At 48.2% G+C, this 70163-nt stretch overlaps 3 protein-coding genes across 4 annotated transcripts; 1 reads left to right on the forward strand and 2 right to left on the reverse strand.

The window, feature by feature from the left end:
* Positions 1–1543: 1543 nt before the first annotated feature.
* Positions 1544–14649, reverse strand: LOC128346664 (H-2 class II histocompatibility antigen, E-S beta chain-like). Its single transcript, XM_053300185.1, has 6 exons — positions 14488–14649; positions 12018–12296; positions 7909–8196; positions 6394–6504; positions 5795–5818; positions 1544–3343 (listed from the first exon to the last, which is right to left on the reverse strand). The coding sequence occupies exons 1-6, from the start codon at positions 14576–14578 to the stop codon at positions 3330–3332; spliced, it is 807 nt and encodes a 268-aa protein (XP_053156160.1). The 5' UTR covers positions 14579–14649; the 3' UTR covers positions 1544–3329.
* A 1230-nt stretch (positions 14650–15879) lies between these two features.
* Positions 15880–23026, forward strand: LOC128346670 (RLA class II histocompatibility antigen, DP alpha-1 chain-like). Of its 2 annotated transcripts, none has more exons than XR_008317117.1 (5): positions 15880–16059; positions 18453–18707; positions 18938–19219; positions 20956–21161; positions 22210–23026. XR_008317117.1 is itself a non-coding variant. In XM_053300191.1 (5 exons), exons 1-5 carry the CDS (start codon positions 15987–15989, stop codon positions 22211–22213), a joined length of 765 nt encoding a protein of 254 aa, XP_053156166.1. In that variant the 5' UTR covers positions 15880–15986; the 3' UTR covers positions 22214–23026. The 2 variants fall into 2 exon arrangements, 1 of the variants encoding a protein (XP_053156166.1); XM_053300191.1 differs by having other exon boundaries at positions 20956–21106.
* A 32498-nt stretch (positions 23027–55524) lies between these two features.
* Positions 55525–57829, reverse strand: LOC128343795 (HLA class II histocompatibility antigen, DP alpha 1 chain-like). Its single transcript, XM_053293231.1, has 3 exons — positions 57756–57829; positions 55973–56254; positions 55525–55679 (listed from the first exon to the last, which is right to left on the reverse strand). The coding sequence occupies exons 1-3, from the start codon at positions 57820–57822 to the stop codon at positions 55525–55527; spliced, it is 504 nt and encodes a 167-aa protein (XP_053149206.1). The 5' UTR covers positions 57823–57829.
* Positions 57830–70163: the final 12334 nt, after the last annotated feature.

Below are 70163 nucleotides of genomic sequence, written 5' to 3' on the forward strand. Positions count from 1 at the left end.
GTGAATCCATCTGCATCCATTTAGATAGATAGATTAGAGATCCTAAATCCTCACTTTCCTATCTAGAATGGAGTTCCTTAATAAATGCCTTTTATATTGATTTGAAACTAGCAATTGGCTCCAAGTTACTTTACTCTCAGCACACACATGCACCCCTAACTAAATCCGCTGTGTTTGTGCCTCTGTGCACTCTGCTATATTGAAAAGGGATTCTCTCACCACAGAGAATTTCCAACAGCTGCAGCATTGCTGGCGCCTATTGGTCAAGCTGCAGCCCTCTATCCCCAGAGACCTCCTCACCCTCACCCTCACCCCGCTCCTGCTCCTCCCTCCAGGAGCAGCAGCAGTGGTTGACCGGGCCATTCCTCGCTGCCGCCACCACCATGGACGCTCGTTCCCCTCAGGCCGCTGACAGGCCCATCCCTTGCCTGCCTGCCTCCCTCTGACAATCGCCTCGGTAGCCCCAAACAGCAGCAGTGGTTGATTGGGCCCTTCCTTGCTGCCAATAGATGCTGCCATGGCTGCTCGTTCCCCTCAGCCTAATGACAGGCTCGGGCCCGTCCCTTGCCCTTCCTTCTGTCTCTCTTCCCCCTCCCTTCTTTTCCTCTTTCTCTCTCTCCTCCACTTGCTCTTCCCCACTTTCTTCCCCCTCCCTTCATGTTTTTTCTCCCTCTCTGAGTGAATAGATTTTGTTCATCTTCTTTCCTCATTTAACTCACACAACTTTCCTCCCTCACGACCCATCTTTTTGCAGACCCCTGCCTGCTATCTATCTATCCCTCTCCTCTACAATCAAGAACATATTCTGACCAGTAACAGTTGCATTCCAACTGACCTTAACCATCACAGGCTCCTCCTCCTTATCTGCATAGGGAATCCCCACTGCCCAATCACCATGGTGCTTCTGCTCTCACAGGCTCCTTTTCCCTATCTGCATATGGAATCCCCACTGCCAATCAGGTGCAAACTCTGTCAGCCAATCGCCTCCTTTCTACCACGTCCCCACACATGCCCGTCTTGGAGAATTAATAAGATAGGTAGGTAGGTAGATAGATAGATAGAGTCCCCTACGGCCCCATTATCAGGAGTGATCTGAATGCAGTTTTGGAAATAGCTTCAAGACATTCAGGCAGTTCACATGATAGAGAACTGGGTATTAGAACACCAGCCACTCACTGCCTAGAACTTGCCAGGATTTGACACACAACTCTGGCTTCAGAACTCTTAGTGAGCAAAACTGCTGATCAGATGTGCACCCACTGCTGATTTCATCCTGTTCCTGTGGGGATTCTAGAGGCTAATTACTCCAAAAATGAAAGTTGAATCCCCCCAACCCCGCCAAGTAAGTAGAACGCACTAGTCCAGGCTGCACCTTGATTTTGGGGTAAAATTAAAGAGAAACCTTTGCAGGCTTCCTGGGGCAAAAACTTCTCTTCTCATTCTTTGGGAAGCACTTTTACCCATACTCTACCAAATCATTACAATTCTGGCACTTTTTAAACACTACATTTTCAAGAAAGAACACACTTAAGGTGACAAAGGCTGGGGGAAAAAACTTTATTGATACGATTCAGAAGAAATAATCTCACATCAAGGCTGTGCTGTGCAATGTCTTGCTGTATTTAAATGAGTCAGATGACGTTGTGTAATGTAAGAGGATTGCAATGATCAAAGAAGCCACTGAAATGTGCAATACATTTAACTGATTTCTTACCAAGCAAAGAAAGCTAGCAGGTGGGGGAAGGATTCTGTCCCTGGAACCGGAATCATCAGTGTCTATGGAGACAACTGGGGAATTGACCTCCACCCGCCCTACAAGGGAAAACAAACTAGGAAAGGGGAGTTTCAGACCTCTAGCATCTGCCTAGGAGCAGACTTCCCAGTGAACTACTGAATTATCTTTGGATCCGGGAGAAAGGGAGAGTGCGGGACACAAAGACGACGGGACCCACAGAGCCAAGGCTGACCCATAAGACTCTCCTCAACACTCTCGCCCCTCACATCAGCCAATCTGGGACAAGAACAAATCCTGGGAGATTTCCAAAGAATGTGGTTGATTAGAAAAATCTTTTCATTAAATTTAGCCCATTGTTTTGGGACCGGTGGCATAAATCTAATCGGGCAGACATCTCCCAAGAACATGGGCTACCCACAGTCAGTCGGACGTAATACTCTGTTACTCCTCCTCACCCCTCCGGCCTGCGGCTTCCCACCACCACTGCCACTGCTGCTCCCCCTCCCCATAGAGCTAATTCTCACAGACTCATCCGCCACTGCTTTGGCCTCCCTGCCTGCCATGGCTCTTGCTGCCCCTGCCTTGCTGCCCACTGCTGCTCCTCTGGCCAGCCTGCTTGCAAAGCAGTAAGGGGTGGAGTGGCCTCTTTGCTCACCTGAGCGGGGAAAGAGGCCATTCAGCCCCTTCTTATTGTGCAAGCCAGCCGGCCAGTGGGGCGGAAGGAGCAAGAAGGGCAGCAAGAGAAGGTGCAGCAAGGAGCTGCTGCGGGGTGGGGGGAACCTTTGTGTTGGGGGTAGTGGTGGCCATCCAGAAGGAATAAAATGTAAAATATTTCCGTGGCACCAGAGGCGCAGCGAAAAAGGGTGGCCAATGTCCATTATTGAACACAGGACCCTCTAACCTTGTTACGGTAGTGACTGCACTTGGGGTAAGGAGAGGGTTAACTGATAGAGTGATGGCCTAATTTACTTATGTTTTGGTTTGCTTATTGTGTGAAAAGGTGTGGTGCCCAACACTGTCTTAATGACTGATGACCAGTGGCTAAAATAAATATCAAAACCGTAATCTATACCTGTGAATCTGAAAGAAAGGCAGCCCTCAGCAAATCCCACCCCCGCCATCCAGCCTCCCAGAGCTCCAGGAACAACTCACAAGAGATGGCCTTGTGTGAATCTGTTACAGCAAAACCAGCAGAGAAACTGTTGGCATCTCAAAGCCCAGGAGGAAATCTTCCAAAGGCCACAAGATTCTATGGCTCTGAAGGGAGAGTCCAGACTCCCCGAGAAAGGCTCAGTGCAGGATGCGGCCATCTGGACCAGACATGTGCAAAAGTCTCAACGGGCAAAAAGACAAGATGAAATGCAGCAAAGGCGTCATGGGGAATCCCTCCACCTCCCATACAACCCCCCCCGACAAATAAGAGGCAAAGAAGCGATGGTGCTTTTGAAGGGTGGAGTGTAGATGAGAAGAAGATCTGACGGTCCTTTTCTGTTCTTCCCGAACTTTGCATCCTCCAAGCAACAAAAGGTGTCCATTGGCAAGGAATAGCACAAATGCTTCTCCACTTGGAGGAATCCAGCCTGAGCTGTGAAGTCTAACTGATAAGTCCTGCAGGTAGGGAAGAAAGAAGAGAGAAAGCCTTGATTGTGGGCTGCAAAAAGTGGAGAAAAAGGCAGGATCAGCCCTGCCATGGGGGGGGGGGGGGCAGGTGTCCAGGGCCTTCAAAATTCCCACCTTTATGCTCTCTTTTCCCCATCAAACTGCTCCTTAAAGCAGAGTCAGGGAAAGCAACAGCGCCATCTCCTGGCCATTCAGAGCAAGAACTGCACCAGGCATTTAAGGGCAGGCTGCTCAGTCAACTCGGATCAGCCTTGAACGGAGCTCCTGGCACAGTGAGGCGATGCACAGAGGGAGCACAATCGGCTGCTGAAGGAGGCTTACTGCCTTCCCTAATTGCACTGCAGGACAGGAGGGAGATGAGAAGAGGCAAAATGGGGTAAACCTTTGCAGAGGAGGCCCCTCATTTGGGGCGGCGGGGGGGGCGTGGTGTGTTGCCCTCCTTCTGGCCAGCCCCACATTCTCTTACCAAACGTACCACCTCTTCCTCTGCCGCCTCCTCTTTCTGTGCCCGTCCCTGTTGATGGCGTTGGCTCTTTGTCTTTTCTCTAAATACTTTTGTAAAGCCATTTCCTCAACTCTCTCAGGGTGTTCAGTGAGTTTCCTTGCTCCCAAATGACCTACCATACTCCAATCACTGCCCAAAGTGTACATTTAGTGCCCCAGCACCAATCAGGATGTGCCTTTCTTTTCTCCCCCAAGGGTGGGTGGGGCTTAGCCCTGCCCCCAACCAATTACAATTGCTCACAAGCACCTATTCTGACCAATAGCCAGCAAGCATGGCCAGCCCAGTCATCTGATTTCCCAGGATCCTTCTAAGCAGGCTAAGCAGACTCTCTGGGGAATGGGGATCTTTATTCAAAATGGGGGCCCTCAGTCTGCAGGCAACAGAGTTGAGGACCAGGAGGGACCCTGGCTACCTCCCTCCTGTACCCCAGAGGGAAGCCAGACTTCCCTTCTCCTCCTTGTTAATGCAGAAATATTTCTTTGTATTTGTATTTTTTAAGAAGTCTAAGATTATTGCCTCCAATTTAGGAGCAGCAACCGAACAGGCACAGCTTAGAAACCAGGCCAGTAGTTGCCTCTCCCTATAGCCCTTGTGCCCGTTTGTGTTTGCTGTTGGTTGGTTATTTTGTGTTTTGCCCTTTTTTGGGGTGAGTGGTGGTATTAGTATTGAAAGGAGAGACCCTCAGCATACATCCTTTGGACAGGTCTGGGATTTATCTGGCTTCATTTTCAAATCTGATAAAGGATCCTCTCAAGTCAATGCTGCATAGAATGGCAGCAAATTCTATACAGTTTATTCCCCATAAAGGGAGAGAAAAGGGGGGGGCATTGCTACTTTCCACACTCAGCCCTGCAATTAACCAATCTAAGGGCCCGATTCCTTGACTCACAGCCAACCAAGAGCCACTAAACAGCCAGCCGCCAAGTGCTAGTTTGAATGAGGGAGATTCTGGCCGAGACAAGTAGACAACTTTACAGACTGGAGAAATCCAAGGGCTGCTGATGGCCCCTCCACAGCTTGTTTTTAACTGACCTCATGGCTGGACCTGCCTCCCTATTAGCCCTGCCCGTGGTTCTCCCTGGCTCCCTCCCCTCCCCCCCTCCCCAAAAATCAGCCTTTGAAAGTGAGGATCCAGGAGGCAGCTCCCTCCTCTTAGACATGAAACAAGAAGAAGCTTATTGGGGGGCAGAGAAGGGCCAAAGTGCATTTCTCCCAAATGTTACATCCCCGAAAGAGAAATGAGGGTTGACATATTGGTGATCTTAAAGAAAAACACTCCGAGCATGTGAAAAGTGCCTTTCCTTCCAGCTACCATAGTGGCCCAGCAATGTGGGAGCAGAAGGGGGCAAGCTACTTGTGGGGAAGGCATGGCCCCTCCCATCCCCCTGCTGATGCCTCCCTCCTACTCGTATGCATATGTATATGAATACGACAAATATTTATACACCGCTGTCCCCCAAGGGCTCACAATCTAAAAAAAGAAACCTAAGACACACTCCAGCAAGAGCCACTGGAGGGATGCTGTGCTGGGGATGGATAGGGCCAGTTGCTCTCCCGCTGCTCAGTAAAGAGAACCACCATTTCCCAAAGGGGCCTCTTTGCTCAGTGAGCAGAGGACTCTTGGGAAGATTCTTGCGATGGAGTTCCGTGGCGGAGCCTTCTCTTCATTGGCTCTTGCGGAGGAAGCCTCCTTGACAGCCTCAGAGGCGGGGAATTCTCCCACAGGCTACAGAAACAGTTCCAGGGGCAGGATCGGGGCAGGGGAGGGGGGAGCCAGGCCTCCCCATTCCTAAGGAAAATGCCCAGCACTGGAAGGACCTTCCTGCTCTATAGAGTCTGTGCCTGGAAAACAGGCAGAAATACCACAGGGCCATCCCAGGCAGCCAGGGCCAGGGGCTATTTGAACAAGAGAAAAGAGCAGAGAGAGGAATTACCTGCAGGTTGTGGAATGCCCCGCCCTGAAAGAGAGAGAAAAGACTCCGTCAGGACCAGGATAATACCCTCCCAGGCCCACCCGGCCCCCTCTCCGGACCATCAGGGGCACATCTCCTAATTAAGGGACAAGGAGGAACCATCCTGTGTGGGGAAAGCTCATCTGCTGTGTCCCACAAAGAGTTACATCTGGAAATAAAGTGCTTCCTTCATGGGGAGCAGGGAAAGGGAATAAATACTCCTCTCAAAACACATCCAGAAGTTTCAACAGAGGGACCACTTGTCATCTCTCAACCACTCCTTTTCACACACACAGACACACACACACACACCTGGGCAAGTCCTCTGTCCGGAAAAGGATGCTTCCTTTGCTACAAGGGAAGCCTCCTGGGACAGAATCCAGGGTCCCTCCGGTCTCCTTGGGCCCTCCGATTTCTTATAAAAATACTGCCCATTTCTGGAACAGCTGGAGGGACCTCCTAGGACCAGAGCAGGCAGCAGCCCCCAGAGGCCTCTGCCATGTCCCTGGGGACAAGGATTGGGGGTCTTTGTCCAGGCCCCAATTCCCTGCCCCCCCCAACACAAAAGGCATCCCAGTCACCTTTCTTATTCTTCAGGAAGAGGACGAGTCCAGGGAGGAAAAAGACCAGCCCCAGCACGACCCCCACGACTCCCGTCCACATCTTGTTCCTGGCAGAATCCGACTGTGGGTCTGTGGAAAGAGAAGCAGGAGCAGCAGCCGGGAGTGAGAAAGGGCAGGCCTAGAACCCGCTTCCTGCTCCTGGGATAGTGTTGTGGTTCAGGTGTTGGAGGAGGACTGGGGAGACCAGAGTTCAAATCTGCTTTCAGTCATGAAACTCTGGTGACTCTGGACTAGTCACTTCGTTCTCAACCTAGCCTACCTCACCAGGTTGTTGTGAGGAGAGACATAACCATGTCCACTGCTCTAGGCTCCCTGGAGGAAAAACAGGATATAAATGTAAACAAGATTGATTCAGTAAATCAATCCTTGGCCCACGGAGGCCTTGGCTAGCAGGACCCAGGAGGCAGTCAGGACATAAGAGGAGAAGCCTGCCTGGCCATCCTGAAACATTTGGGGGAAGGAGGAGGAGAAGGAGGAGAAGCTCTCCTCCTGCAATTCTACTTCTCGCTTGGACTATTCTTGCCTCTTTTGCTGCTTGGGAATCTTCCTTGCTTTCCTCTCATCTTTCCTCTCCTTGAAAGAATGAATAACTTTATTGCCATCATAAATCAGATGTAACCACAACAAATGATACAACATTCAGACAAGAAATCTATTAAACAAAAAACCGACAAGGTAAACGTTTTAGGGTAAGATCTAAAGGGTAGAAATTAATTGCTGGAGGATCATAACAGTGGCTGCACAAAATTTAGCAACCTTGTTTTGCAATTCATAAGTTTAGCAGGGATCATATAATAGCAAGGGAGTATTAAGACTACGTCGACTGTCATAAAAAAAACAATAAAGCAATGCATGGTGGACATATTCAACTTCACCCGAACTACAAGGGCAGATCCTATTGGCCAAGGGGATTTTCAGAAATTCCCCATAAAAAACTGCCAGTGGTAAGGCATCACATCTTGTTCTGAGGGACACTCTCTGATGGTTGGATTGAGAGAGTGACAATAAATAAGTGGCTGGTTCCCGGCTGGGATCGCCAAGGAACCCTCTTGTGGTGGTCTCTGGGATGGCACTTAGGTCATTTTGGTGCTCAATGTCCAAGATCCTCCGTTTGTTCTTCTACTTGATGTTTTCTTATCTCCTTTCTTCTAGGCATTTGTTTTTAGTTTCCTTTCACGGGATCCTGGACTAGAGAGGCCTTGGATCTGTCCCAGCAGGGCTCTTCTCAGATCCTTAATGTCTGCTTGGAGCTATCCTAAGTCCTGCATCTGCAGCGTGGCCCCACCTCCTAGTCTTGGCCACCCCTAGCCCCCAGCTCCCCACCCCACACGCCCCATGGGCTTCTGCTCAGGGTCCCGGGAGGACAGGGCAAGGAGATGGTCCCTTGGGCAGATGTCTGGCTCTGCTGCAGAAGCCCAGGAAGAAGGATCCAGGGTGGGGTGTCAATGTGTGGGGAAACTCCCGGGCTCTTACCCCACTGCACGGTGATGACGGTGCCATTTAAACTGGAGTGCTCCACCTGGCAGGCGTAGAGGTCTCCGCGCTCCAAGTGCGTTTCCAGCATGACGTGGATCTGGTAGGTCCAGTCCCCGTTCCTCATCAGGTCGGTGGTGGCCACTTTGCTTTCGCCTTCCTCCTTCCCGTTCCTCAGCCACTTGATTTCGATCTCCGAGGGGTAAAAGCCAGTGACGGAGCAAACCAGCAAAGTGTTGAGGGAGGAGGGGTCGTAGTCTGTGGGGATGATCGTCACCTGGGGCTGGACTGGGGGGGGGGGAGTGAGAAGATGGGGGGGTCAGAGAGAGCCCAGGGACTCAAATGAGGGAGCGGGAGAGAACCCCCATCTCCAGCGCGGATAGCCAGTGACAGCCTGTCTGGGTGGGGCAGAGGGGAGGAAAAGAAGCTGCAGGTGTGGCAGGTGCAGGTCTTCTCACCCCATCCTGGATGCCTCGCTCTCCCTCACCTTAACTCGTTGCTGCGCTGACCCCAAGCAAGCAGGCCGGTCATTTTCATGGTCTCCCCAGCTGATGAATGACCAGCCTGCATGCCTGTGGTTAACATGGCAATGTGAACCCTCCCAGTGAGGGACCATGAGGCAGCAGTGGGAGCAAGAAGAGTGGGAACAAGCCACACCTGCTGTGGCTCATTTCCCTCCCCCCTCCTGCCCCCACAACTGGATGAGTCACCACCGCAGATCATCCATCTGGCTCCCTGTCGGTCCTGGTCACAAAGCTCATCCCACCACCACAACCACCCCATCGTTGTCCGGAAGCAGCTATAAAGCAAACACGCATGTGTGCGGCGCACGTGTGCTGCCTACGTCACACGCACACTGCGTGTGACGCACGCTGCATGTGACGTAGGCCACACGCGCGCACACGGCGTGCGCATGCGTGTTTGCTTTACAGCTGCTTCCGGGCAACGACGGGGGCCGGGGCGGCAGGGAGGAACGCTGCCGCCCCGAAAACTTGGATTTAAATCGCAGTGCCGGAGGGGGAAGAGCAGCGGGAGGGGTAAGCTCTACCCCTCGCCCTTAAGGGTGGACCCCCCCGCAGTGCCGCACCGCCGGACTGGTCCGTTTCCGAACTGGTTCGGAGGCCTCCAACATGGCCTCCGAACCGGTTCGTGCACATACCTAGTGAGTGTGTGTGTGTGTGTGTGTGTGTGTGTGTGTGTGAGAGAGAGAGCGCGCGCATACACATGATCGTATGCTTTAAACTGCAAGCTCTTTTGTGTCAGGGAGCCTTCTTCTCATGCCTTTGGCCGGGTAAATCACACTTTTTTTTGCTGTTGAAAAGTAGTATATAAACTTTTTCAATCAAGACAGGTACAGGGTGTCCTGAGGAATCTCAGTGAGAAACAAGAGCTTCTAAAGATGGGGGAACTCTTGTCGGTATGGGGGATTTGGAGTCCTGCCTCTCAGTCACCACAGAGCTGAGTTTTCAAAGTTCTGTGGAATTAATCTTCTCCTGTGTGTCAACCTAAATCATCCTTAGGATTGCTAGACATTATGTTGAATACTAATCTATAATCTGTTCTGTTTCTTGTTTATCAGGAAATTTTTCTAAAACGTTTTAATAAAATATTGGGGTGGTACTGCCTGGCTGCTGCTTGTATGCTGTTAAGAACTGCTTTGCATGCAAATGCTTTAAAGGGCAGTCTGACATTTACTGTCTAGAGATGTGTTTTATCCATTTCTAGAACTTTTACAGAGAGATACAGGCGGGCATAGAAAGCATCCTTTGCTTTGACAAGTCTTTGCCCTTCACAACCGCTTTAAAGGATGGGCAATCGGAGTGTCAGTTGTGTGTTTTCAGGAGGATACATTTAGGTTCAGCATCACATTATTTTCCTTCTGTTTCGTAAGTGCTCGGAGGAAGAGAAGCAGACCCTTGGCCAGGAATCGTGCTGCAAATGCAAGTGATCCTGACAGGGGTGGATGCACAACTGAGGAGATGTGTGCACTGCACACCAGCTGCCACAAGAGGGCACTGTCGGATTTCCAACTGTAATTGGATAATTGAAGCTGGAAATTATTTAAGAGAAACCTTCTTTGTTATGAACAATGCTGCCTATTGAGATCATCAGGGGAGGCTTGTCTGAGGATGCCACCGGCTGATCTGGTGGCGACCCTTCTCTGTAGTTGCCCCAGAGCTGTGGGACACACTTCCTGCTGAGATGAGAGCTGCTCCATCCCTGATGGCTCTTAGGAAACAACTGAAGACTTCTCTCTTCAGCTAAGCTTTTAAATAGGAGTCTTAGCTGATGTGTTTTAGTTGAATTTTATTAATTGTTTTAACTTTAAAATCTATATATGTCTTAAATATGTTAAAATTGTTTTGTTGTAAACTGCTTCAAGAGCTTGGTAGTACGGTCAAGTTAGTCATTGAGTCAGTGTTGACTCTTGGTGCCCACAGAGCCCTGTGGTTGTCTTTGGTAGACTACAGGAGGGGTTTACCATTGCCTCCTCCTGCGCAATATGAGATGATGCCTTTCAGCATTTTCCTTTATTGCTGCTGCTGATATAGGTGTTTCCCATAGTCTGGGAAACATACCAGCGGGGATTTGAACCGGCAACCACTAGCTTGCTAATCAAGTCATTTCCCTACTGCACCATTAGGTGGCAGGCAGTATAAATGTGCTGAATAAATAATAATTTCCCCAGAAAGATCAATGGGAAGTTTTGGGAGCTCAAAAATGCTGAATGGCTGGGTTGAAAGCTTTCAGATTTCACATGGTGTCCCTACATGATGATAACAGCAAGTATGTGAAAGTTTGCGATGACAAGTCCACCCACTGATTTGTAATCAATTTTTTAAAATTAAAAATGACAGGTTTACTTTTAAAAAAATGACAGGTTTATTTTTTAAAATTTAAAATGACAGGTTTTCAGTTAGAAAATCAAAATTCTTTATGCTAGGACCCTGGGCTACAGCCAGCTCCCACTGCCCAGCCATTCTGCAACTATAACTTGGGGTGCAAAAGTGAGGGCATGGCTCCTTTTACATCAGGTCTGCTCAACTGCAGGAGGGCCAACATCTCCAGGAGGGCTGAAGTTGAGCAGCCCTGCTTTATATGAAGGCAAAGGGCCGTTTCCTCCTAGTGAGGTTTGAGTGATAGTCCTTGTGGGGGTTTCAGTTCCAGCCCCTTGTGGTAACTTTCTGCCATGAAGCAAAAGCATTTAAGACACTCCCTACATTTTTTAAAAATAATAATTTAAAATATGTGAAGCGATCCCCTTGAAATTGTACACACTGTGTGCTACGTGACATTTAAGAGCTTTCTAGAAGGAAATTATTTATATTTATTTAAAATATTTATACCCCGCCCCTCCAGTGCACTACCCGCTCAGCGTGGCTTACAACAATAAAACAGATACAAAAGTAATAAAGTTAACCAAACTGAACAAACAAGTTAAAAGTCAGGTTAAAAACCACAATCATTATTAGGTTCAAATTAATTAGAAGTTATTTTAAAAGCTAAAAACTGAAAATTATAAAAAGCTAAAGAATCTACCAGATAGAACCAAAAACTGAGCATTAAAAAGCCTCGTTAGAAAGGTGTGTTTTAAGCTGTTTTTAAAAAACAATGAGGGAGGCAGCATGGCGAAGCTCTTCTTCAGGGTGAGTGCTCCAAGGCCGGGGGGCCACAACAGAGAAGGCCCCGTCTCCCCCTGGCCCCCCTCAGAGCCCTCCTGCAGGGCAGCGGGGATGGGGGGGCGCTTCCTCATCAGGCAGGCGAAGCTCACCCGCCTGGCAGCCCCGCCCTCCTGAAGTGGGGGGCAGGGAGGAGAGAGGGTCCCAGCGAGAGGGGGTCTCCCCCCACTGCAGTCCGGGGTGGGGGTGGGGGCTGAGAGGGGCCACAGATCCACCGGCACTGCCTGGAGGGCGCCCTGGACAACGGCAGCCTCGCTGCCTCCCCAGTTCCCCTCGCCTCGCCCCCCCCGCTCCCCCTTCTCCTGCCCCCACGCGGACCCCTCCCCGCCATGCCTGGGGGGCTGTGAGGGGGCAGTCCTGGGAGGGACCCCCTCCCCCACCCACCCCGGGGCTTCTCCCCACCCCGCCCGGCCCCTGCTGGGCTCTCACCACTCCTGCCGTGGACGAAGGGGATGTCGTTATAGTAGTTGTGCCGGCAGAAGGAGTCCGCCTCGTGCCGCTTGATCTCCAGGAGGTCCTTCAGGCTGTTCCAGTATTGGGCGTCGGGCTCTCCCAGCGGCGTGACGGCCTGGAACTCCCCGACGCGGCTGTCGAAGCGGACATAGTCCTGCCGGCCCCAGATCCAGGTGTGCAGGAGGCGGATCTCCAGCTGGGTCCCGTTGAGGGGGGTGAAGAAGCACTCACCCCTCCCCTGGTAGACGAAGTGCTCTGCGGGGAGGGAGGGGAGGGAGGGGCCATGAGAAGCAGTGGGGGAGGGGATAGGGGAGGCAAAAGGAGGGGGGCTCCTCCCCTCGAGGAGGATTCCAGCCTGGGACTCCGGGAAAAGGCGGAACGGAACCCCAGGAACGGCTCCGGGCAATCCTAACAGAGGGGAGCCAGCAAGGGGCCTGTGGAAAAAGTGGAACGGATCTGCTCGGAACGCTCCCCCGGGGCAATCCACCTGAATCCCGAAACCAGCAGTGCCGGAGGAGGAGGAGGAGGAGGAGGAGCGTGTATCAGTGCCTGCCACTGAGGTTAAGAACTGGCTTGACCAATTCAGGGCAGGGGGGTGATTGATATAATGTCAGGAACAAGGAGGGAAACTTGGAAGGGTTTGTGTAGTAACACTTCGCACCCAACAGGACAGGAGTGCCCACTCCAGGAGGTTCCGACCGTATCCCCCTCCGGGACTTTTGACCAACCAGCCAGCAACCAGCCTGTAGCCTGAGGCGGTCTTGAAACAATCCAGGAGGAATTAGGAGGGAGACAAGCCTGCTTTGCAAAGCGCCTTGCTCAGGTGGAGCTCTGCTGCCTCTGGACTTCCTGTGGGAGGGGAAGAAGCCCTCTCTTCTGATGCAAAAAAGGACCAGTTTAATTAATCACAGAGGAAATCACGGCTGGAAAGAGGACGACAGGCCAAGTCACAACCACAAGGCCTGACACTGGTGGGTAACAAGCTGATTCCAAGATCAAAGCAAGCCCTTCTAAGGAGGCCACTCAGTAACAATACACACTGTCTTAGTAACAACACAGTGCCAATGTGGGGGCAGAATAGCGCCCCCTGGCTGGACACCATCCTGGGTGATGTGGGGCCAGTGGGTGACATGCACACTCTGTCTCACCTACCTCACAGGAGTGTTGTGAAAAGAAAATGTGAAGAGAAACTCCTTGTGGCGATGGAGAAAAATGTGCATTGCACTTCATGCATGCTCAGAGGCATGCTTTACAATGTCAGCATCCCAGGGCTGACTCCAGACAGGTCCCTTCTCAGATCCAGCCAGATCTCTCCCACCCACCCCCTTCTGGTAAGAAGCAATTTTCCCTGGTGCAGGAAGAGAAGATCCTCCCACAAACTTGGCCAGGTTTTTCAGGACCTTCATTATTCCTAGGGGGAGCCGTGGGGACTGTGGGTGGGGGAGGGGAAAGGGGTGCAGGTAGCCCTTGGCCACTGGCCCAGCCAAATCATGGCCACCTATTATTATTATTATTATTAACATTTATATCCCGCTCTTCCTCCAAGGAGCCCAGAGAGGTGTGCTACATACTTAAGTTTCTCCTCACAACAACCCTGTAAAGTAGGTAAGGCTGAGAGATAAATGACTGGCTCCAGAGTCACCCAGCTAGTATCATGGCTGAATGGGGATTTGAACTCGGGTCTCCCTGGTCCTAGTCAAGTACTCTAACCACTACACCATGCTATTGAGAGTGTTCCTTTAGCAAGGCTTTTCGAAAGATGCTCACAAAGAAAACTGCACTGGAAATATATTATTTGCAGATACCAGAACCATGCAAATGTTAAAATATGTCAATAAGATTGAAGGGGATTTTTGGAGAGCCCCAGGAATAAGACCCCCCCCCCGAATAGCTACAAGTTCAGCTGAAAGGAAAACCCAAGACTCAGGTGGTGGCTGTGAAAGGGAGGAGTCAGTGTGAAAAGGTAGTTGTGGCCATAGGAAGGGGGCAGGTGGGGGTGTTGCTGCAGAGTAATTCGCACAAGGACTAGTTCAGTGCTGAATCCTCCCTCTCCTTCTCTCTTAATAGGTAAAAATCACCTCAGGGTGTGCCTTTTCCACTCCACAAAGGTCTTCGCTTCTCCCCACTTTCCCCCCTCCACCCCCGGTAGAAATCTAGCTGTCCACAGAGGACGACCCTTTATGCCCTCCACGAAGTGGCCTCTGCCCCTCTACCTCAGCACCGCTGATGCTAAAATCAATGTGATAGTCTTCAAGGTGCCACAAGACTCTGTGTCATTTTAGCACCAAAGTAGGGGCTACTGCATGGAGACCTGTGTTCTTGCAAGAGGGCTCGGAGGGGAAATCTGGGGTTCCAGTTGGGGGTCCCAAATGGGGATCCGCCCTCCCTTCAGGAAAGGATCGCCCTGTGAGAAGTCTGCTCCTGAAGCCCGCCCCTTATTACTTACCCCTTGGCCCCGCGCTCTGCACCTGGGGAGGGAAGCCCCCCAGGCTGGCTATCGTCACAAGCAGGACCCCAAAGTCCAACGCAGATCTCATCTTGCCTCTTCTGCACAAAGAAGGACCAAAAGCGTCTGCCCCCCACCAAACTCCAGAGTGGGACTTTCTCAGCCTGGTCCTGGGGACAAATCCTGCCAGGGTGCTGCCCCTCTGCCCTGGGGATTGGACGTTGCCCAGATGAGAGGCCAATCAGCCACAGACCTGAGGCAGCATCATCAGTCACCAGGCAGGGAAATCCAGAAAGTGTCTTCTTTGGACAGATCGTCCCCAGACAGAGGAGAGAAAGAGAATGAGGGAGTGCAGAGGATGGCTAGACTAGGCTGATCAGAGGGGACTCCATGCTTCCATGAAGCTGTGATCTGCGGGGTGTGTGTGTGTGTGTGTGTGTGTGCTCCTGCTGCCCCACTCAAAGAAAGCTCACCCTGTGGATGAGGTTTCTCATGGCTTCTCTTTCTCTGCGAAGGGAGGAAACGTCTGCATTCCTCACCCCACAGAACAGAAGATGCCCCCACACTGTAGCCTTCAACCTGGAAAGACTCAGGACCGTTTCCCGCTAACCTCCTGCAACAGGTCATCCGTTTCCCACGTTGGAGACTGTGCCTGTCAGTCTCCCCAACCTCCATCTTTTGCCTCCCTCTTCCTCTTCCAGTTCTTGATGTGTAACTTTTCTTTTCTTTTATATGGTCCACATTAATGTGGCTCACCTTAGTGCTGGGTTTGGGGCCTGTCTCACCAGTAGCCAGGGGCATATCAGAGCCCCCTCTGTATGTTGCTGGCCACCACTGAGTCCGTCCCCAGCCCCGCACCAACTTCCACCTTCCCTTGCAGGGGGAGAATTGCCATTAGTGGGAGTGCCCCCCTGCACTCCACAGCCGGGGCCAGCTGCACCCCAAAACCCACACCTGGGTCCATCCTGGAAGCGCACAAATAAGGACTTCTCCATATGTCACAACCATCACACACACACACACACACACCTCAGTTACTGTTTCTTCTCTTTATGCTCCGAAATTAGAGTTGGTGTCCCCCAACCAAGGAGAAGGAAAAGCCTCACTCACCACTCCCTGAATGAGCCACTCTTGTGAATCAGAAGACAAAACCAGCCCACCCTCCATATCCCCCCACCCTCCAAATCCACCCCCTGCTGTCCCCCAACTCTCAGCCCGGGACGGAGCTCCTGATCTGCTTTCACTCCATCTCCTCTTGAAATTCATGCTGACTGAAGATTCACCTGGTAACAGACTGGTCACCACCCAGGCCTTTTTCTCATTGGCTGAATTTGCATGGGTGCCTCTGCCCCCTTCCCCAATTCAGCTCCCTTCACACTCCCTCCACGGCCACTCTGAGGGCAGGACCCTGCTGGACCCATTGCTTCTCCTCCTGTCTCTCTCTTCTTGGTTTGCACCCTCTCTGTGCATTGCCCACACCCCCACTTGGAAGAGCTGAGATGGCCAGAGAAGGAGCCTTTCACCTTTGCCTCTGGGCACTCCTTGCCTTGCCAGGTGTCAGAGCTGTGAAAGGTGAGGGGGGAATCAGGGGGCAGAGGGGCCTGGGGGGTGGGTTCGGGTGTGAGGGGAAGAGGCTTCGCAAGAAGGTGGTTCCTGTTGGGCACTGTGGCTGAAGAGTTGGGGTCCCTTTTAGAAGCCCCCACCCTTTGCACAGGCAGAATACACAAAACAGGTAGATGAGGGAACTGGGAAGGGGAGGGAGGAATGGCCTCACCACAGGGAAAGAATTCAGACCAGGGGCCGGTGGATCTCAGGGGTGAGGAGAGCCACGGAGGGTGCTTAGTCCCTTGGCTGTGTTCAAGATGGCCCTTTTTGATGGGTGGGGGCAGGATGGGCTGCACAGCTGGCATCCAAAGCTAAAAGGGCAGAAACTACATCTCTATCATGTCTGGGGATGCTGTCACCTTCTGGGTGAAGACGAAAGGAAAGAAGGACGAAGTCCTTTTCTTGAGAATGAATTAGATACCAGAAACAAACAGAGCTGTGTGATACAGAAACCCCCAACAGCTCCCCAGAGAGGCAGCCCCCACCCACCAGATCCAATATGCCCCCCCCACAAGACAGAGAGGTTTCTCCCCTCCCCAGCCATGCAGACTCAGGGTGCAAATGCTGATCTCTCTTCAGGGATCAACCCCCCCCCCTCCATTGCCGGCTGACTTTGATATGTTCTCCACAGTGTCGGGCTTGCATTTACTGTAATTGTCAGCTGAAGTTTTGGTTGCTTATAAGGGAGGGCAGTTTCTTCCTAGCCCCTTCTTCCTCCAAGGTACTCAGGGCACAGTTGACTCACAGCAACCCTGCAGGTTGACAGAGTGACAGTGTTGGACCTTGGGTGACCCTAGGATGCCTGATGAGATGGATGGATGGGCAAGGATTGAACTGTCAGTGACTAACCAGGAAATACATCTTGGGGTAGAAGTGGATGAAAAGTCAATCCAGTGTGTGGTCGCTGTGAAAAAGGCAAGCTTTGCATGGGGCTATTGGGTGGGGGGAATGGATGAAATAATTTGGTGGGTGGGGGGGGGGACACTGCTAATATTATCATGGCCTTTTACAAGCCTATGTTGTGGCCACACTTCAAATGCTAACCCCCCCCCCAAAACATATTGTATAAGTGGACAAGGTATAATAGAGAGATAAATCCAATGGATAAGGGGGTCTGGTCTGGAGCACCTTCCATGCAAGGAAGGTTCCCATGTGCAACTTGTGTGCATTCACACTCCTTTCAGGCAGCCTGATACCTTGAACTGTGTCCTGTATATCTTGTGCACATAAGTTCTGTTCAGAAGAGAGGAGCATAGGAAGCTGCCTTATGTTGAGTCAGACCATTGGTCCTGCTAGCTCAATATTGTCTTCACAGACTGGCAGAGGCTTCTCCAAGGTTGCAGGCAGGAGTTTCTCGGGGAGATGCCAGGGAGGGAATGTGGAAACTTCTGCTCTTCCCAGAGCGGCCCCATCATTTACAGCCATTGCAAACCCATTAAAGTTTTCATCCATTCTGAACTTTCAGGGGCTTGCAGGATACACCTGGAAATAAACAGGCCCTTCCTTCATTCTTCTCTGCTGCCTACAATCCTGCAAAATGGGCCACTGCTCCCATTTCACAGATGGTGAGCTGAGGGAACAGAGACACCAAACTGAATTGACCTGTGGAAGAGGCAGACACATGCTGAAGGCCTCCGGATGCCACCAAGATCTCTCTCAAGCCCCACCCAAACCAGACTGATTCTCAGTCTTTCTTCTCCGGGAATGATAAATCTCCAAATGAGGAAGGGGTAGAGGCGGAGATGTTTGCCACTGAGGAGGAGAGGGATACTCTGTCTGCTGGGATTGTCAGGGGAGGGAGTCCCTTGACATGGAGAAGAGTCTGGGAGCCACACTGTAAATAAATAATCCTTTCTGGAGCATTGGGGGAAACTAGACTTCCTCTTTCTGGAACCTCCAGGAGCCTTTCCCACATTGGGTCCTGCAGAAAGAGGCGATGTCACTGTTGCCACAGCCATGGTGCGAAATTTGTTTTTGAATTGGTGGAGGGGCTGGCCATCATGAGCAGGAGGTGGAGATTCTTCATGTCCCCTGACATGCACAGGAGGAGGCAGGAGAGGGTGGATGGGCATCATGGCGTCCAGTTGATTCCCTGCCTTGGGGCCTTCTTGGTTCCAGAATTACTTCCAGATTGCTCTCAGCCGATACATCCCAGGGGGTAATGTTGGAGTTTCCCATCTGGGGGAGGCCCATGGCTGGGGTGGGGGTTTGGGGTTGGCCAGAGGGAGGGTCTTTGGGAGCAGATTCCCTCCCACCCCATTCCTCTCCCACTGACTCCCCTTTGCCTCTGGGGAGGGTGTCTGCCATGCACTGGGATCCCGTCCCTGCCCAATTCATCTTTCTCTCTCTCCTTCCCCCAGTGGAGACGTTTGTGGAGCTGGACTTCTTCCAGGAGAGCTTCCCGTCGGAGCAGAAGTCCGGGGAGTTCCTGCAGGGCATGAACGGGGAGGAGTTCTTCCACGTGGACTGGGACAAGAGGCAGAACGTCTGGAGGCTGCCCAACATCCCCAACTACTTTGGCTTTGACGCGCAGGGCGCTGTGGGCAACATGGACATCATGAAGAACAACATGGAGGTCCTGATCAAGCGCAGCAACCGCAGCCAGACCCCCAATGGTACCAGGAGGGGGCCCAGGAGAGCTCCCTGGCTGGGTGGGTGGGTGGGTGGGTGAGGCAGCCTCCTGAGCTGCACTGACCCCTCTGCCCTCCAGTCAAAAGCACAGCAGATCCAACTGCTTTGCTTGGACTTTGGTTCTGATCAGGGAGCAAAAGCATGGCAGTGAGCGAGGTCACTGGGAAGGAGGCTTTGGATCCAGAAAATCCCAAATCTGAACCCTCTTTTTCAGCTCCTCCTACAGCCACCGTGTTCCCCAAAAACCCTGTGGAAATGGGGGACCCCAACGTGCTTGTCTGCTTCGTGGACCAGTTCTTCCCCCCAGTGCTGAACATCACCTGGCTGAAGAACGGGGAGGAGGTTTCCCAGGGCGTGACGGACACAGACTTCTTCCCCAGTGCGGACAACGCCTTCCGCAAGTTCTCCTACCTGGCCTTTGTCCCGCAGCATGGAGATGTCTACGTCTGCCAAGTGGAGCACTGGGGCCTCCCTCAGAGCCTGGCCAAGCTGTGGCGTAAGTAGAAGTGGGCCCAGCCATTGTGGGCTGTTTGTTTGCACCATGCATTTTGCTTTTGCTTTGGAGAGGGAGTAAGAGGAGAGATGCAAAGGCCTCCCCAGAACCCTTCTGTGATCTCATGCCTAACTTTGCAGACTTTAAGGGCTAGAAACAGTTTTTTAGCCAACTTTCTAGTGGACTTATGAGATCACTTGGCATTCTCTCTCTGTGTGTATGTCTCTATCAATTTTGCAATGCTTGGACCAGTATGAACCAAATTGGGTCCAGTTGTTGGGACACATAGAGATACCCCAATGGCATATTTTGTGAAGATATCATCCATCCCAAGTCAATGTGGTGGATGTGTAAATGTATGAGGTGCAAGTGGGCTGACTTGTGAACCCCCTAACCAATTTGAACCATAAGAACATAAGAAAAGCCCTGCTGGATCAGGCACAAGGCCCATCTAGTCCAGCATCCTGTTTTATACAGTGGCCCACCAGATGCCTCTGGGGAGCCCACAGGCAAGAGGTATGTGCATGCCCTCTCTTCTGCTGTTGCTCCCTTGCAACTGGTATTGAGAGGCATCATGCCTCTGAGGCTGGAGATGGCCCACAGCCACCAGACTAGTAGCTGTTGATAGACCTGTCCACCATGAATCTGTTTAAGCCCCTTTTAAAACCTTTCAAGCTGGTGGCCATCACCACATCCCATGGCAAAGAACTCCATAGATTAATTTTGCTACAGCTGTAGGGACACATATGGACACCTCAATGGTGCAGTTTGTGATGATGTCACCCACCCCAATCCAAGATGGTGAACTTGTTAACATTTGAGGCACAAGAGGGCTGACTTGTGGACTTTCTAACTGATTTGGACCAAATTTGGTACAGTTGTAGTGAGTGACACACAGGGACACCTCAAGGGCATGGTTTGTATTGATGTCATCTATCCCAATTCAAGATGGAGGACACATGAATATTTAGGTGCAATTGGGCTAACTTGTGAACTGGCTAACCAATTTGAACCAAATTTGCTACAGCTGTAGGGACCCCTCAGTGGTAAAGTTTGTGATGATGCCATCCACCCCAATTCAAGATGGCGAATACATGAACATTTGAGGAGCAAGTGGGCTAACTTGTGACCTGCATAACCAATTTGGACCAAATTTAGTCCAGTTGTAGGGATAGTGAAAGAAAAGTAGACAGATTAATAATCTTAATAAAACAACTTTTAAATTGTAAAGCTGGAATTCTGAGGATGCTGCATCTGAGCCCATGACTGCCCATTGTGCCCAGTGTGACTGCAGAATCTGCACTCTGGGTGCAAGTAATGCAACACTTATGGCGATTTGGGGGGGTTGCTAGCAGACTACCAAGGATGTTTCTTGGCTGGGCATGGAAGAAATGAAGGGACCTTGGACTTTATGCTCCCAGGAGGCAAAAATATAAATGTGAATGGGGTGAGGACAGGATTCTTCCTCCTTTTCCTCCTCTTTATATACCGCTTTTCAACAGACATTTCCAAAGAGGTTTATACAGAAAAATATATAATAAATAAGATGGATCCCTGTCCCCAATGGGCTCACAGTCCAAAAAGAAAGTTAGACACCAGCAACATCCACGGGAGGGATGCTGTGTCGGGATTGTGGTTGGGGATGCTGTCCTGGGTTCTCTCCTCGACTCTTGAGGGATTTGGACACCCCCACCCCCTGCTGACCACTCCCCTCTCTTCCTTCCCTTTCATGTCCTCAGACTCCAAGGAGCCGACGCTCATCCCAGAGACGAAGGAGAACGTAGTGTGTGGCCTGGGCTTGGCCATGGGCCTCCTGGGCATCATCGCTGGCACCGTCCTTTTCATCAAGGCCAGGAGGATGAACGGCATCAACCAGCGCAGGGGCCCCCTGTGAGTCCATTGCTCAGAAGAAGGAAGGCCTCTCCTGCCCAAAAGGCTTTGCCAGGTGGTGGAGGGAATATTTTATTATTTATTTTTTGCATTTATAGCCCACTCTTCCTCTGAGGAGCTCAGAGTGTTGTACATGCTTATTTTTATCCTCGCAACAACCCTGTGATATAGGTTAGGCTGAGAGATACATGACTGGCCCAGAGTCACCCAGTGAGTTTTTTGGTTGAATGGGGATTCAAACTCTTCTCGGTCCTAGTCCAACACTCTAACCCACTATGCTATGCTGGCTCTCTTGCAGGGGGGCAGAAGAGCTCAGATCCCACATCTCAGAACTGGCACTTGTTCTTTGGATCACATTTCTGCCCCTTATCAAAGGCCACTGAGGGCCACTCACATATAAAAAAATTCCGCAAACAAGAAGCTGAGCCCAATCCTGTTTCTTTGTCTCATGTATCCATAGGACACAGTCATAGTTCAATGTTTTTGCATGTCAAGCATTGCATATGTTTTCATCTGAACACATTAAATACCCATACATTGCTACAATCTGTCTATAGGGGACGCTTGGGAGTGGGACTGTATGTGCTTGGATGGGGAGGGGCTAATTCCAGGTCCTTAACACCTCCCCCCCACAAGAGCTGACTAGTGATATCACCAAACCCTGGGCAAGGCACGGATCATGCCCACTACAGGAGCTGCTGGATACAGACAGGAATCACCCACCCAGTCTAAATTCTGCTCCAAGGCAGCCAAACAGAGTGCCAAGGATACCCAGATCTTGCTTCCAGAATAAACACAGCAAAAGAGGAATTTTTTTTGGTACCTTGCATGTCTTATATGGCTTCAGAGAGACTGGATTTTTCACAATTGAGGTGAAATGAAGATGGGATTTTTTGTTTAATAGGAAAAGGTGCAGGGCCCAGGAATGAGGGAGGGAAAGGACTCCTTTTTGATTAAAATGTTCAGAAGCTAGGTATTAGAAAAGATGATGTTTATTCCCAGGATGCCACTTGTATCACCAGACACCTTATTTCTCCCTAGCAAAGCTGCAGATGTGCAGACAAGACAGCTCCCTGCTCACCATCCCTCATGTTCCCTTTCAGATAATGGAGGAGCATCCGGAAGACCAGCTCCTTCCCCCGACAGCCACTCTGCAAATTGCAGAACTGCGTCTCTCGCTCCGTCCCTTGTCAAGGCTTTGCTCAACCAACCTGGTCCTTGATGTCGGTCCTGGTCTGCTTCTTTCCATACCAGGGACCTTTGCACCGCTGATTCATGGCTCTTCTGCACTTAGATGGAAGGGGAATTAAGACTCCGACTCACCAGGCACATCCTTTAGTGTTATTGACATGGATTTTAAGAATAAAACCATCCTTCTTGGCTTATTCCATTAGATTCAAACATGGCCTAGGAAATGATGACCTTCTGTCTATCACCTTTTCAGCTGAAACTTTATGCTTGCATTTTCCAGGATATATTTAGGATGTCGTTAGCTAACTTGTGTTCTCTGCTCCTCAAACAGAAAGATTAGAGAAGGAATTTATATCTACCTGAAAGGGGTGAATTATTTCTCTGAGTTAGAATAAAAACAGATCAAAGAAGCAGCAGCAAAAAGCTGAATGGGAGAAGAGGTTTTCTATTAAGAGAGGTGTGGGACATTGACATGTTTCTAAGTTATGATTTCTATATAGTCATGAGGAATCTTAGGATATAAGAGTTAGACTCCCAGATCCGGAGCCAGGTTGCTTATTAGCACTTCACCTGATTCTCTTTTCCAGTTCGTAAGTTTGTAAATGCTGCTTGAAATTATCTTTCATTTAAAGCCCTTTGTAATCAGTGCTATGCTTTTGTTTTTGTCTATGATTAAGTCTGTATATGCTGTACTAAAAGGTATATAAATAAACTAGCATTTTAATATAAGCCTTTTCTCTTGAGTGCTTATTTTAAACTTAATTATTCAACAGTTGTCAATACAATGCCCAACTCATACTTATGCGTGTATTCCCAAATAGGACCTTTGTACACCCTACAGTTTCCTGCTACAGGCATGACTATATCAGACCAACCTGAATACAGAGCTGTGAAAAGTAATGCAATTAGAAGCAATCTGGGACCTGGAGTGGATTTGGGGTGGCATGGGGGGGAAGCACCCCTCAAACAAGCAGTTTGTCCACTTGCTCACACATTTATGAACTCAACAGGATTGATTTCAGTGAAAATATGTTCAAGATGAGAGTGTAAATATACCATGATTTCTGTTTCAAAAATCTAACGTGGGGCTCAGCTCACCCTCCCAGAAATGCTCTTGGCCCCTTCTGTGCCCACCCCTGCAATCTTTATTCTGGTGCTGCCAGGAGTTATTGAGTTATCTCAATAACTCAATATATAGTTATCTGCTATAATTGAGCAGATGGGTTCAAAGAACCCAGCCCCCCCACCAGCTCCACCCCTCCCTATTTCCTTCATTATCTTCCTCACTCTGAGGGGCCACCGGGGAAAAGGGCGAACATGGGGGGGGGACCCTCTCCCCTAGCTATGCCCCGGGTGCCGCCACTGTATTGCACATTCCTTTCCTCCTAAAAATCCTGCAGTGTATCTCCCCAAGTGTGACATCCATTTACTCAGGAGTAAATGCTGCCTAGAGAATGGGTGTGTGTGTGTTTCATTTTAAGTGCTTTCTTTAAGCTCTGGAGATATTTTATTGCAACTTCAGTGCAAAGCATTCAGGCAGGCTACTGTATTTGCAGAACATGGAAGGAGGGCCCTGAATCCCACATGGGTATCCAAGTCTCCCCCACCCCCGCCCCATGTGACACCTGAGCAAAGAAGATGATGTGGGCCAGAAGAAATCAGTCTGAGGCCCGATGGTCAATGGATGAAAGAGGGGCACCAGCAAGGTATCTGAGATTAATTTAAGTCGTGTGACAAATGCAGCTCCCACAAGGATTCTTCCTGGGTCTGGTGCTGTTTCGCCTTTTCTTAATTTTAGGAAAAACTGCATCATCGGCGGAGATGAAGAAATGGGATGACTCTGGACCACCGTGATGAAATAAAACCTTTTGGGAGGTTCACAAAGAAAAGAATAATGCAAAAAAGGACCCCAAGTGAAAACTCTTAAGTTCAAATATATAAATAATTTAGATCATGAGATACCACAATTTAATCAAATGCATTACATATTATCACTTCATTAAGATAATAAGATAAGAGATAAGATAAGAGCCAGCATGGTGTAGTGGTTAGAGTGCTGCTGGACTAGGACTGCTCGGGGTCGGGGAGACCCAAGTTCAAGTCCACATTCAGCCATGCATGATACTTGCTGGGTGATTCTGGGCCAGACACTTCTCTCTCAGCCTAACCTACTTCACAGGGTTGTTGTATGTAGTACACCGCTCTGGGATCCTTGGAGGAGGAGTGGGATATAAAATGTAAAAAATAAAATAAAATAAAATAATTTCAAAACATTGATCCCAACTACTAAAAGTCATCAAATGTTCACACATACATAAAAAGCATGCATAGATACATAAACAAAGTCTCTAAAAAAGTGCGAAGGTGGTAGTTTTGGATGCCCTGATCCATGGAGTCAAAATCCACAAATGGACATTACTCAAGTTCCATAGAGATATCTAAAGCTTTCATTAGAAAATATTAATGAATGCTGAGAGGTGTTTCCAATAATGTTTTATAATGAGGCGAAATCCATATGAAAGCAATGGCTCTTTTGAAGAGAGATCTCCAATAGTTCTTAGAACTACCCCAGATGTGTTTTGGGTGCTCAGCCTTCCTCAGAGTCATTATTTAGAAAGTTCTTCAGTGCAGTTGTGTATAGACCATAATGTCATTATTTATATACTGGAATTGAGAGTTTTCACCTGAGGTTCTTTTTTGCATTATTGTGACTCTGGACAAGGCAGCTGCATGTCAAACTTTCATGATGAGGTGGGGGTGTGCAGAACCCCCACTTACATTTATATCCCACTCTTCTTCCAAGGAGCCCAGAGCCCAGTATATGGTTATGTTTATCCTCAGAACAACCCTGTGCAGTAGGTTAGGCTGAGAAAGCAGTGACTGGCCAAGAGTCACCTAGTGAATTTCATGGCTGAGGGAGGATTTGAACTCGGGTCTCCCCATCCAGGTCCTAGTTCAATGCTCTAACCATTACACCATGCTGAGAATTGGGAGGAAGCAAGCAGATCTCTCTTAAGATGAATGTTGGCCAGCTCATTCTTTGTGAATGGGAGCAAATCCTGGCTTCTTCTTTTTTTTACGGTGAAATGTTGGCCTTGAGGGGTTCCAGAGAAGATTCTCAGGGGCTTTTCAGCAAATAGGTGCCTGAGACGGAATACATTTTGGAAGCCACTCGCTTAGAGGAACAAGATGAGGGAGAATGGGGCTGCTCTCTCTGTACGCTACTTCTGGTTTGAAGTCGCCTGAGAAGCACAAGTGAAGGTTGATGCAAAAGGGCTGCCTTCACTGCCTGGCAACTGATGACCAAGGAGGTATCGAGCCTGTGATTGGCCAAGCTCGAGTCTCTCCTGGACAGGAAAGTCCCTCGCGGGCAAAGATAACCCCCTTGCGCAGGTGACAAACTGGTTCTGGAAAATCCCTGGCGCAGCCCCAACATGCAAGGGGAGGGGCCGGCGGGGGCACCAAGGCAACACAGCAAGAGACCTGCCTCTCTCTAACTGGCCCCAGCCTTTGCTGCCTTCCGGGCTATCACCCAGTGCACCCACCCCCCTCCTCCAGCTGGTGCAGAGCAGCTGAACTTGAGAGCAGACGCGGAGAGGCTGCGGTCTGACTTTCACTTTTAAGATCAGGAACGGAATCACGTCTGTCCAGAGGCTCCCCCCCCACCCCTGGAGATAGTAAACGAAAAGGGCTCTGAGAGTCTGCAGTCTCTTTGGAATTTCTCTCCCCTCCCTCTTCCCTCTAAACCCCGGGAGGGGTGTCCTTTCTCACTGAGGCTATTAGGTAGAGAAAGGACTTTGTGTGAAAAACTCAGGAGCTCAGAAAAGCATTAAGGATTCTAAAGCGGGGTGTAGGAAATAGAAGTATGAACGTGACATGAAAATTTCCATCAGGAAAAGGCACTTGCTGAAGCAAACAAAATGAGAAATCGCGTGGAACATTATATTCTTGATGCAGGTTGGCTTGAAATACTATCTTGTTGATCTCTTGTATTCTGTGTGAGTCTGTCATGTTTGAGTTAAGAAACCCAATAAGGTAGCAATAAGCAAAGCAGAAATGAAGCATGGAAGTGAAGGAGACGGAGCTGGAAGGTTGGATAGGTCAGATATGAAACAAGTTGTTTTAGTAATAACTAATCAGCCTACTTTCTTTTCACTGTCTCTACATCTGGACTAAATCTGGTGTAAATCGAGGTCCGAAAGGCGGTATAAAAATGCATAAATAAATAAATAAATAAATAAAAGTTAGATCTCTTGTTCCTCAAATGTTCATGTGTCCACCATCTTGGATCGGGGTGGACGTCATCATTACAAACTGCACCACTGAGTTGTCCCTGTGTATCACTCACTACAGCTGTTCCAAATTTGGTTCAAATTGGTTAGACCGTCCTCAAGTTAGTGCACTTGTGCCTCAAAGGTTTATGCATCTGCCATCTTGGATTGGGGTGGGTGACATCATCACAAACTACACCATTGGGCATCCCTATGTGTCCATTCAGCTGTAGCAAATTTGGTTCAAATCAGTTAGACTGTCCACAAGTTAGTGCACTTGCACCTCCAAAGTTTCTGTCCACCATCTTGAATCAGGGTGGATGACATCATCACAATCTTCACCATTGAGTGTCCCTATGTGGCCCTACAGCTGTAGCAAATTTGGTTCAAATCAGTTAAGCGGATCACAAGTTAGCTCATTTGTGCCTCAAACGTTTATGGTTCCGCCATCCTGAATCAGACTGGATGACATCATCTCAGATTATACCACTGAGGTATCCCTGAGTGTCTCTCACTACAACTGTACCTAATTTGGTTCAAATCAGTTAGACAGTCCACATGTTAGCCCACTTGCGCCTCAAACATTTATGCATCTGCCATCTTGGATTGGGGTAGATGACATCTTCACAAACTACGCCATTGAGGTGTCCCTATGTGTCCCTGCAGCTGCAGCATTTTTGGTTCAAATCGGATAAGCAGTTCTACAAGTTAACCCACTTGCGCCTCAAAAGTTTGTGCATCCTCCATCTTGTCTCTCGGTGTGGATGACATCATCACAAGCTACTCCATTGAGGTGTCCATGTGTGCCACTCATTGCAACTGTACCTAATTTGGTTTAAATTGGTTAGACAGCCCACAAATTAGCTTGCTTGCACCTCCGATGTTAACACGGCAATTCAGTTGGAGCTGACATTGTCAGATAGGACTTGGATTAGCCAGAGATAGGGAAAGTTAAGGCTAGAAAGAGGATGTCTGGTTAGGGTTTCTGGAGCAGGACTGAAGGTGGAATTGGGAGGTTGGTGGATAAGTTTTACACACCAGGCATGACCTCTGCAGAGCAAGAGCAAGAGGAGAGCTGGTCTTGTGGGAGCAAGCATGACTTGTCCCCTTAGCTAAGCAGGGTCCACCCTGGTTGCATATGAATGGGAGGCTAGAAGTGTAAGCATTGTAAGATATTCCCCTCAGGGGATGGAGCCGCCACTCTGGGAAGAGCAGAAGGTTCCAAGTTCCCTCCCTGGCTTCTCCAAGATATGGCTGAGAGAGATTCCTGCCTGCACCCTTGGAGAAGCCGCTGCCAGGCTGTGAAGACAATACTGAGCTAGATAGACCAATGGTCTGACTTAGTATATGGCAGCTTCCTATGTTCCTGTGTTCTTAAGTTTGACTATCAAATGTAAATGCTGGGTGTGTATGGTTGATTACACAGGATATATACCCAGGAGGAATATATCCCAGTAAAGATGTTGAAAGTCTAAAGAAGCTTGTTATTTTTAAACAGTCCCCTCAGTAACTTGAAATTAAAGCTTTGTTGATGCATTAATGCAATCTTATACAAGTCCCTGAGTTTGAATACAAGTTTGAAATATAAAAGGTGGTGTACAGTCGTGCTAGTTCTAAGGTTGTTACTTTGTCTCACAAAACACTATGCCTTTGACCCTACAGTGTAATGATTAAGAAGCCACTGAAGCTATTGTACAAGAATAATGTTATTTTCTTTGGGTTAGAATTTTAAAACTTTTTCAACTGCATCTATTTCTCCCCACATGTTACCGCTCGGGGGGTGGTGGGGCACAATACCAAAGTTAGCGTTAGAATTTAGAAACCCAGATTAGGATTTAATTTGGTGGTGCAGCGTAATAAAGAAACAGAGGGTTTAAAATAAATAAAAGGGTCACACACATATTGTTTCTTTTAACATCTCTATATTTTAAACACTAATTTCCCAGTCCCAACCTCGGGTCCTGATGGGGCAACATTTACATTGGCTGCTTGGGGGAGAAATGAGCCTTGGCCCCCCATATAACTGAGCAGGGGAGGGGGACTAAAGTCCTTGGGCGGCCCCTGAAAGAGGCCCTCCCTTTGGTTAGGTGACAGCTTGCTCTTTGTTCTCCTCTCCTCCTGTCCTTCTGAAGAAGAAAGGGTGGGGGCAGAGGCAATCTTACCCCTGGACTTCGGGGCCAAAATCCAGGGCCTCCATACACCCTGGGTCGTCCCCCCCCCAAATCCTCTTTATTATTACATTTATATCCCGCTCTTCCTCCAGGGAGCCCAGAGCGGTGTACAAGGTTATGTTTTTTCCTCACATCAACCCTGTGAAGTAGGTTAGACTGAGAGATATGTGACTGGCCCAGAGTCACCCAGTGAGTTTCATGGCCCAATGAGGATTTGAACTCGGGTCTCCCTGGTCCTAGTCCAACCACTGCACCACATTGGCTCTCTGTCCTGGGCGGTGTGGTTTGTGCCCTTAAGAACCTATGTGTTAAAAAATGATGCTTAACTTGCAGCAGTGGGGCCTCCAAAGGCCTTTAGGTCCAGGCGCCAAAATTACCTAGTTGCTCTTGGGGGAAGGGGCCCATCTTCACATTTTGTCCCAGGGCGGCCCCTCTAATCCTGCTATGCTCCTGCTTGGCCCTCCCTGAACCCCACTTGAAGTTGGGTTTCCCAAGGAAGGAAAAACAAAGCACACGTTCTCCAAATACGTAAACAAGCTTCTTTTTCCTGATCACATGATTTCTGCCCCCTCCCCCAGCACACAGTCTGACAGTCAGCTTTTTTCCAGGCAGACCCCAGTGTTTCCGAGAACAGTCGCGCTCCGCGTCTCTAGGTTCAATATCCTGCCCAATCAGTGACCAGAGAGAGGTCAGCGTCACCAGTTGCTAGGCAGCTCTGACTGGAAAGAGAAAGGCAGGAGGACTCAGGCTGCAAGCCGGCTGTTTTTGGAGTTGAAAGTACGCTCAATGCCCCTAATTCCAAAAGCAATAAATGCTGGCTGAGATTATGCCCTCTGTGCATGCTCAGCGGCATTCTCAATCAGCCTGCAAGTAAAAATAAAGATTCTCCTCTCTGCCTCTGGCTCTAATTCCAGACCCTGATTCTAGCCTCTGATATAACATCCCAGTCCCTTGCAAAGACTGAGTGCTTGTCTGAGATTAAGCGCTGAGGCTCTGATACTAACTGTCTTGCCTAGACCTCTCTAAATACCTTCTTAAGCTACCCAGGGAGATAACTGTAGCAGCAAAAGCCAACCCTCGTGTACAATAATTGTGGTACAGCCCTAGAATGGCATTAGCAGAATTTTCAGCAAGATGCTTAGAGGCTGGGAGACCCTTCCCCTTTAGCAAGAGGTTCCCTCCAGGCCTGTAACCAGAGGCGTATCTAGGGAAAATAGTGCCTAGGGCAAGCACTGAAATTGTGCCCCTTGTCCAAACATCTGACTCCCATCTTTCAGATAACTTTACCATAATATCAGCTCAAAAATACAAGTCAAGCTCGTTAATCTCGTTAAGCTCATTAATTTCAAAAACTATTTCCAGACCAAAAAATGCTAGAAAACTAATAATTTCAGTATGCTGGGACTCATGAAATACCCAAATACTATCTGGAGGTGTTCTTGGAAAACTAAACAGAAGTGCCTGTCTAATTCTCTACTATGCATTGTAGCATCACTATTACATAAGTTTTAAAATTGAATGGAGAATTTGACTTTTCCCAGATACTCTGAAAATAATTAAAGGATATGCAGAGTAAACTGTGTTACTGCTTGGAATATATTCTAGTCTTTCAGGAAGACAGTTAAAATGAGAGAAAGAGAGCAAGAAACTCCCAGTGGGCCTTAATACTAAGGATTTCACAGTGATTCAAAGACAAACTCACCATTAATAGCCATATTATTAAGACTTCACATTTAACTCACTTATCACAAGAAGCAAAGTAAGAACAAATGAATACAATCCTAGCTCATAAGCTTCAGCTCAGTATTCACAAGACCTGATTCTCTGTACATAGTGCCAAACTGAATATGTGTACAGTGACTTATATTGATTTTTTTTAAAAAATTACCTGTAGCCCCTTTGCGGGGCTTCATAAAGGCCATGGGGGGGGTCTGCAAAGGTTCCCCCTCTCCCCTTTGGCCTCTAGGGCCTCGCAGGGACCATTTGAGCATGTGCGGTGGCCATTTTTTAAAATAATTTTTTTTAAAACGCTGCTGAAAACAAAATGGCCACCGCGTATGCTTAAATGGCCTCTGTGAGGCCTGGCATGGCCTAGGGCCTCACAGAGGCCATTTGAGCATGCACGTTGGCCATTTTGTTTTCAGCAGCCATTTTTTCAAAATATTTAATTTTTTAAAATGGCGCCCCCCTTCAAGTGGTGCCCGGGGCATGTGCCCTGCCTGCCCCACCCTAGATATGCCCCTGCCTGTAACCAGCCTCAAAATTGCTGGGAGGGGGTATTGCAGAAGTCAGGGGAGGCAGGTTCTAAAATGTTCAGTGAAAACAGTCAGTGAGGATGGGGAGGAAAGATAATTTTTTGATGTGGCAGGTACACACCATGCCACCAGCTGGTTACAGGCCTGATTCCCTCAGCTCTGCTTTCACAAGTCCTGGGGGCTAAGCCCCATCCAGATCAGATTCTACTATAGGGCAACTCTCTCCCCGACCCCCATACATCCTGGCTTGTTTATGGTTAGGATTCTTGTACCTTAAAGGTTCAAACTGAATTTCCATTCAGCTGCCAATCTCTCTGTAGAAAACCTCCCTGCAATAGAAAACTAGCCAGGCATGGAGCTTGACTGCCAGCGGTCTGTGTGTGGCTGTGGCAGCAGCCCCGCTCACTCCACCCCCCGCATCTGACATCAGATGTGGGGGCTCTGATGTCAGACACAGGGGGTGGGGGTGTGATCTGGCTCCCAAACGGAGCCGCAAGGTTCCGTCTGGGAGTTGGAGTCCAATTCCTGAAGGCAGGGAAGAGCTGCTGCTGCCCGCGCCACAAATGCAGCGGCTATTTAACTCCCGAATGGGGGCCATGCGATCCCCACTTGGGAGCTAAACCACCACCCCTGCATCTGACATCAGACGTTGGGGGGGGGGTTCGGTGCCGCGAAGTGCGGTCCCTGATTGGGTGCGGCCCAGGTTCTTTGAACCTATTTGCCCAATAGTAACTCCACCCCTGAAACTAGGAGAGGGCTGAAATAGAAACTTGGCCAGGCTTGAATGCTACGACCTCATGTGCCAATTTTCTGCATGCAGGGAGTTTGCATTCCCAAAATGGTAGCCTGTACCACCACCTTCTGTTGTAATACAGAAGAGGTAATCACCAAGGCCTTGAGTATGAGGGGGGAATATCCATGAATCCCACCCCCTTTTGTGAAACAGGGTCCAGGTGGCATTCCTTTGGGGGCAGTGGTAGCACCAAAACAAAAATTGAGGGGGGCACAGAAGGCGCAAAGTGGATTTCTGGGCTGTATCCCACATGTTAGGCTTCTGAAACAGAAACGAGGAGCAGCTAGGGGACGGCTACTTTTCTGAGGAGGGACTTCGCCCCCCTGAGCCCGCCTTGTGAAACCTTCTTTATTCTAACATTCAGCTGCGCCATCCCCATAGGGGTCACTTCCATAGCAACTGATGATGTGAGGCCACTTCTGGGGGACCTTCCTATGGGGGGGGGCGCTGGAAGCTGAAGTGGCCTTCTGAGGAGGTTTTGCTCCGCTCTTTGGTGACCACAGTCTCCTGGATCGTGACCAGCTTCTCTCTTTCATTTCCCTGAATGCTGAGTTCAGCTTGATGTGTGGGGAAGCGAAATTTGAGTGCCTCCTCAGCCTTTGCTCAGCTTCCAATGGTGGGGAGTGCGGGGGGGGGGTGGGCTCTGGGAAAGGAAGGATGTTCTGGAGTGGTGGGGGTAAATATGTGCTGGGGAGGCCCAGAGGTTCTGCTTCAGACAAACCAAACTTTGGAATGACAGATTTAGGGAGCTGTCCAGATCCAGGGAACAGAGAAGGGTGTGTGTGGAGGGTGTGTGTGAATGTCCCCCTGCTCCCCCCCATCACAGCACAGCTTTAGAGACTGACAGAGTGATGGGATCTCTGGTTCTAGCTCTTCAGAACGTGCTTATTTATTTATCATAGGACTTGATATCCCTCCTTTCCTGACTCATAATCCAAGGCAGCAAAAAAGGTCAAACAAGAGATGCAATACATTAGAAAAATTATGAAAAACGACAGCTGAACAAATGTTCCTAAGTGAGCTGATCAAGCCACACTTTTAATAATCTGGATGGGAAAAACACTTTTCAGCTTTCATTTTAAGCATGGAGAAAGAATCTCTCTGGGGAGGTGGTTCAAAAGCTGTGGGCCTTCCACCCTGGTACTCACCAAGTAGATCTCACCCAGAGGTGTGCCCAGGAGGAGCAGGGCCTCCAAGGCCAAACTCGGGGTCCTGCAAGGTCCATATTCAGGCAGAAGCAGGGAAGACAGGACCCATATTTACTTATTGTCCCAGGGCCCACTCCAACCTTGCTGCACCTCTGCCTGGAAGGTTTAGGCAGAATTGGATTAGGCAGAAGCAAATTGGATTAGGCAGCCAGGGTAGACAGTGCAGGATTGGAGGCTTATAGAACAGTTATCTTGTTTCCACCTGAATCCAAGTGGCAGTATCCTGCACCTGTTGAAGCCTCTGGACAGTCTTTGGGGCAGCCCCTCAGTGAGACCATTGCAGCAGTCTACTATGGATGTAGAGCATAAGCCACTGCAGCCGGATCTAACCTGAAGGTTGAATTTGGCGAAAGCTCTCCTGGCTACAGATGACCACAGGGAAGAAACAGTCTGAGATGTTAAACTAAAATTAAACTAAAGGGAAATGGAATGGCCATGCTGATGGTTCTCTTATTCAACAACTTAGCAGCTGGTTCCAGAGCCGGCCCCCCTGCCCTGCCCGACCATTGGCAGCTGAGAAGTAAGAACATAAGAACATAAGAACAGCCCTGCTGGATCAGGCCCAAGAAGGCCCATCTAGTCCAGCATCCTGTTTCACACAGTGGCCCACCAGATGTGGCTGGAAACCTAAAGGCAGGAGCTGAGGGCGTGCCCTCTCTCCTGCTGTTACTCCCTTGCAACTGGTACTCAGAGGCATCCTGCCTTTGAGGCTGGAGGTGGCCCTCTGACTAGTAGCTGTTGTTAGACCTCTCCTCCATGAAGTTATCCAAACCCCTCTTAAAGCTGTCCAGGTTGTTGGCTGTCACCACATCTTGTGGCAGAGAATTCCACAAGTTGATTATGCGTTGTCTGAAAAAATACTTCCATTTGCTGGTTCCAGATTTCCTGGCAATCAATTTCATGGGATGACCCCTGGTTCTAGTGTTGTGTGAGAGGGAAAAGAATTTCTCTCTATCCACCTTCTCCACACCATGCATGATTTTACAGACCTCTATCATGTCTCCCCACAGTCGTCTTTTTTCTAAACTAAAAATCCCCAGGTGTTGCAGCCTTGCCTCATAAGAAAGGTGCTCTAGGCCCCTGATCATCTTGGTTGATCATCAATAATGTGATGCACGAAGGGATGCACACTGGAGCAAAAAATGAAAAACTTCACATATACACTGATGGGGTCTGAGTTGTCGGTGACTGGCCTGTAGAGGACTCTTGGGGTTGTGGTGGAAAGCTCATTGAAAGTGTCAACTCACTGTGCAGCTGTGAAAAAGGCACATTCCATGCTTGGGTCCAATAGAAAGAGGACTAAAAATACAATTGCTAATATTATAATGCCTTTATACAAATCTATGGTGGTGGCCACATTGGGAGTGTGATGTACTATTCTAGTCAGCATGTCTCAAAGAAGGCATTATAGAACTGGAAAAAATGCCAAAGAGGGCAGCTAAGATGATCAGGGGCCTGGAGCACCTTCCTTATGAGGCAAGGCTACAACATAGTTTAGAAAAAGGACAACTAAGGGGAGACATGATACAAGTCTATAAAATCATGCATGGTGTGGAGAGAGTGGAGAGAGAGAAATTTTCCTCCCTCTCTCACAGCACTAGAACCAGGGGTCATCCCATGAAACAGATTACCAGGAAATCTAGGAATGATTAAAAGAAGAGCTTTATAACCTCCAACCTCAGAGGCAAGATGCCTCTAAATACCAGTTGCAGGGGAGCGACAGCAAGAGAGAGGGCATGCCCTCAGCTCTTGCTTGTGGTCCAGGGGCATAGCTAGGGGAGAGGGGGCCATGTTCTACAGTCTCTCCTCTCCCTGGTGGCCCCTCATAGTGAGGGAGATAATGAAGAAAATAGGGAGGTGTGGAGCTGGGGGGGGGCCTCAGGAGCTGGGGACCCCAGGTTCTTTGAACCCATATGCTCAATTATAGCTACACCCCTGCTGTGGGCTTCGCAGAGGCATCAGGTGGGTGTGGACCACTGTGTGAAGCAGGATGCTGGACTGGATGGACCTCGGGCTCTCGGTGACAGGGCCTTGGAAGCTGGCGTACTCCACCTGGCAGGCATAGATGTCTCCACTCTCCAAGTGTGTTTCTAATTCCAGCATGATGTGGATCTGGAAGGTCCAATCCCCATTCCGCATTAGATTGGTGGTCGCCACTTTGCTTTCATCTTCCTCCTTCCCATTCCTCAGCCACTTGATTCAATCTCCAAAGGGAAGAAGTTGTCCATGTTGCACATTAGAGAAATGTGTTGGGAGGAAAGGGTTGTAGTCCATGAGAGTGATTATCACCTTTGGCTGAACTGGGGGTGGGAAGAGAGAAGATGGGAAGGGCCAGAGAGGCTTGGGGGAGGCAGCAGGGACTCCAATGGTTCAAATGAGGGATGCGAAGAGAACCTACCCCTCCAGTCCAGATGGCTTCTCCATCTTCTGTGCTACCCACAAAACCCGCCCTCTGCTACCCCAACAACCACCCCTTGGTTCTCTGAGTCCTACTTCACTCTCCCAAAGGGATGATGTGTGGTGGTGGAGAGTGTCTACCTGAGCTGTTTTTCCTCTGGTGCTTTATCTTTTTCTCCACAGGAGGGGAAAATGTCTAGGGGAGACCACTGCTGTGAAAGTGTGTATATATAACAACATTTATCCAGTATAGTTCAACGTGGTTTACAACAGCACTGCAAATATGAGCCATACAAAGAAGAAGAAAAGAAAGGTGGCCTCATTTTGGGAGGGGTATAAGAGTCCCAGGCCATGAAGGGCTTTAAAGGCTGCATCTGCTCACCGTGCATGCCTCCCATCACTTGGTAAGAATGTGCAGCTCCATTCTGCACTACTACTACAACTACCACCACCACCACCACCACCACCACCACTATTTATATACTGTTTTCAACAAAGTTTCCAAAGCAGTTTACATAGAAAAATAAGTAAGTAAGTAAGCAGTGGTGGAGCCACCATTGAGCGTGTTGGAAATTCTCTGTGGTGAGAGAATCCCTTTCTCATTATAGCAGAGTGCACAGAGGCACAACACAGTGGAATTTACTTAGGCATGCGTGTATGCTGAGAGTAAAGTAACTTGGAGCCCATTCATAGTTTCAAATCAATATAAAACGCATTTATTAAGGAACTCCATTCTAGATAGGAAAGTGAGGAGTTAGGATTTCTAATCTATCTATCTAGCTGGATGCAGATGGATTCTGCATCTTCTCTGCACACATGGTGCAGGGAGAGCAGCTTGCCATGTTGCAAGGTAGAAGGGCAGGTAGGGAAGAGAGGAAGGAAGTTAATCCCTGAGATTAGCAATCTACATTTCAAAGGGATAGTGTCAGAGCAGTGGAGAAGGGATGACCAATGTCTTGACCCTCTAGCCCTCTGACTCACTAGTCTGTCCTCCACTGTCTGAGACAAGAGACAGCGCAAAGCCCCTTTAACTTCCAACAGGGCGAACGTGTTAAAAGAACCCGGTCCGCCAACAATCGGGGCTGTGCCTCGCGGCCCTGACATGCCCCCCCCGCATCTGACGTCAGACGTGGGGGTGCTGGTTTAGCTCCCGAGTGGGGGGGTGCGCAGCCCCCGTTTGGGAGTTAAATGGGCGGTACTGCATTCGCAGCACAGCTAGGAGCAGTTGTTCGCTGCCTTTAAGGCAGGGAAGAGTCGCTCCTGGCTGTGCTGTGAATGCAGTGCCAGCCCCAATCTAGCTCCTGAATGGGGCCACACGCCCCCTTTGGGAGTTAAATGGCCAGCGCTGCTGCGTTTGTGGTGTGGCCAGGAGCGGCTCTTCCCTGCCTTAAAGGGAGAGAAGAGCCGCTCCTGGCTGAGCTGCGAGCACAGTGGCAGCCTGACTAATTCCCGAACAGAGCTGCATGGCTCCATTCAGGAGCCAGTCCACACACCCCATGTCCGATGCGGGGGCGTGGCTAGCTCCCAAGTCTGATGTGGGGGGCGGGGTGAGCGGGGCTGCCACCGCAGCTGAGCACAGGCTGCCAGCGGTCTGGCTCCGCCAGTGAAAGAAAGAAAGAAAGAAAGAAAGAAAGAAAGAAAGAAAGAAAGAAAGAAAGAAAGAAAGAAAGAAAGAAATGGTTCCCTGTCCCAAAAAAGATCACAATCTAAAAAAGAAACGTAAGTTAAACACCAACAACAGCCACTGTGAGAGATGCTGCGCTGGGGTTGGATAGGGCCAATTCACTAGGTGAAGCCTCTGTCCTCAACCTGAAATACAATATTTCAACATAATTAACATTTTTAAACCCCCCCCCCAAAAAAAACCCCCAAAACCCACAAGAGGTTCTGGTAAGAACTAATCTGCCTAATTTCTGTTCACTATAATTTTAATTGATATTCACCATCTTTGACCTCGGGGAGCACGGCCAACAACCCACATAACCTTACCTTGCTCCTCTGCAATGCCAGGTCTGTCCAAAATAAATCAGAACTCATCCATGATTTGATTATGGATGAAGGGGCCTACATGGTGTGTATTACTGAGACTTGGTTGGGGGAGGCTAGTGGTCCAGTTTGGTCCCAGCTTCTTCCTCCAGGATATTCTGTAGAGGAGCAGGTGAGGGGACGTGGTCGGGAAGGTGGAGTGGCTGTGGTCTATAAGGATAACATCTCCCTTACCAGGGTCCCTGTTAGGGTATCGGATCATATCGAATGTGTGTACTTGAGTTTGGGGACCAGGGATAGGATGGGACTTCTGTTGGTGTACCAATCACCCCACTGCCCAACAGAATCCCTTATTAAGCTCACGGACTTGGTAGCGGAACTAGCATTGGAGTCTCACAGACTTTTGGTGCTGGGGGACTTCATTGTTCATTTCGGGACCAATTTGTCCAGGGCAGCTCAGGAGTTCATAGCGGCCATGACAACTATGGGCCTATCCCAAGCGGTCTCTGGATCAACGCATATTGCAGGTCACATGCTTGATTTGGTCGTTTATTCTGATCAGGGTGGTGTTCCGTGGGTGGGGACTCCTATGATCTCCCCGTTGTCATGGATGGACCACCATCTGGTTAAGGTCGGACTTACAGCCACTTCCCACCTCCACAGGGGTGAAGGGCCTATTAGAATGGTCCACCCAAAGAGGTTATTGGATCCAATAGGATTCCAAGAAGCCTTGGAGGGATTCGATGTTGGCTCTGCCAGTGATCCTGTTGATGGCCTGGTTGAGAATTGGAACAACTTGCTCACCAGGGCAGTAGACACGATTGTTCCTAAGTGTCCCCTCTGACCTGCTTCAAAACTGGCCCCTTGGTATATGGAAGATCTGCAGGGGCTGAAGTGGCAAGGTAGGCGACTGGAGCGCAAGTCGAGAAAGACTCGACTTGAATCCGACAGATTATGTCATATAGCACATTTAAAGATGTATGCTCAGGCGATATGTGCGGCAAAGAAGCGGTTCTTTTCTGCCTGTATTGCTTCTGCGAACTCGTGTCCAGCGGAGTTGTTCAGGGTTGTGAGGGGACTAATATCTGCCCCTCCTCCCTTGAACCAGAATTTGGAGTCATCAGTCATCCGCTGTGATGTGTTTAAAGAATTTTTTGCAGATAAAATCTCTCGGATTTGGGCCAACTTAGACGGAGACCCCACAATTAATTCGATGTCTGAACTGGAGGTGTCCGACAACTCCTCTTATGTGGTTTGACTGGATCGGTTTCAGTTTGTGACCGAATGGTGGAATGGTGAGGCCTACCACTTGTTCTCATGACCCTTGTCCAACATGGCTTGTTCGATCTAGCAGAGAGGCTGTTGTAGGAGGCCTGGTGGAAATCATAAATGCTTCTCTGAGGGAGGGCAGGATGCCTCCTTGTCTCAAGGAGACAATCATTAGACCTCTTTTAAAGAAGCCTACATTAGATCCCTCAGAGTTGAGCAACTATAGGGCTGTCTCCAACTTCCCATGGCTGGGCAAGATAATTGAGAGGATGGTGGCCTCTCAGCTCCAGGCGGTCTTGGAGGAAACTGATTATCTAGACCCATTTCAAACTGGCTTCGGGGCGGGATATGGGGTGGAGACTGCCTTGGTTGGCCTGATGGATGATCTCCAGTTGGGAATTGACAGAGGAAGTGTGACTCTGTTGGTCCTTTTGGACCTCTTGGAGGCTTTCGATACTATCGACCATAGTATCCTTCTGGAACGTCTGAGGGTGTTGGGGGTGGGAGGCACTGTTTTACAGTGGTTCCACTCCTACCTCTCGGACAGATTCCAGATGGTGTCAATTGGAGACTGTTGCACTTCAAAATCTGAGCTTAAGTATGGTGTCCCTCAAGGCTTTGTACTCTCTCCAATGCTTTTCAACATCTACATGAAACAGCTGGGAGAGATCATCAGGGGATTTGGAGCGGGATGTTATCAGTATGCTGATGACACCCAGATCTACTTCTCCATGTCAACTTCTTCAGGAGCTGGCATATCCTCTCTAAATGCCTGCCTGGAAGCAATAATGGGCTGGATGAGGGAGAATAAACTGAAGCTGAATCCAGATAAGATGGAGGTACTTATTGTGCGGGGTCAGAATTCCAGAGACGATTTTGACCTAACTGTTCTAGATGGGGTCACACTTCCCCAAAAGGAACAGGTTCACAGTCTGGGAGCACTTCAGGATCCACACCTCTTCCTGGTTTCTCAGGTTGAGGCGGTGGTCAGGGGTGCTTTCTATCTGCTTCAGCTGATACGTCAGCTGCATCCGTTTCTCGAGACCAGTGACCTCAAAACTGTGGTGCATTTGTTGGCAACCTCCAGACTGGACTTCTATGTGGGGCTGCCTTTGTATGTAGTCCGGAAACTTCAGTTGGTTCAGAACGCGGCAGCCAGGTTGGTCTCTGGGTCATCTCGGAGAGACCACATTACTCCCTTGCTGATGGAGCTACACTGGCTGCCAATAGGTTTCCGGGCAAAATACAAAGTGCTAGTTATAAAGCCCTAAACAGCTTACGCCCTGGGTATTTAAGAGAACGTCTTCTTCGTTATGTGCCCCACTGCCCACTGAAGTCACTTGAGGAGGTCTGTCTCCAGTTACCGCCAGCTCGTCTGGTGGCCACACGGAGACGGGCCTTCTCGGTCGCTTCCCCGAGATTTTAGAATGCACTCCCTGCTGAGATATGATCCTCCCCATCTCTGACTATTTTTTAAAAAAACATCTGAAGACCCATCTATTCTCCCAAGCTTTTTCAGCTTTTTAAATTTTATATTGTTTTTAAATTGTTAAACTGTTTTAACATTTTATATTTGTTTTAATTGTTTTTATGTCATTGTTAACCGCCCAGAGATGAAAGTTTGGGTGGCATATAAGTTAAATAAATAAATAAATAAATAAATAAATAAATATTATTATTTTTATTTTTACAGTTTATATCCCGCTCTTCCTCCAAGGAGCCCAGAGCAGTGTACTACATACTTCAGTGTCTCCTCACAACAACCCCGTGAAGTAGGTTAGGTTGAGAGAGAAGTGACTGGCCCAGAATCACCCAGCTAGTATCATGGCTGAATGGGGATTTGAACTCGGGTCTCCCTGGTCCTAAATAAATAAATCTTCAAATTTAAGCACTTTTGTTATTAATCCCCAAATGCAATATGCAGGGTACAGTAGAACGGTGGATGCCAGAGCCTTGTCTGTACGAACAGAGTGCACCAACATAGGTGGAGGATGACAATGAGAAGATGATGTCATAAGCCACAGTGTTGCAATGTCCCTATGGGGCACTATGCCTATATCAAATTTTTGTTCAAATCAGTCCAGGTAGTTAGGTAGTTATAAAATCAGTTAGGTAGTTCACAGCACAGGTTAGCCCACTTCCATCTCAAACGTTCATGCATCTGCCGTCTTGAACTGGGGTAGATGATGTCATTACAAACTATGCAGTTGAGGTGTCCTTATGTGGCAGTACAACTGTACCAAACTTGGTCCAAATGAGTCCAGGTATTATGGCGTTGTGAGGGGGGACACACTAATGGAGAGATGGACACACAGACACGACACAGAAACAGACACAGACACACACAGAGCAAGGTAATTTCATAAGACTACTTTCCATGAGATTGAAAAGTAGGTAGCCCACCTGATCCATCCCTCTGGCGCTCCCTGCCAGCTGGAAAGGGAACCTCCTCAGAAGCAGCAGAGAGATCTTTGGATTTGGAGATTTTGGAAAGACTTGTTATACTATTCCCCTCCAGGGACTCATAGTGTGGGTTTATTAAAAAAGAAAGAAAAAACCCACAATCCAAAGTCAGGTAATTGAGGGCCAAGGAAAAAACACAGTATCAAACAGCAAGCTTTTGAGCCCCACGAACTCTTCAGCAGCCAGATGGCCAGTAATGCTGTACACTGTATAGTACCCTAGTACAGAGGCGTATCTAGGGAAAATAGTGCCTAGGGCAAGCACTGAAATTGCGCCCCCCTGTCCAAGCATCTGACACCCATCTTTCAGATAACTTTACCATAATATCATCTGAAAAATACAAGTCAGGCTCGTTAAACTTTTAATATTTCAAAAACTATTTAGCAGTGGACTTAGCCAGACCAAAAAATGCTGGAAAACTACAAATTTCAGTATGCTGGGGCTCATGAAATACCCAAATACTATGTGGAGTTGTACTTGGAAAACTAAACAGACGTGCCTGTCTAATTCTCTACTATGTATTGTAGCATCACCATTACATAAGTTTTAAAAATCAAAGGAGAATTTGACTTTTCCCAGATACTCTGTAAATAATTAAAGGATATGCAGAGTAAACCGTGTCACTGCTTGGAATATATTCTAGTCTTTCAGAAAGACAGTTAAAATGAGAGAAAGAGAGCAAGAAACTCCCACTGGGCCTTAATATTAAGGATTTCACACTGATTCAAAGACAAACTCACCATTAATAGCCATATTAGCAAGACATCACATTTAACTCACTTTTCACAAGAAGCAAAGTAAGAGCAAATGAATACAATCCTAGGTCATAAGCGTCAGCTCAGTATTCACAAGCCCTGATTCTCTGTACATAGTGACAATCTGAATATGTGTACAGTGTCTTATATTATATCATATATTTGGCATGACCTAGGGCCTCACAGAGGCCATTTGAGCATGCACGGTGGCCATTTTGTTTTTGGCAGCCATTTTTTTAAAAAAAATAATTTTACAAAATGGTGCCCCCTTCAAGTGGCGCCCGGGGCACATGCCCTGCCTGCCCTACCCCTAGATACGCCCCTGCCCTAGTATTGTGCATCCACTGGCACACTAGAAATTGGATACACCCATCCATCCACCTGGAGAATTAATTTCTAGGAAGCTGGATCCTCAAGAATGGCAGCTCTAGCTACTCATGTGAAAACCATGAAAAGAGGCATCCCCAAGAGGCCAACATAGGAACACTGATTTACCAGCGACCAATTTCAGAAAACAGAGACTGTCTTTGATAAATTTGGAGATAGACAGTCCACAAATTAGTCCACTTTCACCTCAGAGGCTCACGTGTCCACAATCTTGGACTGGTGTGGATTACATCATCACAAACTACACAATTAGTGTTGGAAGTTAAAGGACTTTGTGCTGTCTCTTTGTCTCAGACAGTGGAGGACAGACTAGTAAGTCAGAGGGCTAGAGCGTCAAGACATTGGTCATCACTTCTCCACTGCTCTGATGCTATCCCTTTGATATGTAGATTGCTAATCTCAGGACTAACTTCCTTTTCTCTCTCTCTTCCCTACCTGCCCTTTTACCTTGCAACATGGCAAGCCTCTCTCCCTGCACCATATGTGCAGAGAAGATGCAGAATCCATCTGCATCCAGCTAGATAGATAGATTAGAGATCCTAACTCCTCACTTTCCTATCTAGAATGGAGTTCCTTAATAAATGCCTTATATATTGATTTGAAACTATGAATGGGCTCCAAGTTACTTTACTCTCAGCATACACGCATGCCTAAGTAAATTCCACTGTGTTGTGCCTCTGTGCACTCTGCTATAATGAGAAAGGGATTCTCTCACCACAGAGAATTTCCAACAATTAGGGCATCCCAACCCTATGTGTCCCTACAGCTGTAACAAATTTGGTTCACAGTTAGGCGGTTCACAAGTTTGCCCACTTGCACCTCAAAAGTTTGTGTGTCCTCCATCTTGAATCGGGGTGGATGACATCATTACAAACTATGCCACTGAGGTGTCCCTGTGTGTCACTTATTATAACTGTATGTAATTTGGTTCAAATCGGTTAGACAGTGCATACGTTAGCCCACTTGCGCCTCAAACTTTCACACGTCCACTATCTTGGATTGGGGTGGATGACATCATCACAAATGACGCCATGGGGCATCCCTTTGTGTGTCTACAGCTGTGGCAAATTTGGTTCAGATCAGTTAGGTGGTTCATAAGTTAGCCCATTTGCCCCTCAAAGGTTTATGTGTTCACCTTCTTGAACTGGGGTGGATGACATCATCACAAAGTATGCCCTCTATGCGTCCTTAAAACTGAACCTGATTTGGTTCATATTGGTCCAGGTGTTGCGAAGTTGATAGGAGAGGACACACACACACAGATGGACACACGGAAACACACACAGCATGGTGGGGGATCCCATAAGCCTACTGGGAAAGAGGAAAAAATGCATGTGTAAGTTCTGGAGGGCAAGAGGGAAAGGTCCCACCACACTGTCAGTCCTTTCAGTTGTGCTTCTCAGTGCGTGTGTGCGTGGGGGGGTGGGGGATATGCACCCCCTCCTCTCACACACATACCCCTCCTTGATCCCTGGATCTTCGCAGATGTCTAAATCCACTGTTCCAAACTCCCTTGTAGTAGACAGCAGCACCTTTGACCATCACCCCACCCAGCACATGTAAGAGCGCCCCCCCACAAGAATCCTTCCTTCCCCAGAAGCCCTTGCTGGCAACCAGGTGGAGGCTGTGGAAGCATTTGAGTTTCGCTTCCCAACGCACCAAGCTGAATTCAGCGTTCAGGGAAACGAAATGGAGAAGCTGGCCATGATCCAGGAGACTGCGGTCACCTAAGAGCAAAGCAAAACCTTCTCACAAGGCCACTTCAGCTTGCAGTGCCTCCACCCCCACAGAAACAACGCATCCCCACCCCTGGCATCATTAGTTGCTATGGAAGGGATCCCTTTGGTAATAATAAAACTGAATGCTAGCATTAAAGCAGAGGAAAGAAGAACTCATGAGCCCCCCCTCCCCAAGAAATGTGCCCATGACCCCATTTTGCCAAAGGGGAGAGAAATTCATGGATGCCTTTTATATGTGCTCAAGCCCATCCTGATGCCCACCCTTGGGGTCTGGAAGGATTACCTCCACCTGTTTTTGAGGAGGTTTGCCTACCCTTGTAGGTGTATAACTGGGCTCACTTTCTCAAGTCACCTGCAGTGCTTCAAAGGTGCTTTGCTGCACTCTGCCTGTTCCCTCCCTGCCTGTGGCCCAGGATGAACTGGATTGTGTTGGTTTCATAAGTCAGGGGCTATTGGGGGGGGGCAGTACTGCTGCTGGGGGAAAGGTGATGCAGCTCAGCCTCCTCCTCCTCCTCCTCCTCCTCTGCCAATGTTGGCTGCCAGAAACCTGGTGGACAAAGCAGGGAGATATTTACCCCTTCTCTCTTTACTCAGACAGGGTGCTTTCCAGATTGCACGCTACTACAGTGTTGCAACGTATCCCTTAAGTGTGCTTCCACACTCACCAGGAAAATTTGGTCACCAAGCCTGTCATTTGCTGCTGCAGTGGTTGGGTTCCTGGTCCTTGTAAAATGCCTGGTCTTTATTCCCCGCAAGGATCTCCTCCAGGAGCATTTCCAGACAGCAGGCTTTACCATGGATTTACTGTGAAGCTTTACTGCGAGTTTGAATTTGCCAAAAAACCCGGCTCCAAAAATTGATTTTTTAAAACCCCAGACATAAATCGGGCGCCACTCCAATGCACAATGAAAACCCCTAAAACAGGATATATTTGGGGTGGGGGTGGGTGGGCAGTGGCTCCATGGGACAACTTGAGCTCAGCCCCAGGTCAGGACATGTGAAAGGAGAAAAGGAGGAAACCCCTTTCCGAGACACTCACAGCTAGCCCTTCTCAGCACCATATTGAAATGCTCCTCTGCCTTTTCTGTAAAGCTGTAGTAACAAGAGAGTTTTTCTCTGCTGCTACAGTCACCCACCCAGACAGCTTAAGAGGGGCTTCTGTGACCAAAGCTTGGGCAAGGGGGCCATGAGCATGGCCACATAATTTCAGCCAAGGGCTCAGCCCTTGCAAGGGGCTGGGATCTTATATCAGAGGCCAGAGACAGGGTGTGCAATTGGAGCCTGGAAGAGCATCCATTGCCTCTTGCAAGATGGCTGAGAGTGCCTCTGAGCATGTGCAGAGTGCATAACCACAGCCAGCTTTTTTGCCTTTGGGATTAAGGCAAGGCAGGCTTTGATCCTTTGTGATTCACAGACAACTGGCTGCAGCCGAAGTCCTCCTTGCTTGTTGTTTCCAGACAGAGCCTCCTGGCAACTGATGATGCTGACCTCTTTCTGCTCCTTGATTGGGCCAAAATGCATAAGTGGTGGAGGGGGACTGTTCCCAGAAAAACATATGTCTGCCTAGAATAGGGTGCCTGGCTGGGCTGGGTGTTAGTAGGTGGAAATTGTGTGAACAGGAAAAAGACGCTTGCTTACGTATTTTGAAAACTTCCACTTTGCCTCTCCTTTCTTTAGAAGCCCATCTTCAAGAGTGGTTTTTGGGCAGGGGGGCAAGGCTCATTTCTGTGCCCCCCACTTGAACTTTATCATTTGCAGAGCAGCCTAAAGCTTGCACTTAGGAATGATCAAAGGTTAACCAGGGCTTTTAATCTGGGCACCTTTTAAATGTGGTGATTCTCTTTATTTAGCAGGGGGAGAGTAACTGGCCCTCTCCACCCTCAGCACAGCACCCCTCCAGTGACTTTTGCTGGTGTCTCTCTTATGTTTCTTTTTTAGATTGTGAGCCCTTTGGGGACAGGGAGCCATCTTATTTATTTATTTCTCTGTGTAAACTGCTTTGGAAACTTTTGTTGAAAAGTTTTATACATATAAAACGCAGTTTACACCATTTTTCGCGGTGTAAGCCTTGCAATCTGGAAAGCACCCTGGAGAAGCATTTCTCTGGATGGGGTGGCGGTGGTGCAAAATTCAGAGGCCAGTCCCCTTTCCCTTCACTCTTTCCTTGGACTAGTGGCATCTAAAAGTTCTCCGTCTAAGGAATACATCTGAGGAGGAGCCCCTGGGTATCCATTCTGGAGACCCCCGCCCCCATGCCCCCAGGGCTGGCCAGCCCGCTAAGCGTACAAAGCACCAGTTTAGGGTGCATGCAGGCAGAAGCGGCGACAGCCTGGGTCACATGGGACCCAGGATCAGTTACTCTCTCTGCCACCTTCCTGTGACTTTGCCCCTGCCCCTGCTTTTGCAGTGGTGGCAAGGTGGCCAGGCAGGCAGGTGGGTGATGGGGAACACCTGCTGACTCGCTCTCCTTGCAGCCACTGCCTTTGCCTCCACCCACCCCTTTCTCAGTGAGTGGAGGCAGTGGTGGTGAGGAGGGCGGGCGAGTTGGCAGGCAAGTGAACATTTAATAGAACATCTTCTTTGCTATGAACCCCACCACCCATTGAGATCATCTGGAGAGTTCTGTCTGCAGTTGCCACCGGCTCGTCTGGTGGCCACTCAGGGACAAGCCTTCTCCGCTGCTGCCCCGAGGCTTTGGAACGCGCTCCCTAGTGAAATAAGAGCCTCCCCATCTCTTACAACTTTTAAAAAGGCAGTCAAGACATTTGTTTACCCAGGCTTTTAATCAGATATTGATTTAATTCTAATAGTTTTGACGTCTTAAATTTCAAAATCAATTATTTTGATTTGCCTGTTCTGGATGGGGTCACACTTCCCCAGGAGGAACAGGTACACAGTCTGGGGGTGCTTCTTGACACAAAACCTGGTGTCCCAGGTTGAGGCAGTGGCTAGAGGTGCCTTTTATCAGCTTCGGCTGATACGCCAACTGTGTCCATTTCTTGAGTTAAATGACCTCAGACAAGTAGTACATCTGCAGGTCACCTCCGGACTTGATTACTGCAATGGACTCTATGTGGGGCTGCCTTTTTATGCAGTCCAGAAACTGCAGTTGGTCCAGAATGCGGCAGCCAGGTTGATCTCTGGGTCATCTCAGAGAACATATCACTCCTAACTTAAAAGAGCTATACTGGTTGCCGATAGGTTTCTGGACAAAATACAAGGTTTTGGTTATAACCTATAAAGCCCTAAACAGCTTGGGCCCTGGGTATTTAAGAGAACGTCTTATTTGCTATGAACCACACCGCCCATTGAGATCATCTGGGGAGGTCTGTCTGCAGTTGCCACCGGCTTGTCTGGTGGCTACTTGGGGACGGGCCTTCTCCATTGCTGCCCCGAGGCTTTTGAAGCACACTTCCTGCTGAAATAAGAGCCTCCCCATCCCTTACAACTTTTAAAAGGGCAGTCAAGACGCATTTGTTCACCCAGGCTTTTAATTAGATACTGTTTTAATTGTGTTTTAATAGAGTTTTAACAGCGTTAACTTTTTAAATGTTAATTGTTGAAATGTTTTAATCTTTTTATTGGTTGTTTTTATTGTAAACGTATTTAAAACGTATTTGTTTGGCCTGGCTTTCCAGGGTTTTAAAATTCTAACCCGATTTTGGAGCTCTTAATTACTGGAATTGTTTAATTGCTGTTTTAAAATGTTTTTAAATTGTTGATCGCTGTTATATTGTTTTTAATTTGTTTTAGCTTTTTATTGTTTTAGTGGTTTGTTATAATTGTAAACCGCCCTGAGCCATTTTGGAAGGGCAGTATATAAATCAAATAAATAAATAAATAATAAATAAATAAAAAACTGCCCAGAGAACCTACGTTTTGGGTGGTATAAAAATATGTTAAATAAATAAAATAAAGTGGGCAGCTGTCCCCCATCACCAACCCATCCACCCTCCTCACCAGTAGAGGCAGTGACGATGAGGAGGGGAGGTGCACACTCCCCATCACCCACCCCCTCCTGCCTGCCTACTCCACAGCATTCAACTGCAGTGGAGGCCATGGCCAGGAGGGCAGGTGGGTGCCAGCCTGAGATGGTGGGGGTGCCAGGGTGGGAAGGGAGCACCTGAGCAGGCTTTGCCTGGCTTGTCTCTGAGCCTTAGGCTGGCCCTATATGCCCCCCACCATTTTGCAGACAATACGATGAGGCAGGATTTAATCTCCCTAGCAAAAAATTGGCTGCCCAGCATTCAACACAAGAGAGATCTGCTGGCTACATCTTGATTCTCACACTGAAAATCACAGCCCAACCACCAACCACTAGACCTGTGCACCCCCCAAAAATGTATTAGAGTCAACATGATCTGTTCTAATACAGAAATTATTGGAATCAGAATTAGTACCCATTTTTAGTAACATATAGTTGGATCGTATCAGAATTTTAGTTAGATATTAAATTAGATTCCCTTCCCCCCTACACACGGATCAATGGGAAACCCCCCAAATTAAAAAAAAATAATAACTTTTGAATGGCTGGGCAGAAAGGACATGGCCATAGTACACTGTGTGTGTTCAATTTGATGGTGATCAGTCCACTGGCTGCTTTTTAATGGGATTTTTAAAAAAGCTTCATTTTAAAGGGGAATTTTTTACACAGTTACAAAAAGTGTAATCAGAACACTATGACCATTCTGACATACATCCACTACAAGAGAGAATTAATTCCAACATTTCCTACACAAGAGAGGTCAATGAAAAAGAGGTCAAATAATGTATTCCGATAGTTCCAAGTGGATCTGTCCCAATAGTTCCAACAGTGAACTGAATTGTATTCTGATCGTTTCAACAGTGGTATTATAGTGTCTGGTAGTACTGTTGTAACTATCCAACTGCACAGTCCTACCAACCACCTCCTCTCCTCAAATCCTCAAGGAAGGGATCCAGGAGGATACAGATAGCTCCAAATGGAAGGCGGTCAGAACTTTGGCTAACTCCAAGCAGGAAATGACAAGAGCTGCGTTGGGCAACATAGGAAGATATGTTGCTTCAGCTGCTCCTTGGAGCAGTTCTGGTTTCTATGGCTAATGCCCAGGCAGACTGAATTAGCCCCATCCCTTTGCTAGGGAAGGCCCTATTTCTTAAAGGGCCCTGCCCAGTTTTCTAAGAAGTGGGGGATTCTCTGCTAGAACTGGCACGTTCTCAGGGACTCCTCTGAGTCAGAAAATGAAGGCAGGGCTGGGTCTTGGATTGTGCTAGGGGCAAAAACGCTCTTACCCCTGGACTTCAGGGCCAAGGTCCAGGGCCTCCACAGCCCCTGGCCCCCGCTCAAATCCTCTTTAGACAGTCCCAGGTGGTGTGGTCCCCCAGCCGAGCATGATGAAGCTTAATTTGCAAGGGAGAGGGGGCCTTCAAAGTCTTCTAGGTCCAGGCTCCAAAATTACCTCTGGGTGCACCTCTGGCTGGGGGTGTTGGCTCAGTTTCCCCAGGTTCTTTGGGTGGCATGGGTTGCCCGGGTTCTGGGTTGCAGGGATTCCCCTGCCCTGGAGGGGTGTTATCCTCCAAACTGTCTGCCCCATCATCCAATTGAGCGGGACGATCCCAGATCTGGGCTATTGACAAATCCAGGGCCTCCCAGGTTCTACAAGGACAGCATGGTCCATAAATTGTTGCAATAAGACCTCTCCAGAACTTAAAGGAAAATCAACACCAGTGAAAGCACATTTCCCCAAACTTAAATTTTATTCATTCATATTAGAAAGAAGGATATGGAAGGAAGCATGAAACATAAAGTTAGAATTGTGCAGATGCCCTCTCTGGATCATTTCTAGAAGGAAGTAGTTCCTTCCCCCAATTCACACAGGCCTGGCTGGCCCATGCGTCACAAGATTGAAAAAAATAGAAATGGTGGTGAAGGTTTTAGGGGATGAATCACAACACCTGACACCATGTTTGAGCCGCAACTTCAGCTGATGGTACCGAATCCCCTTTTGCTTTGTGGGCACCTCCAGTGCAAGGCATAACTCCTCCCCCCCCCACCAAAAAGTTCCCCCCAGAATCAGACATGCCACCCCTTGAAAGGAGGAACAGCGCCACCCTGGACAGTAGGAGAAAGGAGAGCTGGCTTCTGCCTACAATGTCATCCTACTGCTTGATTGTGACTATTTGTAATCATATCCAGAAGGGTCACCTAAGCAGCTAAAATCTGCCCTGGACACTATGCATCCCTTTATATCCTCAGGAAGCGAATTTCTCCTTTGTTAACCTGCAAATAATAATATAGAGAATCAATCTTTCCTCAGCTATAACTCTCCCCAGGCAGGCCTGTGGATATTTTGCAGTCATGCTGCACATGATACCAGGTGCAGAATTCAGCATTCTAAAAATGTCGCTCCACTTAACCAGCAGACAAAACTTTCTAGAGCTCCTATGGCTTTGTTGTCAGGCTCAAAAAGACAAATAAATAGGCAAGATAGGTGAAATTGAGAAATCAGGGACAGTGGAGACTTTCAGTAAATGGCAGGGGGGCTTTCATGCCCTGCAAAGGTCCTCACCCCACCCTGGAATTAGCAGGAGAAAAGTAATCAATTTTTTAAGTGCAGTCTTTACAAGTCCTGTGGCTGATCAGTGCTTAGCTATATTTTATTAACTCTACTATTACTATTAATTGCTCTAGTTGCAAAGAGGAAACAAGTAATTAAAAGGCTCCTGAAAGACAGGGTGCAGGAAATTGCTGATTAATGGGCTTAATGGGGTGGCAAGGAGCGACAGAAGCCTTTAGTGGTTGAAGGTGGCAATCCTAGGAACGTTTTCTAGGCAGCACTTACTTCTGAATGAACATTTTGGAACATATACTTCAGCATAAGCATTTTAAGGAGAGATGCAGAGCTATAGGATGTGTCTAGTGAACCAGAGTTCTTCTAATTGTAGAACAGCTATGCTTCAGTTACAGTCCTGGGGTGGAAAGGAGCAGGTCAGGTGAGTAAAGCCCAGGCAGCAAATTCTCGGCCAGGGATGCAAGAGAGAGAGGCGTGCTTCTGGGCCTTGCAGAGGAAGGAATTGGTCTCTCTGCTGATCCTGATTATCTGGAAGGGAACAAGGACAGGTTGGTTAGTAGGGAGTTTATCAGCAGATGGGGGTATCCTGCACATCTGAAATGTTGCTAGGGTGAATCGTGTGTTTGGTGAGGCATTCAGGGAATGAAATATTACAATAACCATTTTCTAAAATCAAGTATCCAGACATTGTGGTTGTGGTTGAAGAAAAGGGACTCCTTTCCCTCTTCCTTGTTTATATCTATTGTTCTCTGATCCTTGCCTCAAACCCTGCCTCCCCTCCCTTTGCATATCTTCATTTAAACAACAACAACAACAACAACCCCTCTTCATTTCAAGGCACTTGCCAAAGATCCAATCTCACTGAATCAGAAAAAAACCATACCTGCCAATATGTCCCTATTTTCCCATTCAGGTGAATGGGAAAAAAGGGACATGTTGGCAGGTATAGCAATAGCAATAGCAATAGCACTTACATTTATATACCACTCTATAGCTGGAAGCTCTCTAAGCGGTTTACAATGATTTAGCATATTGCCCCCCAACATTCTGGGTACTCATTTTACCGACCTCGGAAGGATGGAAGGCTGAGTCAACCTTGAGCCCCTGGTCAGGATCGAACTTGTAAAACTTCTGCTAGTTATGCAGAAAGTTTTTCCTCTTTTGCCACATGTCTTCTGGAAGTATGATTTGGGTTCCCTTAGCTCCTAAATTTGCCTGCTTGAGAGCCACATTTAGATCTGGGAATTGGGATGGGAGAATATGAGTCTATATTTACCCCTGCTAACTGGGCAAAGAGGCACCTTTTAAACATGGTGATTTGCTTTATTTAGCAGGGGGAGAGTAACTGGCTCTATTCACCCCCAGCACAGTACCTCCGTGACTATTGCTGGTGTCTATCTTGTTTCTTTTTAGATTGTGAGCTCTTTGGGGACAGGGATCCACCTTATTTATTTAATATTTCTCTATGTAAACTGCTTTGGAAACTTGTTGAAAAAGCAGAATATAAATATTTGTTGTTGTTGTATCTGCCCTTCACATACTGACACCTTTGAGCTTGGTTGAAATTGAATCCAATCCTGACAAGGCCCAACAGGCAAGAAATTCCTGAAAGGAAATTTCCAAGGGCTCCAGTCCTCCATTCAGTGGTGGTGGCAGCTTTAGGGGAGGGCAAACTGGGCAACTGCCCACGACCCCATCATTTAGCGGCCCCCAAAATCTTGTACATTTCTTAATGCATGAAGAGATAATAACATAGGTTTTAACTAGCAACATAAAGTATTTAGATTTTATTTCTTATAATTCATGTTGTTTTCATAAAAAATAGTACTGCAGCCTTCCCCCCTGTTCTGAAATAGAAAATATTTTACTGTAATTATGCAGAGAATATTGGTTCTTAATAGAGTCTTATCTGGATGCTTTCCAGATTAGCCGCTCAACAGCGGCAAAATGCTTCGGTTCAGGCAAATCACATTCTAAACATAAATAGCAAAGCACCCAGCAGGGGGAGCAGTCTCGCGAAAAGGAACAAACCGGAAAAACAGCAACTTTTTTACACCGGATATACAACGTCATAGCATTATATTCAGCGATTAAATTTGAAACAAGGCATTGGAAATATGAACGGCACCCTGCTGTCAGCAGAGGGTCTGCGGTGTCACAACACAGGGAGTGTGGAAGCACACTTCAGAGATACGTCGTGACCCCATTGCAGGGTCTGATCTGGAAAGCGCCCTATGGGAGTTTGCAAGAGAAAATGTATTCCCATGACCACATGCAGGGCTGTACCTAGTGAGGTGCGAGGCTCAGAGCAAACTGGAGTGAGCAGAGCCCCTTCACATTTGTATATAGTTAAACATATTCTTTGAATGTCCAGCCTCACCCCTTGGGCCAGAGGCTGCTGACACCGCCCGTCTTCCCTTGCCTCGCCGCCACCACTTTTCCTTCTCACCAGAGTCAGGTTCCAGCTAAGTCCTGGCCCCTGGGAGATACCAACTCAATGTGCCTCTGAGAACATGCAAAGCGCCTCTTCCCTGCCAGGAGCCTGCCGCACCACCCAGCAACAACAGCAGCACTGTATGGAGTTGCCTGAATGGCCACCATGTTCACTTTCCCTGCCTACCTGATCTCTTTCAGTAGAGATGCTTCAAGCTGTCCTTCAGTGGGAAAGGCACTGTCCAAGTCAAAAACAGTCCCAATGGTGTGACACTCTGCTGCCAGCTGGGAAGCCAGCCAGGCTTGCTACTGCCTCCTCCTCCTTGCCAGCTCTGTCGAATATGCCAGGGCCTGCATATTCACCCCCACCCCCAGGGAAGCAGAGGAACCCCCTCCCCACCCAGCCAGGCCACTGCCGTAGAAGGCAGAGTACAGGATGCACTGGAAAGGGGATGGTGCAGCCGGGTGGGTGAGGAACAGAACCTCCTGGGCAGCCTGGCTTGATTTGCTGCTGCAGCCTGTGAGGCTTGCACAGCTTAGAGCCCCGATTCGCCCTAACTTAGGAGGGGCACCATCTGTGTTTACCAGGCAGATATGGGAGTTAACTAGTTAAAGTTAAAAGTTGACAGCTTAAAAATGAACTAGTTTAAAAAATAGTTAAAATTAAAATAAGTTGGAGTAAGTTAAAAGTTTTTGGTTTTTAAAAAATGAAATCTAGCTTTCCTAGTTTTTCCTTGACTTTGGGACTTTTTGTTTGTTTGAGAGACAGAGAGTCATGTGCCTTCCTGTGCAGTACCTCTTAAGAACTACAAGTCCCAGAGTACTGAAAATGCACTGGCATTTTCGGTGCACTTGAATTAGTCCACAGGGCAGCAATTTTGCTGCAGGAGAAGGAATAAGCACAAGCAAGAAGAAGATATATTGATCCCAGAATGGGAGCCATTGCTGCTGCTGCTAAATGTACAGGCTCCAGAAGACATGAAAGTAAATAAAATAGCCTAAATTTACAAGTTTATAAAAGATGTATGCCCTGGGGATTTTGTTATAAAAAAATATTTCAGCCTCTGGACACTTTTAGATTAGTGGTAAGTTTCTTTAATAATAATTTCATATTAGAATACATGCATCATGCTAATTTTGTATGGAAATAAACATGTTTTTAAAATGTAAGTTAAAAGTGCCTATTCAAAACATACATTTTCAGAATGCCTTTTTGAGTTTAGTCCTCCTTGCCCTCCTTTAAATATAGGATATTTTTAAAAATGCACTATGCCTTCTCCTGGCTAAGGCAGCCTAGTCCAGGGATATGCTCGAACCTGTTCGGTATTCTATTCCTAGAATGCCGAACAGGTTCAGAACCCTCACGTTTGAACTGGTTCCAACACGGGGGTGGAGGCTCCTTTAAGACACAGGGAGGGAGGGTGCTCTTACCTACCCCGCTGCACTTCCCCCTCGGGCGCTGCTTCAAAAACCGCTGGTGCCAGGTGGCTGTATATCTTCTTCCTCACCCGGTCGCGTAATACCGGAAGTGGCCTGCGCATGTGTGTGTGCGTGACGTGCGTATACACGCAGGTGCACACGTCACACACATGTCACGTGTGACGTGCACATGGGGGCCAGGCACACAGGCAGACGGTCCTTCTGGCCAAGAACGGGGGAAGGGGAGGCATGGAGGTACGCTGCCGCCCCATATGCTTTCCAAAAAATGGAGCGCTGGCGGGGGAAGAGCAGCTGGGGGAGGAGTGCACCCTCCCCTGCCCTTAAAGAGCCCCCCCCGCCCTGTGTCGAACCGCAGCTCCACGGTTCCGTGCACACCACTAGTCCTCAAATCTATCCCCACTCCATACTTGTATCTATACATTTGTTGCAGCTTCATGTATATAGATAATTTGTTTTATAAAATGCCTGACTTCCTTTCATATCTTTAAGGGGCCACAAATAACTCTCTTGCCCACGGCTCCTAAAGCCCTAGGGCCACTGCTGCCCCATTCCATGGTTCTGACTATGGGTCAATGGAGGATGATGAATTCTGCCATTTAGGACCATTCTGCAGGTGCATGAATCTAGCTGAAGGAGGAAATGTGGCTCCCAATGGCTCCTACCTGGGACTTTCTTACCTGTATCCAGTTCCTAGCATTGTGCACATGTATGCCCTGCTAGATACTGGGTGATAGCACCAATCAGCTGCTTGGGAGAGGGATAAGGGAGTGGATCTGACCCCTCCCCACCTATGCACACATGATCCCAAGTGTTGAGCACCTCTGCAGAGACACTGGATTCATTCAAGTTTTGTTTTAAACTGTGCACATGTGAACACACAGCAATATATTTGCATGACAAACTTATGAAACATGGGACTTGAGAAGTGGACCCCAGTGCTTCAGTTAGGGCTGAAAAGTGACCCAATGGACAGACAGTTCAAGTATTGAGAAGACACAGGTGACCCCTATCCCTCCGCCCTATGGCAAAAACCCTTTGGGCGGAATACATCCTACATAAGAACAGCCCTGCTGGATCAGCCCTCCTGCATTTTGCCCTGTCGAAAGGACTCACAGGGGTCCTCTGTGCTGGTTGCCACAATCGATCCTCCTAGCCTTGAAGAAAAGGATGGTGCCAATGATGATGCCCAGGATGCCAGTGGCCAAGCCCAGACCACACACCACGTTCTCTTTCATCTCCGGGATGAAAGCCGGCTCCTTGGCATCTAGGGAGGAGAGGCAGAAGAGAAGGGAGGGGTCAGAATGGGTGGGTCTGTGTGTGTCTCTGCATGGTTGAGGGTGGAACCCAGAAGTCCTGCCTATCTTCCACCCTGGTCCCATTCATTTGCTAGCCTCATGGAACTATATATCCTAAGGGCCCTTCAGTTCTCAACTTCCTGTCCAAGAGAGGCCCTCAGCGGTGTTCTAAGCCTCCCAAGGTCCCCATAAGTCTGATCCCCATAAGCCTGTGTGCAAAAGGGGAGAGGGAGAGAAACAGACGAAATCCAATCCTGCTTACGCCAGAGCTTGGTCAGACTCTGGCTCAGGCCCCAGTGGTCCACTTTGCAGATGTAGAAATCCCCGTGCTCTGGGATGAAGGTCATGTAGGAGAACTTGCGGAAGGTGGCTTCTGTGCTGGGGTAGAAGTCTGTCTCCGTCACACCCTCGGAAACCTCCTCTCCGTTCTTCAGCCAGGTGATGTTCAGCACTGGGGGTGAGAACTGGTCCACAAAGCAGATGAGCAAATTGGGGTCTCCCAGTCCCACAGGGTTTTTCAGGTACACACTTGCTGAAGGAGGAACTGAGAAAGAGGGATGGAGTCAGGGATAATCTGTGTCTAAACCCTCCTTCCCCTCACCACCACCCCCTCACATCAAAGTCTTAGAATTCCTGATCCTGGACGCCTCTCCATGCAACTCCCTCATGCAGTTCACAGGATGAGCAGCTCCATCTGAGCTGAAAGGTGGGAAGCCTTGAAACCCATTCTCATTGGCAATTGCAGCCCGCAAATTCAGGGGGTGGTGTTGGAGATGGCAGTGCTAGTTGGATTATTCCCAGCCAGAAAGTAAAGGGTTAACCCTCCCTTAGAGGTGAAAGGATATTGGGTTGTGTGTGTGTTAATATTTAAAAAAATTATTTGTAATCCTGCTTGCTATCACTTAGGCACAAAGACCACTTAGGCACAAAGACCACAGTCAAAGATGAAGCCTGGAATTCATGGAGGAGAGGTCTATCAATGGCTACTAGTGTGAGGGCTATAGGCCACCTCTAGCCTTAGAGACAGGATGAATACCAGTTGCAGGGGAGCAACAGCAGGAGAGAGGGTATGTCTTCAGCTCCTGCCTGTAGGCTTCCAGCAGCTTCTGGTGGGCCAATGTGTGAAACAGGATGCTGGACTAGATGGGCCTTGGGCCTGATCCAGCCGGGCTGTTCTTATGTCCTTAAGACACAAACTCAGACACAGACTTCTCCCTCCCTCCAAAACAGACCTGTAACCCAGTTAGGTTTTTCTTATTTCAAGTCCGGTTTCTTGCAGATATGAATTATGGTTCTGAGTGGTTCACAACCCAACTCTGCTAACAGGTTATGGGGTCCAGTCATTCAGACACTGCTGTGATCTGATCAGTGAATTCTGAAGAAACTGCAGGAAGCTGATTGGCATCCAGCATGGATTTTAAGGTAAGCATGGCCAAACTGAATAATCGCAACTACCAGCTGTGGAGTTTTAAGATGGACATGCTCCTTTCCAAAGATGACCTGTGGGGTATGGTCAGCACAGAGAGACCATCACAGAATCCAGAAGCATGGGACAAAAGAGATGGACAAGCCAAAACTGTAATAAGCTTACCTGTGGAGGATGATCAACTGATCCACATCAGAAAAGAAATGACATCAAAAGCAGTGGTTCTTAATGTTGGAGCCACCAGATGTTGCTAAAAACTACAACTCCCACCATCCCCAGCCATAAATTGTGGCTGGGGATGCTGGGAGTTGTAGCTCAGCAACATCTGACAGTCCCCATCTTAAGAACCACTGATCTAAAGGTATGTGGGAAAAGCCTCCCCTCCCCTCCAAAGAGGGTTCCTCCAGCTTCTACCTCTCTCCAACTTTGGGCTCAAGGGAAGATTAAACTGGTGGGGAAGAGCTAGCGAGGGGGGGGGCAGAGAAAAGCCCCTCGCAGGATTGGCAGCAATCCATAATGCCTGCACTAGGTTTTTTGGTCCTTGCAAGTCACTGTGTAGCTCAAAGGGGATGCCCCACCCTGTACCCCTCCAAGGGAGGTCTCCTTGCCCTTCTCTTACCATTCTGGGCCCGGGTGCGGTTGCTGCGCTTGATCAGGACCTCCATGTTGTTCTTCATGATGTCCATGTTGCGTCCTGAGTTATTCTTTTCCCATGAGCACCTAATGGCGTAGCGGGGAAGCAACCTGCCTAGAGAGCAGGAGGCTGTTGGTTCAAATCCCTGCTGGTGTGTTTCCCAGAATATAGGAAACTCCTATATTGGGCAGCAGTGATATAGGAAGGTGTTGAAAGGCATCATCTCATACTGCGTGGGAGGAGGCAATAATATACCCCTCCTGTAGTCTACCAAAGACAACCTCAGGGCTCTGTGGGTGCCAGGAGTCAACACCAACTTGGCGGCACAACCTTTCCTTTTTCCTTCCCTTTCCCCACTGCTCTGAAGACTGTGGTGTGGCCGTGCTCAGATTTATACCTTACAATTCTAAAATTCCATTATTTCCCTGTGGAATCCAAAGCCTGCACCCTAACTGTAACATATAAATCTGTGTGTTTGTTCGCACACTTACACACACAAAATCTTCATAGGGGTACCTAAGTTGAAGGTCTCTAGCAGACACTTGTTTTAAAAAGTTGGGAACCCTACATCATCTGACTCCTTTAACTCTAGCAACAAATTGCACAGCCTGGAGATTATTTCTTCTGAATTATATCAATAAAGATTTTTCCCCCAAACCTCTTTGTCATCAAAAAGTGCCACATTTGCAAATAAAGATAAAATAATGGTTGAAATGTCTTTATACGAAGTAATGGCTGACATGATGAGGAAAATTATTCAAAGCCATACCATGACTAACTTACCCCTTTAATTTTAATAGCACTACTTTGAGTAATTTTCCCCATCATGTCAGTCAATCTTGCTATACCATCCAACTTCTAGGTGTATATTATTTATTTAGTGCCACTTGCATTCATGGTGCTTTACAAAGGACAGATCTCTCTCCTGGGGAATATATGATCCAATTATCAACACACAGGAGGCAACAGAGGAAGGGGAAGGCATTGGTCTTGGGTTGTTCCCATGATATAAATTAGCTCTGTGTGAATGAATGAGGTCTGAACCTCCTCTTTTCTTATATAAGTTTTGTATATTGCAATTGCTTTGCTTACTCCCTATGTTAAAAAGCTGTGTAGGGATCAAACGTTCACAACTCCTGTTCTACTACAGTTTGGTTTTGGAGGGAGAAGAATTATACTGGTTTGATTTTGGAGGGAAGAGAGGCTTTGATTTGATGATGATGATGATGATGATGATGATGATGATTTCGATTTCTATACCGCCCTTCCAAAAATGGCTCAGGGTGGTTTACACAGATAAATAATAAATAAGATGGCGCCCTGTCCCCAAAGGGCTCACAATCTAAAAAGAAACACAAGATAGACACCAGCAACAGTCACTGGAGAGATCCTGTGCTGGGGGTGGACAGGGCCAGTTACTCTCCCCCTGCTAAATAAAGAGAATCACCACGGTAAAAGGTGCCTCTTTGCCAAGTTAGCAGGGGTTGATTGGATATGTTTTAAAATAATGGAGGGAACTTGAGTCCTGTTGATTGGTTTGTTTGCAAAAAATTGGAAGGGAAAAGAATATAAGGAGGCTGCCTTCAGCAGAGTTTTAGTGCAAGTTATTGAGTGGAAGAGAGTTCAAGTGAAGGAGTTCAAGGAGGGCAAGTTGGTGTTGCAGTCAGAGAGAACCAGAGCTGATGCTTGAAAGAGAGCTGAGAAATCACTGGGAGAGTTGTGACTCTCTGGAGGACTGAATCACTCCTACAGCAGCTGAAGAAACAGTCTGGGACTGAACCCTCAGAACTGGGAAGGAAGAGCAGGACCTGAGGCTGAGCAAGGGACAAACCAGGCTTTGGCCAGAAGCTGACTAAGGCTGATTGCAGGAGGATTCTTGGCAAGGGCTGGTGAGTTAGGATGCAGTATTAGTGCAGGATAGACTGGGTGTGTTTTTCTCCTATTTTATTGGTTCCTTGTGCTCATATGGTTGCTGTTTTGTACTAAATTTGTACTAAACAGTACCAAGGGTTGCTGCCCGCTTGACGAGGACATCTGAGGGGGCCCTGCTCCGGGTGCCAACAATGAGAGGCCCGGCTGTCGTTCACTCGGGACAGGGCCTTCTCTGTTGCTGCTCCCAGACTTTGGAATGCTCTCCCAGTGGCCATTCACTCCTCGGACTCCATCACGACTTTTAGAAAGCTTGTTAAAACTTGGCTTTTTACCCAGGCTTTTACATAATCGTTTTACTGCTGCTTCTGTGTGTTTTTACTTGTATTGTTTTTATGCCTGTTTTTTATGTTTTTATATTTTTTAGCTTGATGTTTTTATTGTCTTTTTATTGTATGTTTTTAACTTTTGTAAACCGCCTTAGGATTGTCTTTTAACGAAAGGCGGTATGGAAATGCAACAATAAAATAATATAAAATATAAAATAAATAAATTTCCCAAGAGATCTATTGTTTTGAATTGTACTATTTTAAAGTAAAGTTTTTCCCCCTTCTGAAGTTAAAAATGTGTAGCTGCTGTCTGTTTCCCCACCCCACACTTAGAAGCCTTTCCACCCTACCGAACCTTGAATGAGACAGAGGTTTGGAAGGCTGTTTTAGTAGACACAACCAGAAAAAAATACAAAAGTCAAAAGGTGGCAATAGCAATAGCACTTACATTTATATACCGCTCTATAGCTGGAAGCTCTCTAAGCGGTTTACAATGATTTAGCATATTGCCCCCCAACATTCTGGGTACTCATTTTACCGACCTCAGAAGGATGGAAGGCTGAGTCAACCTTGAGCCCCTGGTCAGGATCGAACTTGTAACCTTCTGGTTACAGGGTGGCAGTTTTACCACTGCGCCACCAGGGGCTCTGGTGAAGCTTAAGATCACGGGGCTGGTTGAGAGCGGGCCGTGACACGTGGTGCAGCACGGTGGGATCTGTGACACCCTGTTTGCAAAGAGGACATCTCTGTCCTAAAAGGGGAGGTCCTGAACTCCTTAGCATTACATTCATTTGAGGTTTTCAAGCAGAGACTGGATAGCCATCTGTCAGGAATGTAGTAGCAGCAGATACCTGTACTGAGCAGGGAGTTGAACTAGAAGACCTCCAAGATCCCTGCTGTGTGGTAGTTGGAGACTTAGGAACATAGGAAGCAGCCATATACTGAGTCAGACCATTGGTCCATCTAGCTCAGTATTGTCTACACAGACTGGCAGCAGCTTCTCTAAGGCTGCAGGCAGGAATCTTTCTCAGCCCTATCTTGGAGAAGCTGCCAGGGAGGGAACTTGGAATCTAGATGCTCTTCCCAGAGTGGCTCCATCCCCTGAGGGGAATATCTTAAAGTGCTTCACATTTCTAGTCTCCCATTCAAATGCAACCAGGGTGGACCCTGCTTAGCTAAGGGGATAAGTTATGCTTGCTCCCACAAGACTAGCTCTCCTCCTTGATAGGCCTAGCAGCAAAACAAAATGTTTCTACAGTACCAGAGATGTGGATTATACAGCAGGCAGGGATGGAGCTACCAGTGTTCACCAATGTTCAAAGAATGCAGGTCACGGGCGGTGGAGGGGGGGGGGCTCCATGGTCCCTACCATTCACTTCCCTGCCACTTGTCCCACTCAGAGTCAGAAGCTGAAAGTGTCAGTTTCTCTCTCCAGAGAGGAATGGGGCCTTCCAGCTTCTGACTGGTCCCTGGGCCGGCTAGCAAGAGGCAGCAGGTGGCAAATGTGCATAGGAACATAGAAAGCTGCCATATACTGAGTCAGACCATTGGTCTATCTAGCTCAGCATTGTCTTCACAGACTTGCAGCAGCTTCTCCAAGGTTGCAGGCAGGAATCTCTCTCAGCCCTATCTTGGAGATGCTGCCAGGGAGGGGACTTGAAACCTAGATGCTCTTCTCAGAGTGGCTCCATTCCCTGAGGGGAATATCTTAAAGTGCTTCACATTTCTAGTCTCCCATTCAAATGCAACCAGGGTGGACCCTGCTTAGCTACGGGGACAAGTCATGTTTGCTACCACAAGACCAGTTCTCCTGTACCCCGTCAAGTGGGGTGTGTGTGTGTGTGTGTGCTGCCATCAGGCAGAAGGACTGTGTGAATATGGGCCCACTCTGCCCTTGCTATGCCGCTGTCAGCAAAATACAGAAAACGTCCCTACCAGATAAACGCCTCTGTTGAAGCTGTTTTGTTCAACTGTGCTTGAGCATTTCATGCACCTGTTGGGGTCCAAGTGTCGATGAATGGATAACAGGACCCATCTAAAGAGCCACTCCCTGGCTAGCTGGGTCTGAGGCTGACATGACATCATTCGCTTTGACAGCTGGGCGATTTCGTAGCTCAACAGTGGAAAGCAAAGCCCTGCTTGGAGAACACACAGGACAGGCTGGTCCCTTCCAGAACAGCTATGAAACCCAGGGGGCCTTTGCCCATGCCAGGAGCAGTGAGCCCAGGAGAACCCAATGGGGGGGAGGAATGGGCAGGAGCCCCAGGGTCCCTTTCAGGCCCCAGAACTGCCTCCCTCTTACAGCACCTCTCCCCCAAGAGATGCGAGAGCTGTTTGTGGGGGAGGGGGATGAAGGGCATGGAAGGCAATTAGAAAGTGCACTTGGGGGCACTGACATTCTTGCCTGAGGAATCCTGCTGGCAAGGCCAATTATCCCGACTTCCTGAGTCCCTAGGGGTGCAAGTGGGAAATCGCCCCCTGGACCCTCCCCTGCAACTCTCGTGTCCTCCTCACTTGAGAACGGCGACCTGGCAGCCAAGCTGCGCTTCACCTTCCACCTTTTCCTCTGCCCTGCTGGGACTCTGAAAGAGGCTCAGGACCATTTGCAGTTCAAACAGGATTTCCAGGCAATTACTTGGATCACTTTTTAATCAGAACAAAACTTACAAGGCAAGGGTTAAAGATGGTGATGCTGAATGTCAGTGGGTCCTCTTGAAAGCAGGTCATTTTTTCAGGGATCCCTCCCCCCTGCCCCCAAATCCAGCATCTGATGATACATAACACCCACAGTCAGTCAGTTAGTTATTTGCTTGCTTGCTTGCAGTTTGGATCTATAAATTGCCTTTCCAAAGTAGTCCAAAGCAGATTAAAAACATTCACATCTACATTGATTGATTGATTGATTGATTGTTAAATTTGTATACTGCCTTTCATTAAAACAATCCCAAGGTGGTTCACACAAAAATTAAAAACAAGACCATAAAAATGACAATTAAAATATTAAGCTAAAATATAAAACAAATCTGACTAAAAAGATTTAAAATATAAGCATAAGAACTGTACAAAATACAAAGAAGCAGCAGTAGAGATAATCCTATAAAAGCCTGGGCAAAAAGCCAAGATTTAAAACGCTTTCTAAAAACTGTGATGGAGACCGAGGAGCGAATAGCCACTGAGAGAGCATTCCAGAGCATTCCAAGCTGTGTACTTGCTCCTTCAAAGGGAGTGCAGCCCCATCCAGAACCGGTAAAATCTCCTCATCCCGATTGGCTCTCCTACTGACCAACATTACCTCTGTTTTGTCTGGATTCAGTCTCAGTTTATTAGCCCACATCCAACTCATCATGGCCTCCAGCCCCTGATTCAGGACATCCACTGCCTCCCTTGTGGAACTCTCTACCACAGGACGTGGTGACAGCCAACAACCTGGAAGGCTTTAAGAGGGGTTTGGATAACTTCATGGAGGAGAGGTCCATCAATGGCTACTAGTCAGAGGGCTGTGGGCCACCTCCAGTCTCATAGGCAGGGTGGCTCTAGGAACCAGTTGCAGGGGAGTAATGGCAGGAGAGAGGGCACGCCCTCAACTCCTGCCTGTGGCTTCCAGCAGCATCTGGTGGGCCACTGTGTGAAACAGGATGCTGGACTAGATGGGCCTTGGGCCTGATCCAGCAGGGCTGCTCTTATGTTCTTATGTTCCTAGGACATCAGCCAACAACCTGGATGGCTTGAAGAGGGGTTTGGGTAACTTCATGGAGGAGAGGTCTATCAACGGCTACTAGGCGGAGGGCTATAGGCCACCTTCAGCCTCAAAGGCAGGATGCCTCTGAGTACCAGTTTCTGGAGAGCAACAGCAAGAAAGAGGGCATGCCCTCAACTCCTGCCTGTAGGCTTCCAGAGGCATCTGGTGGGCCACTGTGTGAAACGGGATGCTGGACTAGATGGGCCTGGGGTCTAATCCAGGGGGTGGGGGTGGGGGGGTGTCTGTAATTTTTTACAATCTCCCCTTCAATCTGAAACTCACAGTGCCACCCAGAAATATGTCCCAGAGGGTCACACAGCCATAGGGGACATATTTTGGGTTGGGTAGGAGGGCTTCGGGGGAAGAGGAGATTTCAAAAATTGACACCCACCCACTCACGTATTATTCTGTACAGTATGTCATCACCTTGGGTGGGCATTTCCTTAGTCTGGATGTCAGCCATTTATGCCTGAGTCCAACCCCACCCCCATGTTAGTTGCTGTGCTATACATAATTTGGGTGCAAAGGGTAGTGGTGGTGGCTTGTTCAGTTGTAATTCCTTTGAAATAAAAGTACTTCCAGAGAGAGATTGGTAACTGGAATGATGCTCTTGAAGAATGTTATGCAGCCCTTCTATCCCTGCCTTTACCCTCAGTTCCTTTAAGAAGAGATGAAGACCTTCTGGAGAGGAGGAAATGTCTGTCCAGCCCATCTTCCTGCTTCCAACAATGCCCCCAAGGAGTGTATGAAGGTAACAAGCCTCCCTTTTCTGATACTCCGTGGTATATTGCCATGGAATATGGAGGTTCTCTTTGATGATATATGTGGCTGAAGTCAGAACAAAAGTCCAGGCCATAGGAAAACATAAGAACACAAGAACTCCATGCATCTTGAGCTCTCGGTGACGAGGCATAGATGTCTCCACTCTCCAAGTGTGTTTCCAATTCCAGCACGATGTGGATCTGGTAGGTCTGGTCCCCATTCTGCATTAGATCGGTAGTCGCCACTTTGCTTTCATCTTCCTCCTTCCCATTCCTCAGCCACTTGATTTGAATCTCCAAAGGGAAGAAGTTCTCCATGCTGCACATTAGAAAAATGTGATGGGAGGAGGGGGTTAGTCTGCGAGAGTGATTATCACCTTTGGCTGAACTGGGGATGGCAAGAGAGATGGGAAGGGCCAGAGAGGCTTGGGGGAGGCAGCAAGGACTCAATGGTTCAAATGAGGGATGCGAAGAGAACATACCCCTCCAGTCCAGATGGTTTCTCCATCTTCTGTGCTACCCACAAAACACACCCCTCTAATACCCGAGAGCAAACAAGAGTGTCAACAAGTGTGTGGATCAAGGTGATCCAGTTGACATAGTCTACCTGGACTTTCAAAATGCTTTTGACAAAGTTCCTCATCAAAGACTCCTGAGGAAACTAAGCAGTCATGGGATAAGGGGACAAGTACATGTGTAGATTGCTAACTGGTTGAAAGACAGAAAACAGAGGGTAGGTATAAATGGAGAGTTTTCACAATGGAGGGAAGTAAGAAGTGGGGTCCCCCAGGGATCTGTACTGGGACCGGTGTTTTTTAATTTATTCATAAATTATCTAGAAGCTGGGGTAAGCAGCGATGTGGCCAAATTTGCAGATGATACCAAACTCTTCCGGATAGTGAAATCCAAAACGGATTGTGAGCAGCTCCAAAAGGATCTCTCCAGACTGGGGGAGTGGGTGGCAAAATGGCAAATGCGGTTCAATGTTGGCAAGTGTAAGGTGATGCACACTGGGATTAAAAACCCCAACTTCAAGTATATGCTGATGGGATCTGAGCTATCGGTGACTGACCAGGAGAGGGATCTTGGGGTCGTGGTGGACAGCTCGTTGAAAGTGTCGACTCAATGTGCGGCAGCTGTGAAAAAGGCCAATTCCATGCTAGGGATCATTAGGAAGGGGACTGAAAATAAAACGGCTAATATTATAATGCCCTTATACAAAACTATGGTGTGACCGCACCTGGAGTACTGCGTACAATGCTGGTCATCACATCTTAAAAAGGACATTGTAGAACTGGGAAAAGGTGCAGAAGAGGGCAGCCAAGATGATCAGGGTCCTAGAGCACCTTTCTTATGAGGCGAGACTACAATACCTGGGGCTTTTTAGTTTAGACAAAAGACGACTGTGGAGAGACATGATAGAGGTCTGAAAATCATGAGAAAGTGGATAGAGAGAAATTCTTTTCCCTCTCACACAACACTAGAACCAGGGGTCACTCCATGAAATTGATTGCCAGGAGGTCTAGGACCAACAAACGGAAGTACTTTTTCACACAACACATGATCCACTTGTGGAACTCTCTGCCACAGGATGTGGTGACAGCCAACAACCCGGATGGCTTTAAGAGGGGTTTGGATAACTTCATGGAGGAGATCAATCAACGGCTGCCAGTCAGGATGCCTCTGAGTACCAGTTGCAGGGGAGCAACAACAGGAGGGAGGGGGTATGCCCTCAACTCCTGTCTGTGGCTTCCGGTGGCATCTGGTGGGCCACTGTGCGAAACAGGATGCTGGACTAGATGGGCCTTGGCCCTGATCCAGCAGGGCTGTTCTTACGTTCTTATGTTCTTAACCACCCCTTGGTTCTCTGAACCCTACTTAACTCTCCCAAAGTCTTCCTTTTTCCTATTTCCCACCCTAGACTTATGTATTTTAGAAAACATAGCTCCTCTGGTGCTTTATCTTTTTCCCCACAGGAAGGGAAAGTGTCTAGGGGAGACCATTGCTCTGTTTTTATTGAAAGTGTGTATATATATCAACTCTTATCCAGTATAGTTGAATGTGGTTTACAACAGCTCTGCAAATATGAGTCATAAAAACCAGAAAAAGAGAGAGGTGGTCTCATTTTGGGAGGGGTCCCAGGCCATGAAGGACTTTAAAGGCTGCATCTGCGCACCGTGCATGCCTCCCATCATTTGATAAGAATGTGCAGCTCCATTCTGCACTACTACTACAACTACCACCACCACCACGGCTACTACAACTATTATTTATATACCGCTTTTCAACAAAGTTTCCAAAGCAGTTTACATAGGTAAGAAAGTAAGATGGTTCTCTGTCCCAAAAAGGCTCACAATCTAAAAAAGAAACATAAGGTAAACACCAACAGCCACTGGAGGGATGCTGTGCTGGGGTTGGATAGGGCCAATTCACTAGGCGAAGCTTCCATCCTCAATCTGAAATACAATATTTCAACATAATTAACATTTTAAAAAAAAATAAACAAGAGGTTCTGGTAGGAACTAATCTGCCTAATTTCCATTCACTATAATTTTAATTGATAGTCACCAGATTCATGCATTTTTTGTTGTTAATCCCCAAATGAAATATGCAGGGTACAGAAAAACAGTGGATGCCAGAACCTCATTTGTAAGAACAGGGTGCATCACACATAGGTGGAGGATGGCAATGAGATAATGATGTCATAAACCACACGGTTGAAATGTCCCTATGAGTCACTATGCCTATCAAATTTTGTCCAATATCAGTCCAGGTATAGAGAAAATTGGTTAGGTAGTTCACAGCAAACGTTCATGCATCTGCCATCTTTAACTGGGGTGGATGATGTCATTACAAAATATGCAGTTGAGGTGTCCTTATGTGGCAGTACAACTGTACCAAACTTGGTCCAAATGAGTCCAGGTATTATGGCGTTGTTAGGGGGACACACAAATGGAGAGATGGACACTCAGAAACGCACATAGCAAGGTGATCTCAAAAGACGATTTTCCATGAGATTGAAAAGTAGACTAAAATTATTTGAGTGTCTCCTAAATTCATCCACAACTGGCCGTGTGTGTGTGTGTGTGTGCATGCGCGCTCTGTGTGTTCACTGTGTTGCTGCCAAGACCTTGGCCCCTCCTCATCCCTGAGTCTCCAAATTATGAGCCCCTTGAGGTGATGGGACCTGAGCTGGGAAGCCCTACCAGATCCATCCCTCTGGCGCTCCCTGCCTGCTGGAAAGGGAACACCCTGAGAAGCAGCAGAGAGATTTTTCGACAGAAGGTGGCGGCCCTGTTACACAATTCCCCTCCCAGGGGCTCATAGGTGGCTGTGTGAGTTTATTTAAAAAAAGAAAAGAAAAAACCTACAATCCAAAGTCAGGTAATTGAGGGCCAAGGAAAAGTAACACAGTATCAAACAGCAAGTTTTTGACCCCCACAGAACTCTTCACCAGACAGATGGCTGGCAATGCTGTACACTGCATACTACCCTAGTGTGCATCCACTGGCACACAGTCAGGCACACTAGAGACTGGATGCACCCACCTACCCACTTGGAGAATTAATTTCTAGGAAGCTGGATCCTCAAGAATGACAGCTCTAGCTACTCATGTGAAAACCATGAGAAGAGGCATCTCCAAGAGGCCAACATAGGAACACTGATTTACCAGGAACCAATTTCAGAAAACAGGTACTGTCTCTCATAAATGTGGAGATAGAGAGTCCACAAGTTAGTCCACTTGCACCTCAGACGTTCATGTGTCCGCCATCTTGGATTGGGGTGGATGACATCATCACAAACTATGTCACTGGGGCATACCTATGTGTCCCAACAGCTATAGCAAATTTGTTTCAAATTGTTTAGGTGGTTCACAAGTTAGCCCACTGTTCCTCAGAAGTTTATGCATCTGTCATCTTGAATCGGGGTGGATGACACCACCACAAACTATGCCACTGAGGTGTCCCTGTGTGTCACTCACTATAACTGTATCTAATTTGGTTCAAATCGGTCAGACAGTCCACAAGATAGCCCACTTGTGCCTCAAATGTTTATTGTCCACCATCTTGGATTGAGATAGGTGACATCATCAGAAACGATGCCATGGGGCATCCCTATATGTCTCTACAGCTGTAGCAAATTTGGTTCAAATCGTTAGGTAGTTTACAATTTAGCCCACTTGCGCCTCAAAGGTTTACGTGTTCACCATCTTGGGGTGGATGACATCATCATAAAGTACACCGCTTGAGTTTTCCCTATGTGTCCCTACAACTGCACCTGATTTGGTTCATATTGATCCAGGTGTTGTGAAGTTGATCGGGGAGGATATACACATGGACACATACACACGGAAACACATGCAGAATGCTGGGTGATCTCATAAGCCTACTGGAAAATAGGCTAAAAATGCATGCCTAAGTTCTGGAGGGCAAGAGGCAAAGTCTTATGGTAGCAAGCATGACTTGTCCCCTTAGCTAAGCAGTGTCTGACCTGGTTGCATTTGAATGGGAGACTAACACTGTAAGATATTCCCCTCAGGGGATGGAGCCGCTCTGGAAAGAGTATCTAGGTCCCAAGTTCCCGCCCTTGCATGTCTGAGATCGGGCTGAGAGAGACTACTGCCTGCAACCTTGGAGAAGCCACTGCCAGTCTGTGTAGTAGACAATACTACGCTAGATAGACCAAAGGTCTGACTCGGTATATGGCAGCTTCCTATGTTCCTAAAGGTCCCACCACACAGTCAGTCCTTGCAATTGTGCTTCTCAGTGTGCGTGTGTGGTGGGGGATATGCACCCCCTCCTCACACACACATATCCCTTCTTGATCCTTGGATTTTCACAGATGTGAAGATCTAAATCCACTGTTCCAAACTCCCAATTGGTAGAAAGCAGCACCTTTGACCCCCACCCCACCCAGTGCATGTCAGCCCCCACAGAGCATCTTTCCTTCCCCAGAAGCCCTCGCTGGCAACCGAGTGGAGGCCGCGGAGGCGCTTGAGTTTCGCTTCCCAACGCATCAAGCTGAACTCAGCGTTTGGGGAAACGAAATGGAGAAGCTGGCCACGATCCAGGAGACTGCGGTCACCTAAGAGCGAAGCAAAACCTTCTCACAAGGCCTCTTCAGCTTCCAGTGCCTCCACCCCTACAGAGAAAATGCAGCCCTCCCTCCCAGCAAGGACCCAGCATCATTAGTTGCTATGGAAGGGTTCCCCTTGGGGATTATAAAACTGAATGCTAACCTAAGTGGTACAGTGGTACATATGCTGGTAACCTCCAGGCTTGACTACTGTAGTGTGTTCTATGTGGGGCTGCCTTTGTACATAGTCCAGAAACTACCATTGATTCAGAATGTGGCAGCCAGATTGGTCTCTGGGACAACACAAGGGGACCACATAACCCCGGTTTCCAAAGAACTGCACTGGCTGCCAATACATTTCCGGGTGAAATCCAAAGTGCTGGTTCTTACCTATAAAGCCCTTAATAGCTTAGGTCCAGGCTATTTAAGTGAGTGCCTCCTTTGTCATAAACCCTGCCGCTAGTTATTATGATCCTCTGGAGAGGTCTGGTTATGGATGCCACCGGCTCGTTTGGTGGCGACCCATGACTGGGCTTTCTCTGTGGCTTCCCCAGGCCTTTGGAAAATGCTCCCTCCAGAAATAAAAGCATCTCCTTCTCTGTTTGTTTTCAGGAAGACC

The sequence above is a fragment of the Hemicordylus capensis genome, chromosome 2, assembly GCF_027244095.1.
Source record: "Hemicordylus capensis ecotype Gifberg chromosome 2, rHemCap1.1.pri, whole genome shotgun sequence".
Taxonomy (NCBI): Eukaryota; Metazoa; Chordata; class Lepidosauria; order Squamata; family Cordylidae; genus Hemicordylus; species Hemicordylus capensis.

What these genes read in the sequence shown, in the direction of transcription:
- LOC128343795 (XM_053293231.1), bottom strand. Translation starts at nt 57,822, where the DNA reads ATGGACATCATGAAGAACAACATGGAGGTCCTGATCAAGCGCAGCAAC. An exon ending in CCGCACCCGGGCCCAGAATG is followed by an intron (nt 56,255 to 57,755) that starts GTAAGAGAAGGG and finishes CCTCTTTCTCAG; the next exon opens with TTCCTCCTTCAGCAAGTGTG. An exon ending in GAGTCTGACCAAGCTCTGGC is followed by an intron (nt 55,680 to 55,972) that starts GTAAGCAGGATT and finishes TCTCCTCCCTAG; the next exon opens with ATGCCAAGGAGCCGGCTTTC.
- LOC128346670 (XM_053300191.1), top strand. Translation starts at nt 15,987, where the DNA reads ATGGCCAGAGAAGGAGCCTTTCACCTTTGCCTCTGGGCACTCCTTGCC. An exon ending in CCGCAGCCAGACCCCCAATG is followed by an intron (nt 18,708 to 18,937) that starts GTACCAGGAGGG and finishes CCTCTTTTTCAG; the next exon opens with CTCCTCCTACAGCCACCGTG. An exon ending in GAGCCTGGCCAAGCTGTGGC is followed by an intron (nt 19,220 to 20,955) that starts GTAAGTAGAAGT and finishes TCATGTCCTCAG; the next exon opens with ACTCCAAGGAGCCGACGCTC.
- LOC128346664 (XM_053300185.1), bottom strand. Translation starts at nt 14,578, where the DNA reads ATGAGATCTGCGTTGGACTTTGGGGTCCTGCTTGTGACGATAGCCAGC. An exon ending in GCAGAGCGCGGGGCCAAGGG is followed by an intron (nt 12,297 to 14,487) that starts GTAAGTAATAAG and finishes CCCTCCCCGCAG; the next exon opens with AGCACTTCGTCTACCAGGGG. An exon ending in CTTCGTCCACGGCAGGAGTG is followed by an intron (nt 8,197 to 12,017) that starts GTGAGAGCCCAG and finishes CCCCCCCCCCAG; the next exon opens with TCCAGCCCCAGGTGACGATC.